General features: G+C 41.9%; 2 protein-coding genes across 2 annotated transcripts; one reads left to right on the top strand and one right to left on the bottom strand.

The window, feature by feature from the left end:
- Positions 1-19,109: 19,109 nt before the first annotated feature.
- Positions 19,110-39,095, bottom strand: LOC308302277 (kelch-like protein 21; the record flags this gene model as incomplete). Its single annotated transcript, XM_080746536.1, has 10 exons — positions 19,110-19,305; positions 20,070-20,247; positions 23,045-23,245; positions 23,672-23,797; positions 30,985-31,107; positions 34,049-34,223; positions 36,006-36,152; positions 36,379-36,570; positions 36,921-37,055; positions 38,835-39,095. The coding sequence occupies 10 exons, from the start codon at positions 39,093-39,095 to the stop codon at positions 19,110-19,112; spliced, it is 1,734 nt and encodes a 577-aa protein (XP_080602662.1).
- Positions 39,096-40,964: 1,869 nt separating this feature from the next.
- Positions 40,965-52,136, top strand: tmem129 (transmembrane protein 129, E3 ubiquitin protein ligase). Its single transcript, XM_080745848.1, has 8 exons — positions 40,965-41,077; positions 42,759-42,983; positions 43,955-44,013; positions 44,577-44,834; positions 45,294-45,454; positions 47,062-47,221; positions 47,625-47,697; positions 49,224-52,136. The coding sequence occupies exons 2-8, from the start codon at positions 42,779-42,781 to the stop codon at positions 49,418-49,420; spliced, it is 1,113 nt and encodes a 370-aa protein (XP_080601974.1). The 5' UTR covers positions 40,965-41,077; positions 42,759-42,778; the 3' UTR covers positions 49,421-52,136.
- Positions 52,137-72,089: the final 19,953 nt, after the last annotated feature.

Raw genomic sequence — 72,089 nt, 5'->3', positions numbered from 1 at the left:
ACACACACACTCGTGCATCTCGATCACCATGTGTCGCGATCACTCGCGCGCTTGCAAAAAAGTCCCTCCCCCGTAAATCGCTCAGAATAGGGCACAGTTTCAGACTACTGCGTGAGCTGAGTCTGAGATCAGGCTAGTACTTTACCCGAGTGTTTCCTATTTCCAATACTTTTTCTACTCCACACTACATCTCGGATCCAAATATTGTACTTTTACTGCACTACATTTATTTGAAAACTTTAGTAACTACCGTAATTGCTGGACTATAAGCCGCACCTGAATATAAGCCGCACCTGCTACATTTAGAACAAAAAACTTTTTTTTACATATATAAGCCGCACCTGACTATAAGCCGCAGGTGTCCTTCTTACTTCCTGCTAGAGCTCCCCTGGTGGCCGTTAGCTGTAGAAATCTATATATAAATCCTTGTTAAAGACCATTATAAAACTAACTAACTGGCCGTTAGCTGTAAAAATCTCTATATAAGCCGCACCGTTGTATAAGCCGCAGGGTTCAAAACATGGGGAAAAAGCCGCGGCTTATAGTCCGGCAATTACGGTAGTTACTTTGCGGATACAATTATAATATTATAAAATATAGCCTACATAAACCACTTTAGCCCTATTTTATACCTTGGCTATTTGAAAATAGCCGATCTACAAGATCACAATGTCTCGCATCGCAATGCGTTGTGAGCTTGTAGATCTGCTATTTTCGAAAATGTTGTACTTTTACTTTTTGTACTTTTAACACTTTCATACTTTTACTCAAGTACATTTTGAATTCCGGACTTTCACTTGTAACAGAGTATTTCTATATTGCCGTGTTGATACTTTTACTTGAGTAAGTATGTGAGTACTTTTTCCACCACTGGTAATATTATCAATAAACGATAGGCGTTCTGTCCTCGGTATTAAAACTACTATTCTCTACTACGATAGGCTATAAAATATTATTGATGACTTAATGGCTGTTGGTTTAATTGATCGTATCTTGTTGCGCCCGTCAGGTCGCATTTACTATCAAAACCTCCACCGCCTGTTTGTCAGTCCGTAGGGGAATCTGCCAGAAGGAGCTCTTTGCATCCAGGGTAGAGAACACTGTGGAGTGTGGCATTTGTGCAGCCACATCCTCCACGGTGCGCATGGGGTGGTGCACAATGTTTAAGCACAACGTTTAAACGGATAAGAAACTCCTACTCTAATTTGTTTTATGGGATTTCAGAACATGAAAAGAAATCTGAAATGTAGGCGTGGTTATCTGCCGTTGTGGGGGGAGGGGGCGGAGTAATGCGTCTTCTATCATAGAGAGACAGACCGAAGCTGTCAGCAGTGGGCAGTTGTTGCTTTTCCATTTCGGAAACATTTTTTAAAACCAGCCATTGGAGGTGTAAAAAGTATAAAGATTCGGCAACTCCATGTTCTGTAACCAATTAAAATGTGCAGGTATTTTACAAACAAGCTGTTTGAGCTTTTATCCATGGACAAACTTTCTCCAGCTCTGGAACACGGAACCAGTGAAGAATGGACGCTAGGCTATCGCTATAGCTATTTGCTGTGTAGTGTGTGTGTGTGTGTGTGTGTGTGTGTGTGTGTGTGTGTGTGTGTGTGTGTGTGTGTCGTGACAGTGCGCGCACACACACAACGTCCACACACGAAAACTAGCAGATCTACAAGCTCGCGTTGTGAGCTTGTATATTAGCTATGTAGCTATGTAGCCTAGCTAACAGCCGTAGCAGCAATAGCTTCTCATGTAAACACGTTGGTTTCGGCTCTACGGCTATTAGCTAGGCTACATACATAGCCGATATACAAGCTCACAACGTGTCGCGAAAGTAGATCTGCTATTTTCCGTGTGTGGACGTTGTGTGTGTGCGTGCACTGTCACAACACGCACGCAAACACACACACACACACACACACACACACACACACACACACACACACACACACACACACACACACACACACACACACACACACACACACACACACACACAGGCTACACTACACGGAAAATAACACAGGCACCACACAGTGTAACTGTCTGTTGAGAGAGCCTGCTCTTCTCTCTGGCTGAAGGCTGAAACAAGCATACAGTGAAACCACGCCCCCCCCCCCCCTTGATACGACTCTGTAAAACAAACGTTAATGTTAATTAGATATGCATACGTCACGTTACACCACAGAACAGTGATAGCTAATATTTAATGAGTGGCGCGAAATATTTCTTTTTGACCTAGAAACTGGAAGTACACAGAAATAGCTACAGAGACAGCAGAACGCTCTGAATCCCCAAGCCTATGGGCAAATTGAACCATATCACTGCTCCCTATCACAAGTGACTCATTGATATAGGCTAATATATATTTATAGAAAAAGTGATTTTGTGTTTCATGGACCTTTAAGTCTCGCGGGTCGATGCAAAGTCTTGTCTCATCAGAATTCTTCTTGTGGGTTGCCACCATGGCTGAGACCCATTCAGTAGGTTCCGAAACTGGGGCTGACACCCAGGCTTTTTCAAAAAAACTTTTTGGACCTCCAACAATGTACTAGGCATGATCGCGATCGCGAAATTGCATGTTTAACCCCCATACCAACCCTATCTTTCAAACATGGCAGCCATGTTTGTTTACATTTGAAGAAAACATAAGGGCTGGTATTATCCTGAATGCCTGAACGGATTTCCAAGCGGATTTTTTTGTTTGAAAGCTGTGAAAAGCGTGTACATGCATAGTGCATCATCTGTGCACGAATTCGTACACCAGCGTGCACACTATTTGTTTTAACCCTTTGGTGGCGAACCGGCAATATAAGAGGTCCCACTTTACATATGGCACCGAAGAAGTTAAAGAACAACTTATTTTTTTATGTATGTTAATGTATTAACACATGGGCTGCTAAGGTTTATAACATTTATAGCTGTTGCTGGTGCCATTGACTTACGCTTTGTTTTGACGAGCCCCGCAAGCTTCGTGCGTGTGCACGTGCGTGTCCAGAGAAGATTGAGGAGGATAATCCATTTGTTTACAAACGCTCGCGAAACTAAAATCCAAAAATCGCGGTAAAATCGCTGTAAAGTGTCGCCGTGAAAACAATCAGCTCTCTGCTTCCATGGGGCTGTTTTCATCTCATTCTTAGATAAAGCCATTCTTATGTTTCAAAGTAGAATCTAAAGCCATGTTAAGTCCTTCCGTGAGGGGAGAGCCAGAGGGGCTGCCTGTACTGGCTGGGTGACGTAATGGACTCAGGTCATACAAAGGGCAGCTGCAGTCTCAAAAAGTTAACTGTTTGTTGCCTCGTCCGTGAACGAGATAACTTCCTGTGGCAGGGGGACACCTAGTGGCCTTAACTCGTCCCTGAACGAGTTTGGCTCCCCAAGTGTTAATGTATGTTTTTTAGTATAAACATTTATATCTCCAAAGTAACAAGTAACTAAAGTTAACTTTGTAAGAGTAGAAGTAAAATATTTGGTAGATGTAGTGGAGTAAATAAGTACTGAAACAGGAAATACTCAAGTAAAGTACAAATACTTGAAAATCTCCTTTGTACAGTATAAGTACAGTACTTAAGCAAATCTACTTAGTTACTTTACAGCAATGTTTTCTTTTTTACTGTGCTGTAGACTTCTATTTATATGGCACGAGTGCTGGTTGATTAACCTGGGGGAAAAAAACAATTTATACTGTCCTGTGAAAAACGTAGTTATTCAATGTTGAATAAATGTGGATGATAGCATGTAGTTGTGTTTTCCGTCATCATGGGCACATTCATGTGTTTTTATAGGGCAAAAATAAGAATTTATATAAGAAATTAAGTGAATGAATTACTCGAATAAATGTATAAATACTGAAATAAATAAACAAATACTTAATATATTGCATAAATATATACATTTAATTCTTTCTTTTTGTATTTCTTTGCATATTTATGTATTTATATTTGCATTTAATTCTGTATTATGTCATTTATTCATGTATTTATTTATTTATATATACGGCAGATTTGGCTTTCCATACATGGAAGCCTTGGAGAGTTATTTGTTTTCAGGATTGATTTAACTACCTGCGACATCGTTCATCTGCTTGGTGTGGATGAAAGTACAGTCTACAGTTGGTGGCATTAGGTGAGTTTGTATCTTGGGCAAAAGCTTAAAATGGTTATACTCACTTACTGTATACATGTAAATATTGAATTATCTTGTTTACCACTACCAGCACGGTTTGTTACAACTTCACTTTAAACCAGTGGTTGTTCATTTATCTATGAGAGTGTACAAATTGACCCTTAATGGTTCATTTGCCACCTTTTGTACACCATCAGAGTTACAGACCTGTAAGGGTGCATTTAATACCATTTGTACACTCTCAGAGTTCCAGACTTAGGGGTCTCTTTGGTTCCATTTGTACACAGAGTTGAGTTAGAAACTGGTTCCATTTGCATGAGTTACAGACCTGTCGTGTAAGGGTCCATTTGGTTCCATTTGTACACTCAGAGTTGAGTTAGAAACCTGTAAGGGTCCATTTGGTTCCATTTGTACACTCTCAGAGTTACAGACGTGTAAGGGTTCATTTGGTTCCATTTGTACACTCTCAGAGCTACAGACCTGTAAGGTTCCATATGTACACTAAGAATTACACATAAGGGTCCATTTGGTTACTAATTAGCCTGACCTGCCATTAACCCCACGTTGAGAACCAGTGCTCTAAACCAGTGGTTCCCAAACGTTATAGCTTGTGACCCATTTTTTGAAATATATTTTTTGTAAGAAAGGAGAACAGGATTTTTACTTGAGTCATGACACATAACATTGGTTTGTGACCCACTGTTTGGGAAACGGTGCTCTGGATAAACTATTAAAGAAAGTTGTGTTTGTTAACACAATCAAATCTTATTTTTAAGGGTGGCTGACAACACTGGCGAAGATGAATTGGATGCAATGGTCTGTGAGATCCTTGGTCTTCCTCCAAATACTGACTACAAGATGATGAGACACGAGGCATACAGGTTCAAAGTAAGTGATCATTGCTCATCTTTCAGCTTAAGCCTAAACTCTTGTCACTTTATCCTCTTATAACTTTCAAATGTGTATACTGTACATTGCTCAACTCACCTCTGAATCCTATGAATTGACATGACCAATAGTCTAATTATATGTTGTGATTATTAGAAGTGATTACAACATGTGTGAAGCACCCTTTTAAACTTCCTCTCTTTCCCCCCAGTTTTTCTTGGAGAACCATGTGTGCAAGGATCAATGCATGGTGGTCCACAGGGGGTTCAGATGCACACACTACAGCAGCAGACTGTGAGAAGCAGATCCTATTGTGTCATCTCCTACAGAAATGAATACGGTATGGCTATACTTCAAATAATACTTATAGAAACCACAAAAAGGTAGTTTTCTTGAAACTTCAGCCCCAATCTTATGCCATTTATAGGACATGATAATGATGATAAATCTAAGTTCTAAGCTAGTAACCACTGCTTTCACAATTGTCTGCTACCAACACCGCCATAACTCCCAGGTGTCATGGTCCTCATTCATTTCTATTCATTGAGGGGACCTAAATATTGAACAAAGTACTACTACTGTGCAGATTTCAATAATATAAAACTCACAAGGGCTTCTGTTCGTTGTGTTTTTATACCCAGCCCCAACTGCCTCTGATTGGCCTACCAAACTTTTGTTTCTGTGACGCAGACGGAAATGTGCTTCAAAATTCTGGAAGCTTGCCTTAAAAATTGCCTATCTTTTTTTGCAGATGCCCCAGAGCCAGTGGAGGAGTCTACCTTTCTACGAAGGACTCGCATTCCCTGCCACAGCGGCCATTTCATTTCATTCATTGTGCTTGCATGGAAATATTCAAGCTAGAGACTGAACTGAAGCACTTTGACCTCAGCAGGACCTGGATGAGGATGATGACCTATCTTCAGATTCTGAAGACAGTGACAGTGGCGAAGACAGTGGCACCCAGCTCGGAGGCATTACTTCAAGCAGTTCTTCTGAAGGCGAGGCGACTCGCGGCAATAGTGGGTGCTACGAGGCCTTTGACAGCGGCGACGGTTGGCAGCGATGGCATTACCTTCGTGAAGTAGAATCCTGGAAAAACATCCGTTCAAAATTTGAACGAGCTGTAAGTAGATGTGTACATAATGTATATTTTTAAAGATTTGTTTTTGGGCTTTTTATGCCTTTATTGATAGGACAGTAGACTGACAGGAAGTGAGGAGAGAGATGGGGAATGACATGTGGCAAAGGTCGTCCGGATCTGGAATCGAACCGGCGACGCCAGCAGGCATCATAGCCTAGTATGCAATAAAAATGCAATTCATTAAACGTTATAGCTTGTGACCCATTTTTTGAAATATATTTTTTGTAAGAAAGGAGAACAGGATTTTTACTTGAGTCATGACACATAACATTGGTTTGTGACCCACTGTTTGGGAAACGGTGCTCTGGATAAACTATTAACTCATTAAAAGCCAAACGCGCGATGTCGCACGAAAAGTACTCGAGTACTTATAGTGCCGAATGCGCGATGTCGCGCGAAAAGTAATATATTACTGTAACGTTGAGTACATTACCGAGTAGAATGGCCGGATGTCCGGAGACGAAAATCCGTCGCTGATTCATCATCATCAAGGCTCACGAGCACAAAATAGTAATCCCATAACATTGAGGTGGACGGGGGATCTCATCTTTAATGTCCATTATCTCAAAACTACACTTTAGAAGCGAAGATGGAGGCAGATGCTCGCTTATATAACACATGTATAAATACTCCGAGGCAAATCCAGCATGGCTCCACATAAACAACGATCGCTTCCGTCGCACGATGCGATGACGTCAGACCGGAAGTACTTCCGGTCTGGACTTCTGGCCTTCAAAATAAGACAATGGCCGTTAATGGGGCCGGGAGGGGGCACTCTGGACCCCCTAATCTGTTAATGTCCTGGGCTCAGAATGAGTTAAAGAAAGTTGTGTTTGTTAACACAATCAAATCTTATTTTTAAGGGTGGCTGACAACACTGGCGAAGATGAATTGGATGCAATGGTCTGTGAGATCCTTGGTCTTCCTCCAAATACTGACTACAAGATGATGAGACACGAGGCATACAGGTTCAAAGTAAGTGATCATTGCTCATCTTTCAGCTTAAGCCTAAACTCTTGTCACTTTATCTATCCTCATAACTTTCAAATGTGTATACTGTACATTGCTCAACTCACCTCTGAATCCTATGAATTGACATGACCAATAGTCTAATTATATGTTGTGATTATTAGAAGTGATTACAACATGTGTGAAGCACCCTTTTAAACTTCCTCTCTTTCCCCACAGTTTTTCTTGGAGAACCATGTGTGCAAGGATCAATGCATGGTGGTCCACAGGGGGTTCAGATGCACACACTACAGCAGCAGACTGTGAGAAGCAGATCCTATTGTGTCATCTCCTACAGAAATGAATACGGTATGGCTATACTTCAAATAATACTTATAGAAAACCACAAAAAGGTAGTTTTCTTGAAACTTCAGCCCCAATCTTATGCCATTTATAGGACATGATAATGATGATAAATCTAAGTTCTAAGCTAGTAACCACTGCTTTCACAATTGTCTGCTACCAACACCGCCATAACTCCCAGGTGTCATGGTCCTCATTCATTTCTATTCATTGAGGGGACCTAAATATTGAACAAAGTACTACTACTGTGCAGATTTCAATAATATAAAACTCACAAGGGCTTCTGTTCGTTGTGTTTTTATACCCAGCCCCAACTGCCTCTGATTGGCCTACCAAACTTTTGTTTCTGTGACGCAGACGGAAATGTGCTTCAAAATTCTGGAAGCTTGCCTTAAAAATTGCCTATCTTTTTTTGCAGATGCCCCAGAGCCAGTGGAGGAGTCTACCTTTCTACGAAGGACTCGCATTCCCTGCCACAGCGGCCATTTCATTTCATTCATTGTGCATGCATGGAAATATTCAAGCTAGAGACTGAACTGAAGCACTTTGACCTCAGCAGGACCTGGATGAGGATGATGACCTATCTTCAGATTCTGAAGACAGTGACAGTGGCGAAGACAGTGGCACCCAGCTCGGAGGCATTACTTCAAGCAGTTCTTCTGAAGGCGAGGCGACTCGCGGCAATAGTGGGTGCTACGAGGCCTTTGACAGCGGCGACGGTTGGCAGCGATGGCATTACCTTCGTGAAGTAGAATCCTGGAAAAACATCCGTTCAAAATTTGAACGAGCTGTAAGTAGATGTGTACATAATGTATATTTTTAAAGATTTGTTTTTGGGCTTTTTATGCCTTTATTGATAGGACAGTAGACTGACAGGAAGTGAGGAGAGAGATGGGGAATGACATGTGGCAAAGGTCGTCCGGATCGGGAATCGAACCGGCGACGCCAGCAGGCATCATAGCCTAGTATGCAATAAAAATGCAATTCATTAAACGTTATAGCTTGTGACCCATTTTTTGAAATATATTTTTTGTAAGAAAGGAGAACAGGATTTTTACTTGAGTCATGACACATAACATTGGTTTGTGACCCACTGTTTGGGAAACGGTGCTCTGGATAAACTATTAAAGAAAGTTGTGTTTGTTAACACAATCAAATCTTATTTTTAAGGGTGGCTGACAACACTGGCGAAGATGAATTGGATGCAATGGTCTGTGAGATCCTTGGTCTTCCTCCAAATACTGACTACAAGATGATGAGACATGAGGCATACAGGTTCAAAGTAAGTGATCATTGCTCATCTTTCAGCTTAAGCCTAAACTCTTGTCACTTTATCTATCCTCATAACTTTCAAATGTGTATACTGTACATTGCTCAACTCACCTCTGAATCCTATGAATTGACATGACCAATAGTCTAATTATATGTTGTGATTATTAGAAGTGATTACAACATGTGTGAAGCACCCTTTTAAACTTCCTCTCTTTCCCCCCAGTTTTTCTTGGAGAACCATGTGTGCAAGGATCAATGCATGGTGGTCCACAGGGGGTTCAGATGCACACACTACAGCAGCAGACTGTGAGAAGCAGATCCTATTGTGTCATCTCCTACAGAAATGAATACGGTATGGCTATACTTCAAATAATACTTATAGAAAACCACAAAAAGGTAGTTTTCTTGAAACTTCAGCCCCAATCTTATGCCATTTATAGGACATGATAATGATGATAAATCTAAGTTCTAAGCTAGTAACCACTGCTTTCACAATTGTCTGCTACCAACACTGCCATAACTCCCAGGTGTCATGGTCCTCATTCATTTCTATTCATTGAGGGGACCTAAATATTGAACAAAGTACTACTACTGTGCAGATTTCAATAATATAAAACTCACAAGGGCTTCTGTTCGTTGTGTTTTTATACCCAGCCCCAACTGCCTCTGATTGGCCTACCAAACTTTTGTTTCTGTGACGCAGACGGAAATGTGCTTCAAAATTCTGGAAGCTTGCCTTAAAAATTGCCTATCTTTTTTTGCAGATGCCCCAGAGCCAGTGGAGGAGTCTACCTTTCTACGAAGGACTCGCATTCCCTGCCACAGCGGCCATTTCATTTCATTCATTGTGCATGCATGGAAATATTCAAGCTAGAGACTGAACTGAAGCACTTTGACCTCAGCAGGACCTGGATGAGGATGATGACCTATCTTCAGATTCTGAAGACAGTGACAGTGGCGAAGACAGCTGTAAGTAGATGTGTACATAATGTATATTTTTAAAGATTTGTTTTTGGGCTTTTTATGCCTTTATTGATAGGACAGTAGACTGACAGGAAGTGAGGAGAGAGATGGGGAATGACATGTGGCAAAGGTCGTCCGGATCTGGAATCGAACCGGCGACGCCAGCAGGCATCATAGCCTAGTATGCAATAAAAATGCAATTCATTAAACGTTATAGCTTGTGACCCATTTTTTGAAATATATTTTTTGTAAGAAAGGAGAACAGGATTTTTACTTGAGTCATGACACATAACATTGGTTTGTGACCCACTGTTTGGGAAACGGTGCTCTGGATAAACTATTAAAGAAAGTTGTGTTTGTTAACACAATCAAATCTTATTTTTAAGGGTGGCTGACAACACTGGCGAAGATGAATTGGATGCAATGGTCTGTGAGATCCTTGGTCTTCCTCCAAATACTGACTACAAGATGATGAGACACGAGGCATACAGGTTCAAAGTAAGTGATCATTGCTCATCTTTCAGCTTAAGCCTAAACTCTTGTCACTTTATCTATCCTCATAACTTTCAAATGTGTATACTGTACATTGCTCAACTCACCTCTGAATCCTATGAATTGACATGACCAATAGTCTAATTATATGTTGTGATTATTAGAAGTGATTACAACATGTGTGAAGCACCCTTTTAAACTTCCTCTCTTTCCCCCCAGTTTTTCTTGGAGAACCATGTGTGCAAGGATCAATGCATGGTGGTCCACAGGGGGTTCAGATGCACACACTACAGCAGCAGACTGTGAGAAGCAGATCCTATTGTGTCATCTACAGAAATGAATATGGTATGGCTATACTTCAAATAATACTTATAGAAAACCACAAAAAGGTAGTTTTCTTGAAACTTCAGCCCCAATCTTATGCCATTTATAGGACATGATAATGATGATAAATCTAAGTTCTAAGCTAGTAACCACTGCTTTCACAATTGTCTGCTACCAACACTGCCATAACTCCCAGGTGTCATGGTCCTCATTCATTTCTATTCATTGAGGGGACCTAAATATTGAACAAAGTACTACTACTGTGCAGATTTCAATAATATAAAACTCACAAGGGCTTCTGTTCGTTGTGTTTTTATACCCAGCCCCAACTGCCTCTGATTGGCCTACCAAACTTTTGTTTCTGTGACGCAGACGGAAATGTGCTTCAAAATTCTGGAAGCTTGCCTTAAAAATTGCCTATCTTTTTTTGCAGATGCCCCAGAGCCAGTGGAGGAGTCTACCTTTCTACGAAGGACTCGCATTCCCTGCCACAGCGGCCATTTCATTTCATTCATTGTGCATGCATGGAAATATTCAAGCTAGAGACTGAACTGAAGCACTTTGACCTCAGCAGGACCTGGATGAGGATGATGACCTATCTTCAGATTCTGAAGACAGTGACAGTGACAGTGGCGAAGACAGTGGCACCCAGCTCGGAGGCATTACTTCAAGCAGTTCTTCTGAAGGCGAGGCGACTCGCGGCAATAGTGGGTGCTACGAGGCCTTTGACAGCGGCGCCGGTTGGCAGCGATGGCATTACCTTCGTGAAGTAGAATCCTGGAAAAACATCCGTTCAAAATTTGAACGAGCTGTAAGTAGATGTGTACATAATGTATATTTTTAAAGATTTGTTTTTGGGCTTTTTATGCCTTTATTGATAGGACAGTAGACTGACAGGAAGTGAGGAGAGAGATGGGGAATGACATGTGGCAAAGGTCGTCCGGATCTGGAATCGAACCGGCGACGCCAGCAGGCATCATAGCCTAGTATGCAATAAAAATGCAATTCATTAAACGTTATAGCTTGTGACCCATTTTTTGAAATATATTTTTTGTAAGAAAGGAGAACAGGATTTTTACTTGAGTCATGACACATAACATTGGTTTGTGACCCACTGTTTGGGAAACGGTGCTCTGGATAAACTATTAAAGAAAGTTGTGTTTGTTAACACAATCAAAAGTTATTTTTAAGGGTGGCTGACAACACTGGCGAAGATGAATTGGATGCAATGGTCTGTGAGATCCTTGGTCTTCCTCCAAATACTGACTACAAGATGATGAGACACGAGGCATACAGGTTCAAAGTAAGTGATCATTGCTCATCTTTCAGCTTAAGCCTAAACTCTTGTCACTTTATCTATCCTCATAACTTTCAAATGTGTATACTGTACATTGCTCAACTCACCTCTGAATCCTATGAATTGACATGACCAATAGTCTAATTATATGTTGTGATTATTAGAAGTGATTACAACATGTGTGAAGCACCCTTTTAAACTTCCTCTCTTTCCCCCCAGTTTTTCTTGGAGAACCATGTGTGCAAGGATCAATGCATGGTGGTCCACAGGGGGTTCAGATGCACACACTACAGCAGCAGACTGTGAGAAGCAGATCCTATTGTGTCATCTCCTACAGAAATGAATATGGTATGGCTATACTTCAAATAATACTTATAGAAAACCACAAAAAGGTAGTTTTCTTGAAACTTCAGCCCCAATCTTATGCCATTTATAGGACATGATAATGATGATAAATCTAAGTTCTAAGCTAGTAACCACTGCTTTCACAATTGTCTGCTACCAACACCGCCATAACTCCCAGGTGTCATGGTCCTCATTCATTTCTATTCATTGAGGGGACCTAAATATTCAACAAAGTACTACTACTGTGCAGATTTCAATAATATAAAACTCACAAGGGCTTCTGTTCGTTGTGTTTTTATACCCAGCCCCAACTGCCTCTGATTGGCCTACCAAACTTTTGTTTCTGTGACGCAGACGGAAATGTGCTTCAAAATTCTGGAAGCTTGCCTTAAAAATTGCCTATCTTTTTTTGCAGATGCCCCAGAGCCAGTGGAGGAGTCTACCTTTCTACGAAGGACTCGCATTCCCTGCCACAGCGGCCATTTCATTTCATTCATTGTGCTTGCATGGAAATATTCAAGCTAGAGACTGAACTGAAGCACTTTGACCTCAGCAGGACCTGGATGAGGATGATGACCTATCTTCAGATTCTGAAGACAGTGACAGTGGCGAAGACAGTGGCACCCAGCTCGGAGGCATTACTTCAAGCAGTTCTTCTGAAGGCGAGGCGACTCGCGGCAATAGTGGGTGCTACGAGGCCTTTGACAGCGGCGACGGTTGGCAGCGATGGCATTACCTTCGTGAAGTAGAATCCTGGAAAAACATCCGTTCAAAATTTGAACGAGCTGTAAGTAGATGTGTACATAATGTATATTTTTAAAGATTTGTTTTTGGGCTTTTTATGCCTTTATTGATAGGACAGTAGACTGACAGGAAGTGAGGAGAGAGATGGGGAATGACATGTGGCAAAGGTCGTCCGGATCGGGAATCGAACCGGCGACGCCAGCAGGCATCATAGCCTAGTATGCAATAAAAATGCAATTCATTAAACGTTATAGCTTGTGACCCATTTTTTGAAATATATTTTTTGTAAGAAAGGAGAACAGGATTTTTACTTGAGTCATGACACATAACATTGGTTTGTGACCCACTGTTTGGGAAACGGTGCTCTGGATAAACTATTAAAGAAAGTTGTGTTTGTTAACACAATCAAATCTTATTTTTAAGGGTGGCTGACAACACTGGCGAAGATGAATTGGATGCAATGGTCTGTGAGATCCTTGGTCTTCCTCCAAATACTGACTACAAGATGATGAGACACGAGGCATACAGGTTCAAAGTAAGTGATCATTGCTCATCTTTCAGCTTAAGCCTAAACTCTTGTCACTTTATCTATCCTCATAACTTTCAAATGTGTATACTGTACATTGCTCAACTCACCTCTGAATCCTATGAATTGACATGACCAATAGTCTAATTATATGTTGTGATTATTAGAAGTGATTACAACATGTGTGAAGCACCCTTTTAAACTTCCTCTCTTTCCCCCCAGTTTTTCTTGGAGAACCATGTGTGCAAGGATCAATGCATGGTGGTCCACAGGGGGTTCAGATGCACACACTACAGCAGCAGACTGTGAGAAGCAGATCCTATTGTGTCATCTCCTACAGAAATGAATACGGTATGGCTATACTTCAAATAATACTTATAGAAAACCACAAAAAGGTAGTTTTCTTGAAACTTCAGCCCCAATCTTATGCCATTTATAGGACATGATAATGATGATAAATCTAAGTTCTAAGCTAGTAACCACTGCTTTCACAATTGTCTGCTACCAACACTGCCATAACTCCCAGGTGTCATGGTCCTCATTCATTTCTATTCATTGAGGGGACCTAAATATTGAACAAAGTACTACTACTGTGCAGATTTCAATAATATAAAACTCACAAGGGCTTCTGTTCGTTGTGTTTTTATACCCAGCCCCAACTGCCTCTGATTGGCCTACCAAACTTTTGTTTCTGTGACGCAGACGGAAATGTGCTTCAAAATTCTGGAAGCTTGCCTTAAAAATTGCCTATCTTTTTTTGCAGATGCCCCAGAGCCAGTGGAGGAGTCTACCTTTCTACGAAGGACTCGCATTCCCTGCCACAGCGGCCATTTCATTTCATTCATTGTGCATGCATGGAAATATTCAAGCTAGAGACTGAACTGAAGCACTTTGACCTCAGCAGGACCTGGATGAGGATGATGACCTATCTTCAGATTCTGAAGACAGTGACAGTGACAGTGGCGAAGACAGTGGCACCCAGCTCGGAGGCATTACTTCAAGCAGTTCTTCTGAAGGCGAGGCGACTCGCGGCAATAGTGGGTGCTACGAGGCCTTTGACAGCGGCGACGGTTGGCAGCGATGGCATTACCTTCGTGAAGTAGAATCCTGGAAAAACATCCGTTCAAAATTTTAACGAGCTGTAAGTAGATGTGTACATAATGTATATTTTTAAAGATTTGTTTTTGGGCTTTTTATGCCTTTATTGATAGGACAGTAGACTGACAGGAAGTGAGGAGAGAGATGGGGAATGACATGTGGCAAAGGTCGTCCGGATCTGGAATCGAACCGGCGACGCCAGCAGGCATCATAGCCTAGTATGCAATAAAAATGCTATTCATTAAACGTTATAGCTTGTGACCCATTTTTTGAAATATATTTTTTGTAAGAAAGGAGAACAGGATTTTTACTTGAGTCATGACACATAACATTGGTTTGTGACCCACTGTTTGGGAAACGGTGCTCTGGATAAACTATTAAAGAAAGTTGTGTTTGTTAACACAATCAAATCTTATTTTTAAGGGTGGCTGACAACACTGGCGAAGATGAATTGGATGCAATGGTCTGTGAGATCCTTGGTCTTCCTCCAAATACTGACTACAAGATGATGAGACACGAGGCATACAGGTTCAAAGTAAGTGATCATTGCTCATCTTTCAGCTTAAGCCTAAACTCTTGTCACTTTATCTATCCTCATAACTTTCAAATGTGTATACTGTACATTGCTCAACTCACCTCTGAATCCTATGAATTGACATGACCAATAGTCTAATTATATGTTGTGATTATTAGAAGTGATTACAACATGTGTGAAGCACCCTTTTAAACTTCCTCTCTTTCCCCCCAGTTTTTCTTGGAGAACCATGTGTGCAAGGATCAATGCATGGTGGTCCACAGGGGGTTCAGATGCACACACTACAGCAGCAGACTGTGAGAAGCAGATCCTATTGTGTCATCTCCTACAGAAATGAATATGGTATGGCTATACTTCAAATAATACTTATAGAAAACCACAAAAAGGTAGTTTTCTTGAAACTTCAGCCCCAATCTTATGCCATTTATAGGACATGATAATGATGATAAATCTAAGTTCTAAGCTAGTAACCACTGCTTTCACAATTGTCTGCTACCAACACCGCCATAACTCCCAGGTGTCATGGTCCTCATTCATTTCTATTCATTGAGGGGACCTAAATATTGAACAAAGTACTACTACTGTGCAGATTTCAATAATATAAAACTCACAAGGGCTTCTGTTCGTTGTGTTTTTATACCCAGCCCCAACTGCCTCTGATTGGCCTACCAAACTTTTGTTTCTGTGACGCAGACGGAAATGTGCTTCAAAATTCTGGAAGCTTGCCTTAAAAATTGCCTATCTTTTTTTGCAGATGCCCCAGAGCCAGTGGAGGAGTCTACCTTTCTACGAAGGACTCGCATTCCCTGCCACAGCGGCCAAGGCCATTGACTCCTGAAGATACTTTACATCCATCTACCACATGCCAGGAGGACTGATAACACGAATAAAATACATTTAAACGAACCGCTAGGCTTTGTGTCATTTAACATGATCCTGCACCCATAAGTCATTCTGTGTAAGACTATACTGTATGATATGCCTAAATTGTACATTGATTGATAGTTTGAAAAATAGTAGCCTACAGTGGTACGGTTATATAATGATGCTACAAGGATAACACAAAAAGTTATAAGGGCTTGTTTCCATTGTGGTCCTAGCTGGAGATCAGCCATATTTGGTAAAGAAGGAAATACCAGCAGACCTACAGACCTCGGAGACCCTGACTGGTAAAGTAAGTACCGGTATATAGGGTTTAAGAGCTTAAATGCAGTGATTGTCTGTGTTCAAATATGTTTTAAATAGTTTTATATTCTGATAGTAATCATTGTTATAGGGCAGAGGTCATCAACAGTTGATTGATAACCTTGTGGGCCCTAGGGGGTCTGCAGAGTTACTGCAGGGGGTGGCAATGATAGATGTTCTAATGTCTGAAAATACACATTAAACAAAAAAATTAAATAAAATAAAAAAGTTTGCATCAGCTGGCACCTCCTAAGGACTGGTGTGCTGAACATGAAAATACATATTGACATGAAACCAGCACATTTGCAAAGAAGATACATTTGCAGAAATAAAATTTTAACTGAAGTTACCCATCTGAACAAGCTCATTTGTGTACAAAAGTTGCACCTACCCAGCCAACTACTTAGATATTGAAACATATTGAACATGAACATCCTATTATTCTTAATTGTGGATCAAGATGGCAAGAGAATATTTTTATTTTGCTAGTTTAAAGGGGAGAAACATCACGGTGTATTATTTTGCAAGCCAAACCCCAGAATCAGTCCTCCAGTTTTAGGCAACACAGAAGTGGGGGGACTTTTATTCTTATTTCCAGATAACAAATCAAAGAGTATAGCAGCATGTGGAACACCCTACCACAGGCCTTAAAGGAGTGCAAATCCCTAACCTCCTTCAAAATTTGTCTGAAAAGTCACCTTCAGACCGCAGCTGCTACTCGAGACTAAGCCCCCCCGTTTGTTTTTCTGCTTTTGTAATTGATGTTCTCCTGTTCTATCCTTCTGTTTTTCAATGTTATATGAGATACATAAAGTGGTTTGTATGTAAATAAGCTGTAAAGCTTACTAGGATCTCCTTTTAGTTGACTTTGTACCAGTGATTTGTGCTGTTATGAAACTGTACTTTTTTCTATTGCAAACTGCTAATAAACTCTTCACTCAATCAAGGACACTTCGACACAAACCCAGGGTTTTAGGATTAGGGTTAGTCAGGGGTTTGATCAATCTGGGTTTGATTGCTAATGCCTGAATGGGCAAGACACACCCCCTCATTAACATACGGTTCATGAAATACAGGCATAAATAAATACATAAATAAATGCATAAATAAATAAATACACAAATAAATATATATGCAAATAAATATATACAGGCATAAATAAATACATGAATAAATATATAAATAAATACATAAAAACATAAAATAAATAATTAAATAAAATGTTACATAAATATATACATTTCATTATACATTTTTACATTTCTTTGCATATTTATTTATTTAACTTTGCATTTCTGTCTTTATAATCTCATTTATTCATGTATTTATTTATTTCTATATACGGCAGATTTAGCTTTCCATACTGGTGCCAGTCATGGTGTAACTACACTGTAGTTACTACAAGTCTCAGTGCTGAGTTTATGTGTTGTTTAACAGCCAGTTGTTACACTTTGTATTTGTATATTGCTCAACATTATAGTCTAAATGTCATAACATTAAATACAATCAAATATATATAAATGGTAGAGGCTACTGTATAATCGATGTCACATACTGCATCGGTGCAGCCAGGACTGTGCACGGCCAAATCGCGATGCATTGCTGAATGGATTCATTTTGACACCACTAGTGATTATTGTGATCACTACACTAGTGATTATTTTGATATTGAATGTAGTACTTGCATGATTTTTTTCCCCACATTGTGGTAGTGCTACTTTTACTTAAAATGGGATGTAAATTCCTGGTGACTGAACAAACTCCTGCAGTTTGCAAAAAGACAAAGATTTATTCATGAAAGAAATGTCTCCACTATTTCCCAATTAACAGTGAGCTAGAACCAACTCTTTATAAAAATACAAATGATACAAACGATGAACCTCAGGAATGACAAAGGAACAAATACTATACAACCTGAATGCACAAAAGAGGAAAATATGAGGTAAATTGTACATTTCAAATATAATACAACATCATAAATTGAGCTGAAGACTTAGTTCAAACAATAGACCCGCACTATATTAATTGGGTCTCAGTAAACAAAACACTGTGAAATACAGCCATCTGCTGGTCAAATCATGCATTAGCAAGTTCTTACTTCTCATGACAGAATAAAGTAGCCCAGTACTACTACAGTACATCATTGGTTCTCAAACTTTTGCAGGTTAGATTGATATTTAATGTATTTTGTGCCACAAACGCCCATGAGAGAAGATTTCTTCATTGCAATTGGAGCGAGTGAAACCAATGATCTGAAAAGTCATTCTTATATACATGCTATCATTCTTTCACAGGCTTAGGCCAGTGAAATAATAGTGAAACTAAACTTTAATTTGCTGCAGGGACCCTTGGTCCTGACCTTTAGACCAAATGTTAATGATTGTGGGCATCTATTAGTTTTGGAGAAAGATGGAAGAATGTCAATGTGTGAGGCTGACACTTTGAATCTCATCTGCTTTGGGAGTTTTGGAACTGCTTCACATTTTCTGACAGCCAGACACTTTTAGGCAAGAAGAATAACAAAAACAATGTGTTTTTTCAGCAACAATGGCACTTATTGGTTAATGGACCCTTGGTTTTAGCAGCATGAATTGTAATCTATTAGACGTGTGGTGGGGGTTCAGACAACTTCCACTAAGTAGAGTAGGCTTTCAACTCCCAACAGCCACCTTTGTTGTGGTGAGTAGCAAAACTGTATTTTTTAATTTTTACTACAGACGAGTTCGGGAAAAGTACACAGCGGCTAGGTTTAAAATCCCAAATTAGTTTGCGAATGGCATTTAAAGTGTTAACCACTTTGATTATTCTTTCAAATCTAACGTGACACAGACTAGCGTTCCAGGTGCAACAGAGGGACCAGTCTTCATGTCCTGTCTTGTCTTGCTGGTGCGTCTTGATAGAAGATTCTTTTCAGTGCGTACGCATCCTTCTTCAGCCTGAGAGAGACACACCCGTACCAGCTGTGACTGTTGGGCATCTCTCCCACCATCTCCCACGTGTTGGTGTCGTCGCAGTACCGCTCGATGGTCTGTTGACGCTCGATGGTCTGTTGATGCGTGCTACAGCAAGAGAGAGACCAATACCCATGAGCCATGCAATAGGGCTTTTATGGAAGATTGAATAGGTATTCCATCACCATTTTGACCGCTTCAAATACTAAAATAGCCTAAAATAACAAAAATATAGTGTAAAATATCTACAAGCTTGCAATATCTACAAGCATTTGAGCCACGGAACACCATTTGATGAGATGTAGCCTCACAGACCCCACACTTAGAATATTTTGTTGTGGTGGCATAGAGAGAAAAACATTTTCTAATTGTGTAGACCTTTTATAAATTAATTAATGCAGGTGTTTAACAATAGTTTAACTCTTGATAGTGTAAAATGAAATGAAGATTTTATCTTACACTTTCAAGAGCTAAAGACATGATGCCTTGATTTCTTCGCCCCACAACGATTTCTTAAAAAAGAATTTAGACACATACAAAAAAGAAAAAGTACCAAACTATGGCAACACCTCTTTAAAAGATCTATAACGGCCAGGTGCGCAGGAAGTTCCAAATCCCAGGGGGGGCTGAGCTTGGAAAATTCACAGGGTTTATCCGGTTTCGGGTGTTTATTCCCCACACAACGGTATACTGTAGCATGGAGCTGCAGACATCTGTATAGTTAATAGTTATTTTAGCACGCAGCACAATGCAACGCAACACAGCACAGCACAGCACAGTCTCTCTCTCTCTCTCTCTCTCTCTCACACACACACACACACTACAGTAAGTAAATGTACAAAAAAAAAAAAACAGTATAAAGGCAATCTTACAAAGAAGGGACTGGGCGGTGACCCAGTACGTAGATCTTGCCATCCACCACGGCCACGCCAGCCTCGCCGCGTGGTTCGTTCATGGGGGCGACATCGGTCCACTGGCTGGTCTTGGGGTCATAGTACTGCACTTCATTCGTGGTTTTCGTCTGTTGTCCCCTTTGATTAATATACCCACCTATATATATGGAAAGGAATGAACAGGATAGTAGTTTAGACATACTACCAGCGAAGTCTTAGTCTATTATGGAACCATTAACACAAGGAGGGATGCCAAAAATGTCCAGGGACATGATAAGGATTACCCCCACGTGGAGTGCCATGCCCTGTTAACACGTCCAGGGACGTGTTAAAGTTATACTATGTAACTTTTTTTATAAAACAAATCTTAAAATTGTCCTAACTGTTAAATTGCTAAAGTTTTAGAACCCCCACTCTGTTATTTTCAGCTTCTGAAGCCTTCTCTTTATATGTTTTCTATGAGTTGTGAGGGGGGGAGAATTTCCCGGCAAAATGATGTCATCTCCCACATGATACACTACCGGCCAATCACAGCGCCGATCATACACCACCGGCCAATCACAGCGAATCTTGCTGTCTCTTCAGTAAATAGCTTCCCTTAGCAACTGTGTTTACATTGGTGAAGGAATCTTGCATGCTACTCCCTCAATTCTGGTCTAAAAATGATGGGAGACGGCTCTATGGATCGGCGGCTGCGGGGGTCCGCGGACCCCCGTTCTGGTGGTCCGCGGCGAAAAACGGCCGAAAAAAGCAATATCGCTACTGACCACTAGTTGAGCAGCTTCCACAGTACAGCTTTAACTGGTTACCATGGTAAACATCCCATGATGCCTCGTGAAAGCCACTTCTGCTCTGTGGGGACTTTGGGATTTTCTTTTCCGGGCGGACGGTCATTTATTGACGTCACGTGCACGCGCGTGCACGCGCCTCTAGAGGCTATTTAGATAGAAAGGATGTTAGCAGATCTAATGGTGGGAAAACAATAGTTTTCTAGTCTTAATTACATTTGCATTGTTACTTAAGATTTTATGTTCTTTCTTTTAATTCATTTAGAAAATACAGCGCTGCAGTAGGCTAGAGAAACAAAGTTTGCCTTGAACGAATCTCAAACACTAAATATGACAGTAATGGAGCCATGTATGAGGACACACACACATCGACACTAGTGATGTGTCGTTCATGAGTGATTCGGTCAAAAGAATCGAATCATTAGCATGACTCGTGAACGATTCGTTCAAATCCCTGAAATGGGTCGTTCACACTTTCGTTCACACCCCCGCCCCTCCCCCTATTAGCCCCGGCCGGCAGACAGGACGCGACGGCGGGCTGCTCGCGACGAAATAAAAATGCTTCCGCGATTGTGTTTTTCACGGGGCGATCGCGCTATGAACGAGTCTTTTGAACGGATCATTACCGTGAACGTGAACGAAATGATCCGTTCACTGAAATGAACGGGATTGCCCATCACTAATCGACACATGCACATGCAGTCACAGCTGGAAACCTAGGTGTTAATGTAGGCTATATATCCATATGAATAGAGGGGGCTTGAGGAGTCCTCAAGCACGCTCACACATTCACCACTAGAAACCTGTTATGCAAAGTAGTAGCCACTGATTAAAGTATTGCTTGTAGTTATCGCGGATTCGCGGGGTGGGGGGTTGTCGCGGCTCTCGCGGGGGGTATGCACGCGTTTACACGGCCGTGCACCGTTCGGTGCCGTCCGTGCGTCCGTGTGGGAATTTTTCGACCACACGACGTCCGGTCGCGTCCGGCCTCCAAAGTGCTACTGACACACACACACACACACACACCTCAAAGATTGTGTTAGACTGGAAATTGCCGGATTTTAATGACAAAGACTGGAAAATATAAAACTTATCGGACATAGTGACCGGTTGAAAATGAGATGACAGCTCATTAATATCACCGCAATCTCTCTCTCTCTTTCTCACTGTCTCCTGAGAGAGAGACGCAAGCGAAACGAAGTTGCACAAAATAAGTTACACGTATTTCCGGTTAATATTAACTTGTGTAAAATAAGCTGCATGGGAGGTAAACTGGAAAAGATAGTTGTGGTTGCTGGGTATAAGTTGTCAAAGTGCACACACTGAATCGAGAAACGTAAATACTGGGGTGTTCACAAAGGCCTGAGTAGAAGATAACATTTTTAAAGTGAAATATCCCTTCAAGAGCTACAGTAAGAACCGGTATAAATACCTATAAAGTAGATCCTTCCTTTGAGAGTGCATACAGCCGAACAGAGACGGGAAAACTTCAGAGCAGGGACTTCCGTCCATTCGATTTTTTTTCCAGGGTTAGGGTTTCCAACGTAGTACTCTAACGCCCTGAATTCGCCTGTGGTAGAACCATCCTTCTCTGTGACAGCGACAGCAATGGCCCAGGAGGACAAGGCAAAACATTATTGATCGTCAAACAGGAGAAAGATGAATAAAATAACACAAAAGGTGTCAGCTTAGGTGGTTCGGGGGTCTAGTATGGATGCCTCCCGAGTGCCTTCCTAGGAATGTCCTCGATGCACGTCCCACTGGGAGGAGACCCCGTGGCAGACCAACGATTACATCTCCAAACTGGCCTGGGAATGCCTCGGTATACTCCCAGAGGGAGTGGAGGAAGTTGCTCAGGATAAGGAACTCTGGAAATCTCAGTTGGAACTGTTACCCCCACGACCTTATTCCGGATAAGCGGTTGAAGATGGATGCATGGATGAAAAGGGACTTGGACATTTTGCATTAAAATCTATAATAATAATAATAATAATAATAATTCCAGATTAAAAGACTAAAATAGCTAAAGTAGCAGATCTACAAGCTCAAAACTCATTGTGTTTACTTTGTTTCAGGCTTGTGCTTCTGCTACTTTTGTGTGACCAAGTAGGGCATTAATTTACAAAAAACACAAAACATTTAAGTACAGAGAGAACAGTTCCATACCAATGACATAGATCCGTCCATCTAGGGCGACCGTGTAAAAGATGAATGGTCTGTTCATGGCTTCAACCTCCTGCTCAAAGAACGACCACATATCGCTTTTGGGGTCGTAGCACTCCACTGAGGTCACAATGTTGTCGAAATCATCATCCGAGTGGTGCGTGCCGTTCATTGCGTACAGGAAGCCTTCAACCTCCAACAGACCTATATGGTAGAGATGGGATTTATGGCTCTTTGAAGTGAGCTGGATCTCTGGGATCCGTTCCTTTCAAAGAGCTGTTCAAAAGACTGGCTCGTTTTAGTTGTAGATCTTGATTAATATACAGTAATTACAAATCACTTCAACCTTACATACGCACATTTCGGCCATATATACATTTCCGCCATTTGAAAATAGCAAAGCATTGTGAGCTTGTAGATCTGCTATTCTGCATCGTACATTTCAAAGAGCCATTCAATCGACTCAATTTGTTCGCGAACGTCCCACCTCTACTATGTGGAGTTGTTGTGCAAGGGAAATAAATACATATATTAACTTTGCCTCTCATGGCATAACCAAAACAACAACCTACTGCGGTTATTCCAAAACCAAAAGCTCAATTGAATGCCATAGTTTTGGTTAGGTCTTACCAAAGCTATAGCGTGCATGGTTCATGGAAGCCATCTGCACCCACGAGTCAAGGGAAGGATCGTAGCGCCACGTCTTCTTAGTTTCTCTATCACCATAGACTCCTCCGACCAAATACAGAACAGAGTCTGTGGTGGGAGAAGAGCAGAAAATGAGAACTTCCTTGATTGTTAAAGAAATAAAGATGATCCACTTCATTGGCCTCTACTCCAGTTGACTCTGATGTAGAGCTTAGGATTTCTGCCTGAGCTCAGAGACAGAGTACCTCTGATGAGACAATGTTGGATCTACCAGTAAATAATAATAAAGTTAACAGCCTTCTCAACTGTCTTTCAGGAGGGAGGGCTAAATGTTCTCTACTGCTGTGTGGATGCATCCACAATTTCAGACCAAAAGCCTTTGTTCATAAAATGAATTGATTGATTGATTGATTGAATAATTTATTAGGAGTTTGCAATAGAAAAACGTACAGTTTCATGACAGTACAAATCACTGGTACACGGTCAACTAAAAGGAGATCCTAGAAAGCCGAGGCTTATTTCCACAGGAACCACACTTTAAGTAGTGGTTCGTCTGTCTATGGACAGACGGATAGAACATACTACTTTATCTAGGATAATCAGTTTCGAAAGCATAACATCAAATACAAAAGCAGAAAAAAAGGGTGGGGGGAGCATGGGGGCTTAGTCTATTTACAAGTCACGGGTAGCAGCCGCCTGAAGGTGACTTTTCATACCAATTTTGAAGGAGGCTAGGGATTTGCTTTCCTTTAAGGCTTGTGGAAGAGCGTTCCACATGTTGATGGTATAGCAGGAGAACGAGTTAGAGCCTTGTTTAGTGTTAAATCTACGTTGATGATGATTAGTGGAGCTGCCTCTGGTGTTGTGATCGTGAACATCCTTGACCTTTAAGAAGTAGTTTGTCAGGTACATGGGTATTAGTCAGGGAATTTTAATAAAACCCTGGGAATAAATGTGTTACCAAACGATTTCTTCACCAATGTGTTTGTAAAGATGTCTACTAACATATCTAACAAAGATTGAAATTCAACATCCCTAGGAGAATCTTTGACTGCTAGGGTAATTCTGGGTCTCATTCACTTACTATACACTATAGCAGGGATACTCAAACTTCTGAACCAGTGGGCCACATTACAAAAATGTCAAGGGGCCGCGGGCCAGTTGATAAAATGACATTATTTGATAACTTCTCTCTTTTATTTGCTTTATTTCCACATAAGACAAGTGCAATGTGCATTATTTTATGGCTTGGAAATCCATGGATGTATATTCTGTCAGTGTCACAATTTGTAATCAAAGTAATTTGCTAAATTCTGCTCTCTTTTTAATACTTCTGTGCAATTAGCATATTCCACACAAACACTAAAACAAATTAATGTACATTTGTCTGCTATTTGTCTGGGTTGATATCTGAGCACATCTCTCTTTCAATTGCTTCACAATGTTATTCATGACTTGGCCCACATTCAACAGAAATGGCGTTTTACAGAAAATAAACGTAGAAAATAGATACTTATGGCTAAGGAAAATCTAATAAAATCAAACAATCTAGCTACTTAAAATAGATTACCCAGACTGTTTAGCTACCAAATGGCCAATGATGCAGTTGTTAAAGAGCCACTTCACCTCTGGGACAACCCCATACCCAGGGGGCAAACCAGCCTTTTTTTAGGAAACCTGCATTTGCCCCGACATACAAAGTTGTCCACCAGAAATATTATCTATGACCCAGTAGGATCACAACCTATATGGACAACCCGGTCAATTTGTACAACAAAGTCCAATATGGCCGCCTTTAGTTTTAATGGGGGGGTGAATACGGCAAAATTTTAAACTGAGGGATATTTCCACGAAACTTCACAGGTTGATCAATGGTATACATATGAACATTTTTTGTATTGCAAGTTTCCATGAAATCCAATATGGCCGCCACAATATGGCCGCCATAATGTAAGGACCCAGAAAATAGGTTTTGCCTCTAACTTCTGAACCAGATGAGCTAGAAACGCAAACTTGGTGTCTATTTCATGGTGTCTGACCATGGGAGACTCAATGGAATAGCTAATTTTATTATTGGGTGTGTCTGGACCTTTATTGTGCATATTTGCAAGATGGTGGACTCCCAAAATAGAGCTTTAACATAATTTCTACCATGATTGTTGACTGCTTTTGCAAATACAAGCAATATGAATCCATTTGCTAAGATTTATGGCACAGAAGGGACTTATACCTGTATTATTCTTGAGTTTGCATGTTGTCAAAATGGCTGTAAACGAGATATTATATTTCCTGTCCGATTCTACTGTATGTAGTTGTAGCAATGACAGATAAAATTAGAGACCAAAACAATGTATCTTAAAAATTATTTTTTAATTTAAAAAAAAGAAAAAAAAAGAGAGAGATTATCTCAATGAAATGAATGCAACTGCCTTTTTGGGTCTTTCACACATAGACATGCACATGCTTTCCAACAACTTAAGCTTCAGGGAAATTATAATGAACATATGATTAAAACAGGCTGCATTATAATGCAAATAATTGCTAGTCACTATCACTGTCATGTGTACCTATCCTGCTGCATCTTGTCTCCAGTCCTTGGCAACGACACCCCAAGTAGCATGCAATTCCCTTCTTCGCACATGAACAGTTTTTCTGGCAGCCTTTGATACAGCTACATGATATTGCCTTGTCCATTGATATAGGCCAGGCTGGCTCTGTAGATGGACAGGGGACTGCCTTCCCATCACTGAGAGACCATCCATATTCAGTGAAGCAAGGGATGTCTGGCTTCGCGATGTGTGCAGTTTTATGTATTATGGCTGCTAGAGCAGCTCTTTTTAGGTGCAGGCCAAAGGCATTTTCTGTAGGTGGCAGCAGCTTCAACAGGGTTGATCGGTTATTTAGGAACTTGTACACTCTCAGCTTTGCCAGGTCAAAGTCCTCCGAATGGTCAGCTTTTGATGCATATACAGCTATTGTGAGGTCTCTAGCCTGATTCTTGACATCCTCTGAGAGGGAATAATAGGAATTTTCACCAAACTCCTGAAGTGCAGGGAGATCTAGACCCATGCTGGTCTTGAACCATGCCTTCTTTCCAGTGAAAAAGGGATAGCTGGTGGTATCTCTGCCACTCAGGCTGTGAATAAAGGGCAGGGCACGACACTGTGCGAGTCCAAGGGCTGATACCATGTGATGGATAGGAAGATATGCATCCTGCTCTGTTCTCACCCACAGCTCTGGAAGGTCTAGGAGGTGGGTGGCAGCATGATATAGGCACATGATGATGATGATGATGATCATCATGCTGTGTCATTAGCATGGATGACAACTCTGTCAACTTTGTGAGCCTGGACACTGTAGATGGTGTGTAGAATTACCCTTGTGTCAGCCTCCTGTTGTGTTGACTCTAGTGCAGGGACATCAAACAACACACCCCTCCTTGACCACCACACTCCTTGTCTCTTCTTTAAATCCTCCACTCAGGTAAAGATGGGTTGTACCAAGAGCAGACTTAAGTGTCTCATTTTGACACCATTCTTCACAGAGGAATCTTAGAAGGTTTGCTTTGTTTTCAGAGACAGCAAAAAACTCTTGAGGATCAGGAGCTGTATATTGTGCAGAGACTTCCTATTCTTTTGCAGGTTTTGAATGGACATACCTGTGTTCCTGCTCAGCTGTCTTAAGACTGGGTCCACTGCCCTGCCCTTTATTCATAGCCTGAGTGGCAGAGATACCACCAGCTATCCCTTTTTCACTGGAAAGAAGGCAGGGTTCAAGACCAGCATGGGTCTAGATCTCCCTGCACTTCAGGAGTTTGGTGAAAATTCCACGTATTCCCTCTCAGTGGATGTCAAGAATCAGGCTAGAGACCTCACAATAGCTGTATATGCATCAAAAGCTGACCATTCGGAGGACTTTGACCTGGCAATGCTGAGAGTGTACAAGTTCCTAAATAACCGATCAACCCTGTTGAAGCTGCTGCCACCTACAGAAAATGCCTTTGGCCTGCACCTGAAAAGAGCTGCTCTAGCAGCCATAATACATAAAACTGCACACACCGCGAAGCCAGACATCCCTTGCTTCAATGAATATGGATGGTCTCTCAGTGATGGGAAGGCAGTCCCCTGTCCATCTACAGAGCCAGCCTGTCCTATATCAATGGACAAGGCAATATCATGTAGCTGTATCAAAGGCTGCCAGAAAAACTAATTTCCCTGAAGCTGAAGTTGTTGGAAAGCATGTGCATGTCTGTGTGAAAGACCCAAAGGGGCAGTTGCATTCATTTCATAATCTCTCTCTTTTTTTCATTTTTTTTAATAAAAAAATAATTTCTAAGCTACATTGTTTTGGTCTCTGATTTTATCTGAAGTCATTGCTACAACTACATACAGTAGAATCGGACAGGAAATATAATATCTCGTTTACAGCCATTTTGACAACATGCAAACTCAAGAATAATACAGGTATAAGTCCCTTCTGTGCCATAAATCTTAGCAAATGGATTCATATTGCTTGTATTTGCAAAAGCAGTCAACAATCATGGTAGAAATTATGTTAAAGCTCTATTTTGGGAGTCCACCATCTTGCAAATATGCACAATAAAGGTCCAGACACACCCAATAATAAAATTAGCTATTCCATTGGGTCTCCCATGGTCAGACACCATGAAATAGACACCAAGTCTGCGTTTCTAGCTCATCTGGTTCAGAAGTTAGAGGCAAAACCTATTTTCTGGGTCCTTACATTATGGCGGCCATATTGTGGTGGCCATATTGGATTTCATGGAAACTTGCAATACAAAAAATGTTCATATGTATACCATTGATCAACCTGTGAAGTTTCGTGGAAATATCCCTCAGTTTAAAATTTTGCCGTATTCACCCCCCCATTAAAACTAAAGGCGGCCATATTGGACTTTGTTGTACAAATTGACCGGGTTGTCCATATAGGTTGTGATCCTACTGGGTCATAGATAATATTTCTGGTGGACAACTTTGTATGTCGGGGCAAATGCAGCACACCTTCCTTTGCCCCCTGGGTACCATCTTATTTTATTGTTGTTTGCGACACGATCAACACAATCCTGAGTTATTTTTTGTGTTCAATCTGTGTTTTGAGATATTTTAGTATTTCAGCATGTACTAGTGATGCGTTTTGCATCATATGATGCAAAACGCATCACTGATGATGCAAAATGCATCACTAGTCATGCTGAAATACTAAAATATCTCAAAACACAGATTGAACACAAAAAATAACTCTGTTGATTGTGTTGATCGTGTCCCAAACAACAATAAAATAAGATAGGGTTGTCCCAGAGGCTCTTTAAGTAGAGCAGTAGACCTACACCTCTCATTCATTTGATTTCATGACGTTTTGGGTATGCTAATTAGTCAGACAGAGCCACTGGTTAAAAAAATAAAAAAATAGTCATTGCTACAACTACATACAGTAGAATCGGACAGGATTAGGTGAACTACTCCTTTAATTCTGTGGCAGCCAGCCACCTTGTATAAAAAATATGTTGAATGAATACAACAGGATGAAGTAAACGTAAATATCGTGACTACTAATTGAAGCCGAGGCCGAATTGGGCCAAATCGCATGGATGAGCCCTGACAGCACATGGTTGGTGCTACAGACTCCAAATTTCACACACAGACAGCTCAGACCTTTGCCTACGATCTTAGCTAGGCCTCGACCCGACCCGATATGCGGTTTTCCGGAACCAACACGAAAGGTTCGGAATCTCCATATGCGGAGTCCTGATTACTAATTGAAGCCAATGGACGCCGAATCCGAATTGGCCCGAATCGCATGGATGAGCCCTGACAGCACATGGTTAGTGCTACAGACTCCAAATTTCGCACACAGACAGCTCAGACCTTTGCCTACGTTCTTAGCTAGGCCTCGACCCGACCCGATACACAGTTTTTTGGATCCGGCACGAAAGGTTTGGAATCTCCGTATGCGGAGATGACTGACATCGGGCTGTTCCGGAGCAAGCGCTGACTCATTGTGACATCACTTCATAAAAGGCTCTGACATCACATACACTAGATGAGTCAACAAAAAATCTCTGAGTGTGGCATAAACTATAGTCTTTCTTCCTCTCACTTCGAGGTGAGCAAAGTTCAGGGTGCTCTTCAGAGCGGTTGGGTTCAGGGGAATTAGCGGGCTGTGCCTTTAAGAGAACCAGGTGAATAATGTGGATAAGCCCGGGCAGTTCCCTCTCACGCTAAACTTAAATAATAAAGGGGAATAAGGAGCCCAGGGGCTAGGGAACTCCGGGGCGCTCTGTAAGTAAAGTAAGGGGTGAGTTACGAAGGCTCTCACTTGCTCTCACTTGCCTCGACCCGACAGATATCTCCGTATATGGGCATAAAAGGGACACAGACTGATACAGAGATCTCCATATATGGGCAGATACAGAGATCTCCATATATGGGCATTTGGGCTAGAGTATAATGTGCATAAAAAGGACACAGACAGATACAGAGATCTCCATATATGGGCATATGGGCATAACATGGACACGCGGTTTTCCAAAACCGGCGCAAAATGTTCGGAATCGCATATGGGCATATGGGCATAAAATGGACACAAAAAATGGACGCATATAAACAGGTATAATGGGGTTTGCATTAAAGGGTGGGGCATTCATTCCCTATTTCAAATTCGGCACGCGCGTTCCCCGCCGTAGCAGGTAGTGCAGTGCCCGGCCTCGACCCAATCCGATACGCGATTTTCTGGAACCAGCACGAAAGGTTCGGATTCTGATGTCTGACATCAGGGTTTTCCAGAACCGGCACTGTGTCTGCATATATCTCCATATATGGGCATAAAATGGATGCAGACAGATATCCCCATATATGGGCATAAATGGACACACGCAAACAGATGGTCAAAACAGATCCTATGACAACAGGTATAATGGGGTTTGCATTAAAGGGCGTGGCATTCATCCCCTATTTACATTGTTCCCGAGTTGGCCAGGGCGCCGACTAGACGCTCGGCCGCCCTGTATTAATTAATTGTGTCAGACAGTCACTTTGAAAGACAGAACGAGTGCAGCTTCTAGCTGTAAGAGGGTAGAATTTTTCTTCATGAATAGCCAATATTTAATGAAGACAAAAAGTTCTGCTGCTGCTTTTCATACTGTAATGTTGGGCTCTCTCTGCCGGGCCCTGTTTGTCACCCATTTATGGGGCTTTAGGTCGGGGCCCGAACCTTTGTCGGGTTTAAATCTTTAGGTTCGATTAAAGCTCTTCTACTCTGATGGTACCCCTCCTCACCTGACACCACCAGACTGTGACCGAATACGTCGAAGGGAAAACCTGCCAGCTCCTTCCACTGATTGTTCAGGGGATCAAAGCACTGAATGCTTTCTCCGGAGATTCCCCTCACATTCACGATCACTGAATAAAAGAACAACAAATGGAATGGGAATGGGTCAGAGAGAGAGTTATTTTAGTTCAAAGTGATAACGCTACATTTATTTAATAATATCCATGGGACCATGTCATTGTGACATTTGGACAGATGTTAAGGTTCAGGATTAGCACATGAACCAGCACATTTTAAAAGAGTGTACATAAACAACTCCTTTTAATACAGAGGGTTAGAACATTAGTCTATTCATGGGTTGCATTTGTAGTCCTACACCAGCCATTTTGAGGACCAACACATGTGTTTTGATTAACGTAGAACATTGGTTCTATGCCAATCAGACAAATTGAACACCTGTGTTGGTCCTCAATATGGCCGGTTTAGGACTACAAATGCAACCCCATGAATACGTTGTTATACCTTTCATTGTGGGCTCGCCTGGAAGGCGAGCACACGTATGTTATCTTCATTATTTATTTGTTTATTTATTTATAGCTATATGTGTATCTCCTCAAAACTTTGGCGCGATTCATCTCCTACACGCTTACACCTTTCAACACCATTCAAATTTTTATGTGTTCAGCTTACTGAGGACACGTGTGCTTGTATTTTTCGTTTTGAAATGTTTTGTAGAATAATTTAAAAAAAATAAAAATGTTTAACTTTAAGCACCCAATGCATTTCCAATGGGTTTAGTGAGTGGGGACAGAGTGGAGAGAAGGATAATAGACCCATGTTTATGTTAAGGCGCTGTGGCTGCAGTGTTCACACTTCAGATATGCTATTTATATCATTGCGTTCACACAGGTCTGCTCTCTGATTTGACCCAAATATCTAAGTTGTGTGATGTATATATTCTGAGTTAAAACTACAAATATCTCTAAATGTCCCTCTCCACTCTACTGATTGAAACAGCTGTGATTAAAGGCCTGTCTGTCATTGGCTGTTCTGTGGTGCTGCAAAGTAACCAAGTACATTTACTCAAGTATATACAAGTACTTGTACCTACACTATAGTACAATTTTGAGGTACTTTTACTCTACTTTCCATTTTTGTTACATATACTCTACTATAAATACAGCATTTGACAGCTTCAGTTACTTGTTACTTTGCAGATTTTATTATTAATAAAAAAACATAGATGGCCCACTTAATACTGCTATGAAGTTGATCTACAATGTGCACGCACACGCACGCATGCACGCACGCGCGCGCGCGCGCACACACACACACACACACACACACACACACACACACACACACACACACACACACACAAACACAACTGTTACTGTGGAGACGTTTGCTTGTATTTGTCTTTGAGACATGTTTTGTAGTGTTTTAGAAATTTTAGTTAAAAAGAATAAGGTTTTAGGATCCCGGGCAATGGGATTTACAGTATATATCCTAGAACCCGCAGGGACACTCAGCCGTATTAGTGGTTGTTGTTGGTTGTCAGGGAGATATCACAACCAATGTATTTTCAAATCAGATCCACACACACAATAAAAGTCATGCTCCACTCCTCAGTCTGGAGTGGCCACATAGAAGAACGCCTTGGTTATAGACATAGTGGAGGACAGATGTGATCTGGCATTGTTAACCTACAGTATATGCACTCAATATACACCTCTAGAACACATAGAATATGTACAGTACAGTAAGGTTCAGTAGAGTACAGTAAAAGTACAGTAAGGTTCAGTAGAGTACAGTAAAGTACAGTAAGGTACAGAAAGGTACAGTACAGTAAGGTATAGTAGAGTACAGTACAGTAAAGTACAAAACAATAGAGTAAGGTACAGTAGAGTACAGTAAAGTACAGTAAAGTACAGTAAGGTACAGTAGAGTACAGTAAAGTACAGTAGAGTACAGTAGAGTACAGTATAGTAAGGTACAGTAGAGTACAGTACAGTAAGGTACAGTACGGTACAGTAGAGTACAGTATAGTATAGTACAGTAAGGTACAGTACAGTACAGTAAGGTACAGTAGAGTACAGTAAAGTACAGTACAGTAAGGTACAGTACAGTAGAGTACAGTAAAGTACAGTAAGGTACAGTACAGTAGAGTACAGTAAAGTAAAGTAGAGTACAGTAAAGTACAGTAGAGTACAGTAAAGTACAGTATAGTAAGGTACAGTAGAGTACAGTACAGTACAGTAAGGTACAGTAGAGTACAGTATAGTATAGTATAGTACAGTAAGGTACAGTACAGTACAGTAAGGTACAGTAGAGTACAGTAAAGTAAAGTACAGTACAGTACAGTACAGTACAGTACAGTACAGTAAGGTGCAGTACAGTACAATACTGTAAGGTACTGTACCTTACAGTACCTTAAAGCAGGGGTCTTCAACGTTTTCAGGCCGGGGACCCCCAAACTGATGGGGAGATGGAGCAGGGACCCCCTACCACCTCGTAGGTTGGGGGGGGGTCGGGGCTACGACATATTTTTTTAACATGTATAGCGAGCAGGGTGGCCATACCACTACCATTTCTAAACATACTACTTATTAACTGAGATCCAATGTCAATAATATCAACAATCTGCATAGTAATCATGTATTCAAGCTATTCAAAATGGATAGAATCATGATTTATTTTTTTAACATAAATGTGGAAAATGGCAAAAAAAAAACATTTTTTGATTTTTTTTTTTTTTTTTTGCAACAATTTCGCGGACCCCCTGCAGTACCTCCGCGGACCCCCTAGGGGTCGCGGACCCCCTGTTGAAGACCTCTGCCTTAAAGTATCCTATTTGTTGGGTTGGAAGCGAGCCCACACTGTTTCGAAGGAACAGTATTTCTAGTTTTAGATGTTATTATACAGTATATCGTGATCATCACTGTCTGGAAGAAACCATGCATCTCCAAGTTCTGACAGTGTTTTCCATACAAAATAACGATCAAATATAACAATAATAAACCCACAATTTGAATGTAATTTGTGAGCTCAGTTGACACTAGCCCAGGTTACCTGTGGGCGTGCGTGGTTCTGCTCTCTGGCCGTAGGGAATCAGGAGATCCCGGCTCTGCTTGGCCTCAGTGAGCAGCCTCTGACAGGCCAGGGATTCTTTCACCACGTCCAGGGTCTCAATGTTCTCCTGGAGGTAGGAGGGGCTGATGACAGGCAGGCGGATATGCTCCAGCACCTTCAACAACAAAGTCATACAACACTAATCATTTACCAGTATAACTCATAGAAATGTCAATACATGCTATTGGTTGGGAGCTTGTCAATCAAGCGTACGAGCGCTTAACCGAGAGCATTTTAGGGAGTTTGGGACCGGCGCCGCTGTAATCTTTTCGTGGACTGTGAGGTCTCCAACTTATACGGTAGTGTGTCCTATGGAGTCGTGTGTTAAGGAACCGACGTGCCCCATGCACCATCGTAACACAGTGGATTTATTTTTGCCACCGGGAGATCGGAGTTAGAACCATCCCATCGTGCAGCGCTTCCGAGTAGGGGGGGTGTGTGTGTGTGTGTATGTGTGTGTGTGTGTGTGGTCTGTCAGGGTCAGACACGGACATGAAAGGGAGTGAGGTGTGCGGGGGGAAACTCTTTCCTATTGGCTTCCTTGCCTTGTTTGGTTGTATTTGTATTAGGGCTGGGATGCGATTAAAATTTTTAATCTAATTAATTACAGGCTCTGTGATTAATTAATCGCAATTAATCACATTTTAATCGCACACCGATATTTGACCTGAGAAGATTTTTTTTTCAAGTAAAACATCAAAAAATCAACAAGTGAGTTTTTTTAATCTAAATTTCGCATCCACTGGGCCAAGCAAAGCGCTCTGATCGGCTACTTCTCCCTTTGCGTTTGTTTTCTCTTCTTGGTTGGTGCATCGCTATGATCGGTATGCCCGAAACTGAAGGTTCTGTGGTGCAAAAACTATGTGCGATTAAAATGAGTTAATTTTTTTAATCGCGTTAATTTTCTGTAATTAATTAATCGCAATTAATCAGTTAAAGTCCCAGCCTTAATTTGTATCCTTTAAATTCCACATAGCCGATCTTGTTACTAAACTTGGACAAAAACTTATAAAATACTGTATATTATCGAAGCCACATTCCTCTCAGTTCTGGATTATGGTGACACTATTTATAGATTTGCAGCTCCATCACTCTTAAAGCTATACTGTGTAAGTTGCTCAACTAGAGGTCAGTAGTTCTATAGCAAACCGCGTCCGTGTCTTTCGGCCGCTTTTCTCTTCTCTCACCCCCGCGTCTGCCTCCACCTCGCCATAGCGACCCCACTTCAAGATGCGCTGTGATTGGCCGGCAGTGTATAACCCTCGCTGTGATTGGTCGGTAGTGTGATGACGTAATTTTTGCGCGAAAACCGGGGCCCGGTCAGGATCATAGAAAACATATAAAGAGAAGGATGCTTTAGAAGCTGAAAATAACGGAGTGGGTGTTCTAAAACTTTAGCGATTTAACAGTTAGGACAATTTTAAGATTTGTTTTATAAAAAAAGTTACATGGTATAACTTTAAAGCACCCAGACACTCTACCACTCTGCCTTGAGGTGGATCACTGGTGATTCCTTTGGTACCCACACTGTTACTATTCTATTTCTAGTTAAACTATTTCAGGTATGCTCCCCTCATATATTTATACCATACTAGAAGTGAGTAATAGTGGTTTTCAGGTCGTAAAATCAGGGGCATTTTGAGAATATTTAAGAGCGTGTTATTTTAATTTCAGCCGGTGCATTTATCAATGCTGAGATCAAATGTACGCTAGGATTGACTGTTTAGGATGCGTTCATAAATGCCACTTGAAACTTGAAATAAATGCCACTTGCCAATATTTTGGGGGAAAATAGGCTGTTTTTTACACTCCATTGATAAACGAGGGCCATTGCTTTTGACTTCTCCATGGTCTGGACTCTACAAAATCAGGTGACAGGCTGTGAAATGTGACAGACCTTTTGGAAGCTCTGCCTGCGAGTAGTGGGATCCCCGTTTAACCAGGACATGGCCGCCTCAAACACCATCTCCTCCTTCGGAACGTTGATGTCGTCGTGGGCCAGGATCTCTATCAGTTTGTCCACAGATAGAGAGAGGAACTCTTGCTATGTGGGAAGAAGAATTACAAGTGGGACTCCTAATATGCCAACATAGTGTCATAGTAGATAGTTCTGAGAAAAAAAAACCTGGAGACTTGACATTCAGTAATTGGGTCTACAGATCAAAATAAAAACATTATAATGGTGAGTAAAAACAAATCATTTGTCTGTGCCCGGACATATTGATGACCTCTGCTAGGTAAATGTGTGTATGTATCCCTGGGTCTCTCACCTGTTGGCAGACGTCCCTGAAGTGGTCCAGGATGTAATGAAAGCTCAGTTTCGCCAAACTTGCACAGCCGTGGGCCTCAGCGAAGCAGTGAAGCCCGACGCAGTTCTTTGCATTGATGTGACGCTTCATGTAATAACAGCAGGAATCTTTAACATCCTCGACATTGAGCCAGTCTGCTGCAGCCAGCAGGAACTATAGGACCAAATAAACAAAATAACCTGTTATGGCAATATTGTCTTGTTAAATATTGATCCATCAATTCAATTCAAATTTTCAATTCAAAGGAGCCTCATTGGTATCTCTCTTTAGGTTAGTTTTTGATCTCATTTACAATCGTAAGAGTGCCAATATGATTCAACAAGGGTTGCCACGTTTTGTGAAAGGACTCCAAGGCGCCACCAAGTTGCGAAGATTTGGTTCCATTTGTACACCGTCAGAGTTAAGGGGAGACCTTGAAATTTTAAGGTTTGAGAAACACGGTCCTAGGGGTCCCGGCCAGACCCCCTGTTGAAGACCCCTTCATGACGATAATAATACATCACCTGCACATTTTCCATGGTGATGGTCAACTTTGCAGTGTAGGCGTAGTCCACCAACAGGCCCACAGACTCGGGGTCTACTCCATTGATGACCACCCTGGGCTGCTGTGACTCCTTCCACTCAGGAGCAAACATCGCCTGTGTGGGTAAATACTGTAAAACCTCACCTCATGTCCAAAATGGTGACTTAAAAAAAGAAGAAGTAAAATGCAAGCATAAGTAGCAGATCTAAGGCGCTTTTCCACTGCAAGGTGGAACCAGAACTTTCAGGAACCAGAACCTATTTTTTTGGTTCTGGTTTTGTTTCCATTGCGAACGGCCCGGTTCCAGACAAGGTTCCTGGAACCTCCTGGAACCTTTTTTAGGTCCTGCTCCTGATGTAGAACTAAACTTGAGTTCTGGGAACCTATGGGCGGGGCTAGCAGCGCTCCTGCTCTCGATTGGTCGAGCGGAGGTAACGACACCGAGGAGAACGGGGAGAAATCTCTCACAACACAACAGCGACAGAAACACAGTCAGAAACACTATGGACGCGACGCCATATCCAGAAGGAGCTAGAAGCATCCGTTCTAAATGAAAGGATTTTCAAACGAATTCCGTCGCCGTCGTCTTTCTGAAATGAGCGTCGAGTGCACAAGCAGACAGACACAGTGCCAAGCAAAAATAAAGAAAATGTACGTCGATAGACAGACAACAAACTACGGTGGAGATACGCATTTCTACAGACTCCCGAGTCGCGAGGCAGTAGCCGAGCCGTGCTGTGACGTATGTGTGTGTGTGTGTGTGTGTGTGTGTGTGTGTGCGTGTGTGCGTGCGTGCGTGCCGCATGTGTGTGTGTGAGAGAGAGGGAGACGCTTTTTTTCCTCCCTAGAGCAAAGGCAGCGTACCGACCAAACGCTCAGTCAGCAGCTTGTTTGAACGTTCTATTGTTTTTTTATTTTTTTATATTCAGAAAGTAGTAATTAATAATATACGTATTTACATACAGCTGTTATTTTAGATTTTAGAATCCCAAATGTGCTGCTGTTAAAATGACCAGCTGTTTTGTCTCAGCCAAATCAGGCTGACCAGTGGAGCTTCCCGGTTGGGTCTGGTTATATGGAAACAAAAGCAGAACTTGGTTCTGGAACTTCACAGGTTCTTGAAAGTTCTTGGTTCTGGAAAGTTCTGGTTCTGGTTCTGGCTTGGCCCTGCAGTGGAAATGCGCCTCTAGTCTCTTGCAGATCTTGTATTTTGTAAATGAGTTTATTTTATTTTATGTCAGATCAGATCTATAGCTACTTTTGATACTTGTGTGTAACACTGTAGGATGATCCAAGGGAATGCCCATAAGTCCTGCATCTCATTAGTCCGAACTTAGTTAGGGTTAGGCATAGTTTTACTGAGTTAGGGTTAGGGTTTGGGTTAGGGTTAGGTTTAGGCATAGTTTTACTGAGGTTAGGGTTAGGTTTAGGCATACCGGTAGTATTTTTCACCAGGTTAACATCACCAGATTCTGACTAATGGGATGTAGGAACAATGAGATTTCAGACCAATGCCATGGCACCGGGCATTCATTTACAAAGAAAAAAAAAGAAAAAGAAAAGAAAACTCAAAAAGTGACAAATATGCAGATAAGAGGTTTCTGCCTGACAGCAAAGTTAAGATATTTGGTTCACGTGAAACTGAACTTGGCATATTCCTTCATAAAAACCCCTGGTCGATAAATGTTCACATGTAGGCCTAACAGTCGAGGACGTATTTGTTGTGACATCAAGCTACCTCACGCTACAGAAACGGGAGATAGGCTCCTGCCCTATGTGCCTCATAGATCGGCCAGGCTTACTTACTTACAGTCGAGGATGTGTGTGTGTGTGTGTGTGTGTGTGTGTGTGTGTGTGTGTGTGTGTGTGTGTGTGTGTGTGTGTGTGTGAGAACCTCAAAATAAGGGCTGAAGGAGGCCAGCACGTTCCGGTGACAGTGAAACTCCAGTGCGCCACAGCACAGAATCACGTCACAAAACTCCTTCTTGAGTCGAAAGCTGTTGAGGCCTTCTAAGATCCTGCACGAATGAACCTTGTCCTCCAGCCTAAATTTGTCTCCTGTCTCCATGGAGCTCAGTGGCATCAGCGGACGCGGTGCAATGAAGTCATCGCTACGATGGTAGGCATCGTCAGCTGGAATAATTCCTTCAGCCATGTTGACTAGCGATGCAATGAAAGGTGAAAATGACATGTCACAGTTAATGTGGCAAACTTAATTTGATTAGCAATATTAAAACGATAATCACATTTATGCATAAAATGTATTTATTATTTTTGTTTATTTAGAGTTTTAGCTGGCTGCCCTACAGTGTAAAAATGTATGTTCATGAAGTTGAATGCTTATAGATTATACATCTATGTTGTAAACATAGCTTTGTGAAACATAGCTGCTTTGTGAAAAGAACAAAAAAGTTAATACCAGTGGTGGAAAAGTTCTCAAATGTTTTACCAATTTTCTTAAGTAAATTCAAGACTCATTGTGAGCTTGTAGATTTTCAAATGGACAAAACACACATAGTGGCCGAAGTGTTTTGTAATAATAATTCAAATATACAAAGTAGGTAGGTAGTAGCTAAAGTTTTAAAATAAATGCATTCGAGTAAAAGTACAATATTTGGATCCGAGGTGTAGTGGAGTAGAGTAGGAGTACAAGTACTGAAATACTGCTTTAAAAACACTACTATGTGGACGTTGTTTGGACACTTTGATATGTCAATGAACATCAAAGTTTAGCAAAAATGAAGAGAATGTTGATAATATACAGGTCCGAATACTGCTCCTTACCTTTGTGTTGAAACCACGGAGATTGTTGGAGTTTAAACGACGTGCCTCTGTATTTGTGTTACTGTGTGTGTGCGTCTCCAGAATGATTCCCTCAAGCCAGAGACGCCAAGGCTTTTAGGGCCTACCCAATAAATATGTGATGCAGTGGGGGTTAGGTTAGCTCATCGTCTTTAAATTGATCTCGTCTATAATTGATATATAAATGTGAGAGTATGGATTTATTCTTAAATCGTAGCGATTGGCGAGACAAAGACTACGCGGCATTCAAGAAGTGGGGGAACAATAACATTGTGACGCCCAACAGTACGTCTCCCAAATGATTCCGTCGGCCGCAGAGGCGTCGTGTATTTTAGGGCCTACAACCAGGGTTCGCTTATAAGCGACCTTGGGCTTGCTGTTCTGAAAAAGTAAATTGCTTGTACATTTTCAAGAGAATGAAAATAAAAGTCTGGGTAGAATGTATGTATTTATTTAGCCCTGAATACAGGACGGTCATGTAGACCTATATGACCGTCCTGTATTCAGGGCTAGTATTTATTATAAGTTTACATAGGAAAAGGTACAGTTTCATGACAGTAGGTACATTTCCACTGCGTACAAGGTAAACTAAAAGGATAAAGCTCAAGTAGGCCTAAGCCTAGACTTATTTAAGATCCTTTTAAACTCAATATAATATTGAATGACAGATAAAACACAGTAGGACTACTATGCAGAGGAACAAAAAAAGTTGTACTAGCCTAGTAAATGATTGGTATTTGCAGGTTGCAGTTTTTTGGGGGCTTCACTCTAAAGTGTGGTTGCTTATTTGGGCATGGAGTCATCCGTACCAGATTTGTGTTGTTAATTCTTTTTTTTTATCAAAATAAAATCTAAATATTCCACATTTTATTTCAAAATGATGATTATTATTATTTTCATTATTATTATATTATATTATATTATATTATATAATTTCTTCTTCTTCTTCTTCTTCTTCTTCTTCTTCTTCTTCTTCTTCTTCTTCTTCTTCTTCTTCTTATTATTATTATTATTATTATTATTATTATTACCCCAGATCATTGCGTTGTAACTTGTGTGTTGTGACTGTGAGCTGAGCTGATCGTTTTCCTATGCCCGGGCTGCTTATTTCTCTCACAAACTGGCAACGCAAGCGTCCCTTTTATTTTGAAGGTTCTATGTTGTTATTCCGGCTTATGATCGACGTGTCCACATCAGAATACAGTCCTCCTACAGTACAGTGGACTGAGTGGAGGAGTCCGGAGGAGGACTGACTGATTGATTGCAGTATTTATTAGAGTTTGAATAGGAAAAGGTACAGTTTACTGGTACAAGGTCAACTAAAAGGACACTCAGGTAAGCCAAGGCTTCATTACATTGAGATCCTTATGAATGGTGATGTGTAGTAGCCTTGTGTTGGTACTAATGTTACAACACTGACTGAACTGGTTCTAACTCCGTATGGCCTGCCACAAGTATTACATAATCGTCTAAATCGCAATTATTTGACATAATCGATGGCCAAAATGCAAAACCTCCTATCTGAAGAATTCACTTTGTTGGGAAAAAGAAAAAGAAAAATGTGTGTTCAACACCAAAACCTCCCATCTACTATTTATTGGTAAAACAAAAAAAGAAAAGCTACTCCTATCTGCATGTTGTAACAAGTATTACCAGTAACATTTTTTATCAACTCAGCCTCTTGGTGTGGTGAAAGTTTCACCACCTGACACCAATCATTAGCAATCAACAAGGCAATGCAGATACATGTAGGAGGTTTTGAGCTTCAGTATTTGTCATAATCGTTTTCCATGTTGAATATTTCAAATCCTTTTTGTTTGTTTTTTTGTTTCTATGTCAGTAGTGCTCAAACCTTTTCATGTGAAGGACCCCCAAAATGATATGTATTTGGCCACGGACCCCCATCTCAAAATATTTAGTTCCAGGGACTCCCCCAGAGGCAAAACTTTCAGTTACAAATGTTCGCTTAGAAAGGATTTGCACATATTTTCACAACTTTTCAAAAATAGCAGATCTACAAGCGTGCAGCTGTGAGCTTGTATATCTGCTATTTTTCAATATCTGAAGTATAAAATAATTAAGCCTCCACCTTGGACCCTAGTAGAGTTCTCAACGGGCCTGAAAATTAAGGCCCGGCCCTAACTGGGTCGGCCCGAGGCCCTACCTGGCCCCACTAGTTAGCATACATTTTAGGCCCTACCCTACCCTAAATGTCAGGTCGGGTTCGGGTATGGTCGGGTTCTCATTACTCTATCACAGAGTAATAGTAATAAAATATATTACATTTTTTCATTGAGCCCGAGGCCCTACCCGGCCCGACTAACTAAATAGCATACATTTTAGGCCCTACCCTACCCTACCCTAAATGTCGGGTTGGGTTCGGGTATGGTCGGGTTCGGGCAGAATTTGAGAACTCTAGACCAGGGGTTTTCAAAGTGAGTGACGGGGCACCCTGGGGTGCCGTGACGGCAGTCCAGGACTCCAGGGGTGCCGCGAGATAATTTGGAATTTATTTGGACACTTGAAAAAATATTTGGTAATAGTATCATTAAACTGGAAATACAAAGTTATTTTGTCAAAATGTCTATTATCTCAACGTTTTCCTCGCAACATAATCACTAAAATATTGTCACTGTCGGGCAGAAACCTCATATCTCCAAGTTTCAAATGTGTACGTCTTTTGGTAAAGCAAAGCCCTGCTTCATCATACAAGACTGTCACACAAAACTAGTGAAAACAGCCGATCTACAAGCACACAGCGCCTCGCATCGCGAGGCGTTGTGTGCGGATGTGACGCAACCGCTCCCTTGGTGCAGTAGCAATAACATGTCCTACTGGAAGCGTTTGTCTCCTTGCAGCAGCAGCTACTTCCGATACTCGCTGTTCGGGAGCTGCCGTTCCAGACTCTATATAGCATTCGGAGATTGTGGAATAGTTGTCTCAACTTGTCTGGCTACGCGAGACTACTAGTAACTCAGTCCCACTTTTCCCCCCCTTGTGACGCCCCTGGTGACAGCCCTAGGTGGTGGGAGCGCCATGGAGAGCCCGGAGGTGACGTTCACGCTGGCCTACGTGGTGTTCTGCTTCTGCTTCGTGTTCACGCCCAACGAGTTCCGCTCGGCCGGCGTCACCGTGCAGAACCTGTTCTCCGGATGGCTGGGCTCCGAGGACATGGGCTTCGTCCAGCACCACGTCAGGAGGACCAGCGCCACCTTGCTGGTGCACTGTGCACTGCCTCTGGGTGAGATAATGTATTTAACTTTAATAATGCTGGTGCACTGTGCACTGCCTCTGGGTGAGATAATGTATTTAACTTTAATAATGCTGGTGCACTGTGCACTGCCTCTGGGTGAGATAATGTATTTAACTTTAATAATGCTGGTGCACTATGCACTGCCTCTGGGTGAGATAACCTTAAATACTTATACTGGTGTAGCCTGGCTGGGATCCCTTCACATTTCGGGATTTTATCCGGTCGGGAGCGGAAACCACTCCACGTCATGTTGTAGTCCTGACCTAGACGGACTACACTTTGGCCGGAACTATCAAACCAGAAGCAGTTTTAACCCAAAAGAATTCCCCGCACTCAAGGACATAATTTTAGGGCCTACCTAATAAACCCCTTGATGCGGCGTAGTTTTGCTTTCAGAAAATTCGTTAGGTATATGCATCTTTTGGTCCAACTCGTAGCGACTGGCAAGACTACACTAGGCTACTGGATCATTTCAATAGGGATTGGGGAAACAAACGGCGGGAACCAAAACAAAGCGACGCCACTTCTTCTCCTTGTGGTTTCCACCTAGACTGGATCAAACGGCCCATTGTAAACAAATACTGGTGCGCTGCCACTGGGTGAGATATATATCTCATGTATTAACCTTACTTATTACTGGTGCACTGTGCACTGCCTCTAGGTGTGTTTTACATATCCTTTAACCACTTAATGTGTAAAATGTGTTACATTGCAACTTAGAGTGAAGACTATCTTTCGAAACTATTTTTATGTCTTCCTTTGCTGATCTATAGACATAATCACAAACAGAAATTAAGAGTGAGAGACAGAGGGAGTGACAAACAGAAGGAGAAGAGGTTGTGCGTTCCACAACGGAAACAAGTCCATAGGACTTTTAGCCTAACATCAAACCCTGCTTGTGTCTTTCTGGTCAGTGCCATGTGGCTAAATATGTTGTTGTTGTTGTGTACTACTTACAGGTTACTACATGGGAATGTGCATAGCTGCTCCTGACAAGAACCTGGGATATGTCCACCAGGTCAGTGTCTTGTCTGTCTGTCTGTCTGTCTGTCTGTCTGTCTGTCTGTCTGTCTGTCTGTCTGTCATTCTCTCTTTGTTCATCTGGCATTATGTAGAACAGCAGGTACAATGTTATAAAACATCTTAGTTTTACATATTGTACTCCTTGTTTAGGAATCAGCGCTAGTTTGAGATGGGGCTCCTTTCACACTGCGCATTTTAAAACTCGCTCGCTCGTGCTCGTATTCAAACGTTGTATTCTTATAGGCCTACTCTTATTAAGAATAAAAGGCAAATAAGAACAGGTGATTATTCTTATTTATTTTTTGCACGTGAGTGGTGATGATAACCCGCCCGCCCGCCACCCGCCTGAAAAGGTCTGAAACCTTGACCCACCCACCCGATTGCGGGCGGGTTGGCGGGCGGGTGGGGGCACCGGGTCCGCCCGCGCACCACTACAGAGTATGATGTCAGAGCGGCAAACCCAGCATAGACTGTTAAAAAGTGTACACGTCCAGACGGAGTCAGCATGTGTGCCTTTTCACCTACTAGACTGTGACACTGTGATTTCTGTCTGTCCAGGTGAGTGGCGGCTGGCGAGTGTTCCTGCTGCTCTCCCTGAGCCTGCAGGTGGCCTGCTGGGTGCTGGTCATCCACTGGTCCCGCCTCCGCTGGTCCAACCATCCAATCAGCCGGGCCCTGCAGGCCCACGCCCTGCCCCCCCGCTCCGGCTGGGGCGCCGTGGCCACCAGCATCAACACAGAGTTCCGCCGGATCGACAAGTTCGCCACAGGGCCCCCCGAGGCCAGGGTGGTCGTTACTGACACCTGGGTCTTAAAGGTGCGCACGCATGCATGCACGCAAATATGTGGGCATGTGAGAAACACATGCATATCGTTTCTGTCGGGCAGAAACCTTGTATCTCCATATTCTATTTTTTTGTGATTTCTAGTAAATGAACACCCTAGTTGATTATACTACAGCGTCACACAAAAGCATCAAAAGTAGCAGATCCGTAAGATCGAAACACGGGGCGATTGGGCGAAGCAAGACGCGTTTCGGGCTTGTAGATCTGCTACTTAAGCTATATTTTTCTTTTAAATCCTTAAAGGTCCCCAGCAGAGACAATATATACCCAGATGGGTTAGTGTGCAACATTGTTTTCTCACTCAACAGTAAACAAACTAACACATAGTACAATATAATGACTTTCAGAAATATAAGATAAGACCATTTACAGGTGGCAAAAGTAATGGTGTGATGTCACAATAAGGTTGTTTGTTTGTATGTGTTGCCTAGGTAACCACCTACACTGTGCACGTGGCGCTGCAGAGCGACAGCCACCTGACGGTGACTGAATCCAGACAGCACCAGTTGAGCCCAGACACGGCCACGCCCACTCAGATGCTTACCCTGAGAGTGGCCAGTATCAACCCTGCTGTCAAGCCTTTTGATATCAGGTGTGTGTGTGTGTGTGTGTGTGTGTGTGTGTGTGTGTGTGTGTGTGTGTGTGTGTGTGTGTGTGTGTGTGTGTGTGTGTGTGTGTGTGTGTGCGTGCGTGCGTGCGTGCGTGCGTGCGTGCGTGCGTGCGTGCGTGCGTGCGTGCGTGCGTGCGTGCGTGCGTGCGTGCGTGCGTGCGTGCGTGCGTGCGTGCGTGCGTGCGTGCGTGCGTGCGTGCGTGCGTGCGTGCGTGCGTGCGTGCGTGCGTGCGTGCGTGCGTGCGTGCGTGCGTGCGTGCGTGCGTGCGTGCGTGCGTGCGTGCGTGCGTGCGTGCGTGCGTGCGTGCGTGCGTGCGTGCGTGCGTGCGTGCGTGCGTGCGTGCGTGCGTGCGTGCGTGCGTGCGTGCGTGCGTGCGTGCGTGCGTGCGTGCGTGCGTGCGTGCGTGCGTGCGTGCGTGCGTGCGTGCGTGCGTGCGTGCGTGCGTGCGACAAACACACCAATGATACTTTCAGCCTTAAAGGAGTAGTTCACCCTCAAAATGATTTTTCTTTCCCTATTGATTACTCAGCCCATGGAGACTTGAGTTCAATATAATTATATAGTTTTTGTCGCATTCCTAAGCCAATACTTTGAGGAGACTCTTGATTCCGGATGGAGACCCGAATGCATTTGGGTCTCCATCCGTAATGAACAGGGGTATAATCAAATTATTGGCTTAGGAATGGCACAAAAACAAAACAAAAACACATTATTGGGGTGAGTAATCGATAGAAAAAAATGATTTTTGGGGGTGAACTACTCCTTTAACTCATGCAATGGCCACGTCTTCTTTTGGAAGGCTTAAGGTCGTTGCACACTGCTGTGTTTTTCGGGCCGAATATCGGAGCGAATTTCGGAGCGCATAAATACAAAAATCAACCTCACGTTATGTCAATCATGTTTGCACACTGCCGCCCGTTTCGTATTTATTTTCGGACCAGGGTTGATTTTTTTCGATTTTCACAACTGTCACCACTGGGTCCTTTGCTCTCTCTCTTCTCTCTCTCCTTGACCTGAAACATGCTTTCGAGGATTTCGGATTTCCAAAACGCAATGAAAAACCGCTGTGCAACCAGCTTTAGACCATATCTTTTAGTTTTATTGCATTTTCCATAGGTTAGTGATCAGCCCCATCTTGGGTTAAAAAAAAAGTGGAATGCCAGCTGAAAAGGAACTAGAGATTGACGTCATCAAAAAGCACCCCTCCCGTCCGCTCCCTGCTTATTCTTTTCACCAGAACGTCCTTATCTCGACTTCCTTGTGTCGTGTCGCACCTAGCTATAACACTGGGGACTTCAGTGCTAAATAACTATGGCTAGGAGTGGCCAAATGGCTTGCGTTTTCATCCACTGAAGCAGAGAATCGTGTGCATGTCCGTGATTGACCGGGAACTCAATCAGAAAATAGGAACATATTCTGACTGTGACTTAAAAAGCTAAGGAAGAAAACGAAAAACAGCTGGCAGTGGTTAGTTGTGGTTAAATATGCTTGAGAGTGATTGAGTTATAATAGTGACACCGTGTTGAAAGGTCTTCGGGAGATAATTTCCATCCCACGGTGTTTTAACGTTCGTTTGTTTTTTCCCCAGGTTGAACTCGACGGAGTACGCGGAGCTGCGGGAGAAGCTGCACGCTCCCATCAGGAACGCCTCCAACGTGGTGATCCACCAGACTATCAGCGACCTCTTCCTGGAGACCTTCAAAGCCCATGTGGAGCTCAACCTGCCCTACAGGCTGCCCAGCGGACAGGTAAACCTCAGCCTCGCGTAGGCAGGCTTACTCATCTGCGAAGAGAAAAGCCTGGTCAAGCTATGAAGCAGAGAGAGTTCTAGGAGGTGCGGCTCAACTTTCCCGGAAGTTGTCTTTTTGTCCCTGCAAAAGTATTCCCAGCTGAAAAATAATCTGTTCCACTTCTCCCACTCCGTCGGTTGCATTCGCAATAATCAATATACAAACAAAAACATTGATTCGGACAACGTTACACCTATTAATGGTCGGACGTCGATTCGGGTAAGACACAAAGCTGTCAGTTACGCTCGGGCTTCAGGCTGAAAAAAATAATCTGCCCCATCCCAGTTATTATTATGCTATTTACTACTACTAGTGAGTGGCACTAAATGCATCTCCCTCCTTCTGTGTCTCCTCTGTTCAGGAACTAGAACCTTGCATTGGCTGCATGCAGGCCCCAGCATCCACCAAACTCATCAGATTCTGCCATGTGGAAGGTTAGTGTGTGCGTGCATATGTGTGTGTGTGTGTGTGTGTGTGTGTGTGTGTGTGTGTGTGTGTGTGTGTGTGTGTGTGTGTGTGTGTGTGTGTGTGTGTGTGTGTGTGTGTGTGTTAGAGCAGTAGTTCTATTTTAGCGATTTTTTTCTAAAAGAATGTTGAAAACAAGGCCAAATAAGCAACTACACTTCAAAAAACAAAAGCAACTTCTAAAAAAATGCATCAGAGCTGACCACCACTAGATGTCCCCAAACACCACCAGAAACACCACACGCTCCACATAGCTAGTGCACAATAAGTGCATCTAGTCAGAGGATATTAATACAATCTGGGAATAATTCCTTACCAAGACATTTCTTGCCAATACTTTGGCTAGTGTGGCGGGGAGGCTTCTGTCATAATGTTTCACGTTAGGACTTGGTCAAACATTTTCAGTTGTGAAATTTTATTTAGCTTTAAATAAGTAGTTCACCCCCCAAATGCCTTTTTTTCTATTGATTAGTCACGCCATGGAGACTAGAGTTCAATATTATTTTTAGTTTTTTATAAGACAATAATGGGATAACAATACATTTACCCCCATTCGTTCCGGATGTGGAATAATTTTTGTCTTGGAATGTGACAAAAACCCAAAAATATTATTGAACTCTACTCTCCATGGCATGAGTAATCAATAGAAAAAAAGTCATTTTGGGGGTGAACTACTCCTTTAAGATTTTGCAAATTTCTTCTAACAGTTTTCTGAAATAGTACCTGTGTTGCTATAATACCGGTGGTTCTCAGACCTTTTCATGTCAAAGACCACCACAATTATAGGTATTTGCCTACAGTATTTGGCCACGACACCCATCTAAAAATATTAGCGACTTTAAGCAACGCTACGGCAGATGACAACAGTAACCAGAAATGGTCAGCGCTCGATAGATAAACCTGCTGTCGTCGCGGCCGTCTCTACAACGCCAGAAGGTCCCTTCCCATGTAGCGTCTACTACGTCTGCTGCATAGACACTTCGCCATGGGAACCAAAGTGTTCAGTGAAAGGGGTGGGACCCCGTCGCAGACGGCTGTTAGCTTAACGACTTTGACCGCTGCGGCGATTACGTCATAGCAGCCGTAGTCCCGCCTCGCGTTGCGGTTGTAGAAACGGGCTGCTTAAACTGCCTGTTATGTATCAGAGAGCAAATGCTCCCGTCATACAGTCTGGGCGACCGGGGGTCTTATGATGAGCACCCGGTTAAAGCGGAACTGAAGCCTCCTCCCCACTTCTGTTTCATTTTTAACATTGCGCACATTTATCCTAATATGAATAATAATCATCTAAGCGTATTTAGCTTGCTGCTTATAAGAAATGACATTTTAAAACATATTTTCATGAATGGAAATGCCAGCTTCCATTACTCGCCGTTCAGGAGCTTTTAGTTCCAGACTCTATATTGCATTCGGAGATTGTGGAATAGTTGTCTGGCTACACGAGACTAATCACAATGTGAATGTGTCGTTGTGGCGCGTGTGTGGCTTGTTGCAGACGGTGAGGGCGGCGGCGGCGGGGAGTCGGAGTGCCAGCAGTGCTTCTGCAGACCCATGTGGTGCGTGGCGTGCATGGGCCGCTGGTTCGCCAGCCGCCAGGACCAGCAGCGGCCCGACACCTGGCTGGCCAGCCGCGTGCCCTGCCCCACCTGCAGGGCCCGCTTCTGCATCCTGGACGTCTGCCTGGTCCAATGACTGGAACACACACCATGAATAGACTGTTTTTGTTACCGCCCCGCTCTGACTTGACTGGTGTGGTGTCCTCTTAGACTTAGATCATCAACTTAGGCCCCGTTTACACTGCGTTTTTGCAACGAGAATTCCGCAAAATGAAAAGTCAGATATGCCTTCCGGCATTTTCGGGGGTTAAAAAAAACGGAACAAGGTGAGACCGGAATTTTGGATGGAAAAGCTGAGCCCCCTCTCCCCTCGCGTCACCGCGTGAACAACAGAAACGCAAGGAACGACAACACATGTGATGTCATGGCTCGCATACACAGCCTACTGCAGCCACGTTACCATGGTGAATGGTAAACAAGGAAGTAGAATCGTCACCGCCACCTAGCGAAATTACATGGACACTACATCATTTCATGCCCTGATGTGGCTTCATAATATGAATGCTGGATAAAAAGCGAAATGCAACGAGAAACGTTTTCTCTACAGAGCTTTGCCGTCTAAACGGGGCGTAAGTATAGAAAATGGATCGCACACAGTGGTAAGAGACTACCTTTTTCTCTTTTTGCTTTATTGCATATTTAGGGTGAGAAACAGATGTTTTGGCTCTCCAGCCTTCTTCTCACACTAAATATGCAATAAAGCAAAAAAAAAAGAGAAATTAGTCTCTTGCCACTGTGTTTTGCGATCCATTTTCTATACTAAATGGAACACACACACCTCACAGCCTGGGCTGTCACTCACGATTATGACATTTTACAATGACGATTAATTATTCTACACTCAAATAATTTGCGGTTAACAACTTAATTGTGTTTTTTGTTGTTGACAACTGCATTATTTGTTTGGCTTGTAGGCATTTTGATATGACACCTAAATATGCAAAGAAATTACTGACATATTTGACAACTTTATACTTAAAAAAGAACATTGATAGTGGAAATGGCCGATCTACAAGCTCACAGCGTGTTGCAGTGCAACGCGTTGTGAGCTTGTTGATCTGCTATTTCCACTATTTTTGAAAATATATGAACATTTTTCAACATGGAGACGATTATGACAAAATAATTGTGATTTATGTCAAATAATTGCGATTAGACGATTATGTAATAATTGTGACATGCCTATACACTCCCCACAGACACACAGATGTGTGTGTGTTGGTAAAAGAAAGTTGTGAAAGCGTTGCATTGCGACGCATTGCATCGTTGCGACCCTCATTCATGGGTGAAGTGACTAATCTAATAACTAATAACCTCGCTTTTTCAGGTGGTGGGTTTCGTGGGGTGATATCGGAAAGTAAAAGCAGGGGAGTTGTGTCTGGGTTTGCGGTGAAGCGCTCTTCACGGGGCGCGGCTAACGACGTAATGTTGTAGTTTTCTGACTTCGGAAAACTAGCGGTGAACTGCTCTTCACCTTCTCTGGAGTATGTATGAGCCTTAAGGAGGATATTAATTAGGGTTATTTGGAGTTAATATCATGTTATCCTTGATTCAGTAAGTGATTAAAGGGATATTTTACTTTAAAAAAAACATGTGGTCATTTTATCGTCTAATCAGGCTTTTATGAACACCCTGGACAGATTTTAGTTTTCTTGATTCAACATTTAGATATTTAATGTAAATGTTACCAGGCCCTCCTCATACTACCCTCCTAATAAGTGAGCAGGCCGTGTTTTTTTATAACTGTTTTCATTTATAAAATGGAGTTTGAAGTTACAATGGGTGTGTATGGGGAGATGTCCTGGAGGAGGAGGGCCTGATAACATTTACATCAAATATCTAAATACCGAATGAAACACATTAAAACTAAAAGAACCGAAACTGTTAAGGGTGTTCATAAAAGCCTGATTGGACGATAAAATGACCAAAAGTTTTTTTTTAAGTGAAATATCCCTTTAAGGGTCTCGGTTTATATGGTCACCCTAGTTTAATGGCAAAATTGGGAAGATTTATAATCTCTGTCTCATTAGAACACAATATACAAACAGTCACACACACACACACACACACACACATTGTCGGTGTCGGACAGAAACCTTGTTTGTCCAAGACCGTACTTTTTTTTCTTTTTTTGTTAAAATGGAATAAAAGGTCTGTGTTTCAGTTGATCCAACCAATGTAGTTATTATTATTTAGACACAGTCTCTGCTTAATACATTTCATCGGTTCAGTATTTATAGAACCCACTGACACTTAAACACTTTCAACCTGGCTTCCCTCTCTTGGGCATACCATTGATTGTAGGCAAAAAGAAACGGGTCACACATTTTATAAATGTTTAAAACAGGCACAAAGATAGCAGATTTACAAGCTCTCGTTGCAACATGTTGTATGGAAATACAAGGTTTGTGCTTGACGCAACATGTTATGTGGAGACACAAGACTCTTGCTTGACAACTTGGTGCCCACTGTTCTTGTATCCTATGACGGTGGTTCTCAAAGTGGATTCCAGGGACTCCTTTATGGGGGTCTAAATTGACCCATACAAGTCTGTAACTCTTTTGGTTTTGACCTTGACATTTTTATGTTTGAGAAATACTGTCCTATGAGACTGTTGTGTAATTTCCAGGGACACTTCCAACAACCTGAACTTTATGACTTTTCAGTATAATGTGCCTTTTATCCACCTTGCAGTGTAACTCTGTACCCCTTTCCCTTCTCTCTGCCATTCACCTGCACACAGATGTTGTGTTCTGAATGTTCTAATACAGTGGTTTTCAACCCTTTTCATACCAAGGCCCATTATTTATTCTGCATGTGAGCCACCGACCACTGTTTGATGAGACCCAAAACGTAGAACATGTTGTTAAGCATAAGATTTTGGCCACAATTCCATGCTGTATAATGTGATACCATAGGACAGGCAAACATTGGCCATTTCTACAGTATATTCTCTAATAGACTTGTAGACTTCTTGTAAATTAAGTAATGCAGTTTAACTATTTAACTCTTTGAGAGCATAAAATGAACAGGTCCATTTAGAGTTAAATATCTATAAGGGTCCATTTGGTCATCAACTCATCATCATTTAGCTGGGGACCACCTGGACGACCACTGGTTGAAAACCACTGTGCTGATAGAATTATGTGGAGTCATTCAACCCAGTCTTTGTACATCTGTAGCAAGATGGCTGTAGTCCACGGAGGGGGAATTAGATGATGTTCTAATCTACAGCTTTTGGAACAGTAGGCTATAAGCAACTGTAACATGGGCTTTTTGTTCTTAAAGATGTATTTCTGGCATTTTATATATAGGCCTACTACTACTATTATAGACAGCAGTGACAGTGTTTCAGGAAATGAAAAGAAAGAAAATAAAAAACCTTTCAGGCAGAAACCAACATGTCTAAAATTTTAACTTCAGGGAACATCAGGCAATGAAAAATGAATAAATAAAAACGACACAATACTGCCTCATCAAAGGTATTTGTGACTTTGTCAGATCTATAGAGCGTCGCAGCGGAAGTGGATTCCTGGGGGCACTTAATATTCCCCATTCATTTTCGCCATAGACTTTTACAAATATATTTATAACAATTATGTTAAGCCTCGAACCAAGCCATCCACGATGGAGGTGAATCATGATAATATAACCTTTGATCCTATCCTAAATAATTACATTATTTGATATACTACATTTAATAACTACCCTTTGTTTAGCGATTTTCAAAATGTTCTTTTCATAGAAAAAAAGGTTATATGGTGCTCTATACTTGCATACCCAAATCCCAAGTGTAACCTCTCTCCGCCAGATGGTGGCAGCATTGAGTCTAGTCAGAAGTGCTTTTTTAATACTTTTCATTAGGTTCAATGTGAAAAACGGAGAAGGGAGTTGTGAGTCCGACCGTCCGACGGCGAAGATATGGTACATTTATGTACTCTTGTGCAGTCAACTCGTGATGTTTGACTGATTGCTTGATTGAATACTTTATTAGTAAGAAATGTAAACATTCAGGCTAGTTTTGAAAGAAACCATGCGTTTCACATCCTTTATGACGTTACACCGAAAAAACAATGCCTATTGAATTCCGTGCCGCCAGGGCTCGTTGTTTTCCCCCCACTTTGAGGAGGTTCCAGCCAGAGGGCCCACGTCATAATTAGTTGAAGGTCAGTTTGATTGATTGATTGAAGAATTTATTAGAAGTTTGCAATAGAAAAAAGTACAGTTTCATGACAGTACAAATCACTGGTACAAGGTCAACGAAAAGGAGATCCTAGAAAGCAGAGGCTTGTGATATTGATATTTCTTGGGTTAAAAAGTGTTCTATTAAAAAGGTTAAAGCACTACATTGTGTCAGTAATCATTGCTATAGCATAGAGTGTTTGTACAGTAACAGTGTTAAAGGGGAGAACCACCCATTCTCAATATTGAACTATGTCATTACCTTTGAGTTATATGGAAATAAGACAAATAAGTCCCCCTCCCCTCCCCCCCTTATAAAGCACTAAATAACCATGTATAGTAACTTATAATCTTTATTTATATCTTTATAGTAACTTATAAGTTGCATAACACTGAGTATTAATGCATAACAAAATTATAATATATTTCAGCTATGAGAATGATAAAACTATGCTCCTTCCAAAATTTTCATGATACATAACCATACATTATAGATAAATCGTTATAGGATGCTTTATAATGTGTAATGATTATTATTTTTTAAAACATGAATGAATGTATAGAAGTGCTTTTAAGCAGATTATAATATACATGTAAACGTTATATGTCTGTTTATAATGCATTATAATTGTATTCAATTATAATTAATATGTAGCAGCAAAATGGCTCACAGCCTCTACTGAAGACAAGAAGCCTTGTATGATCAAGAGTCCTCATAGGGACAGTTAACCAGTTGTTTTTAGACAGTTGTATTTAGTCATTGCAAAATAAATGCTTAGCATAACTTTCTTTTCGTGTGTTCATAAAGGTGTCTGCTAACACCTCAATTAGTTGCAACCCAACAGTGGCTGGAGGCAGTGGCTCAGGGGTAGAGAAACCATCATTAGAGTACGGAGGGTTCCCAAAGGGTTCCGGGCCCCCCCAGAGTTAGTGTCGAAGTAGCCCTGAAACATGATACGACCGCCATGTTTCAGGGCTAGTGTCGAAGAGTCCTTGAGCAAGACTCTGTCTGAACCCCTAGTTGCTCCAGGTGAGCAGGTTGGTGGCGCCTTGCATGGTTTCCTCTGCCATCGTGTATGAATGTGTGTGTGAATGTAATGCAACATCTCTGTATAAATATAGTATAAATGCACCATTTACCATATTAGGACTGGGCAAAAAAATGGAAAAATACAAACTGCCCAATATGAACTTTTGGGATGACTAAGAGTCCCAAGGTATGAATGAATGCACCATTGTAAAGCACAACTTGCTTAGAAAAGCGCTATATTGTGGATGCTGAATACATTCCATTAAAGACAAAACTGCCTGGCATTTATCACATTCTTCAAATATGATTAAATATCACTTTGTTTTTCAAATTCAATCTGGATGCAAACAATCTGAGTTAATGACATCATAAAATCATCCCCTCCCCTTTACCATACACCCAACGCTGTGGGTGTGGCTAACTTCAGCCGGGTCACTGCCCACCTGACAACCAGGCTTGCTTAATGAACTGGTGGGTGTGGCCACATAAAAACCTAATTTTAACTTAACTATAATACAGTTCTCAACTATAATATAGCAGTAGCTCAGGAGGTAGAGTGGCTGCTTGAGAAAGGATCGATCCCTGGCTCCTAAATGGGTTGGTGTTGAAGTGTCCTTGAGCAAGACACAGACTGAACCCATAACTGCTCCTGATGAGCAGGTTGGTGCCTGCAACCTGTCCTTCAGATATCAAGGGAAAAGACTCATACATTAATGAGGAGAATCAGAGAATCTTTATCAAACAAACTTTATATAACAGTTAGAAAAGCAAAGCAACAGACCATCATATCATTACATAATAAATGTAATCTATACATTGACTGAGTGTACAATAATAATACTTCTGTGTCACTTTTCTATGGCGTGTGCATTAATAATACTTCTGTGTCACTTTGTTCTATGGCGTGTACAATAAGAATACTTCTGTGTCACTTTTCTATGGCGTGTACAATAATAATACTTCTGTGTCACTTTTCTATGGCGTGTGCATTAATAATACTTCTGTGTCACTTTTCTATGGCGTGTACAATAATAATACTTCTGTGTCACTTTTCTATGGCGTGTGCATTAATAATACTTCTGTGTCACTTTTCTATGGCGTGTACAATAATAATAGTTCTGTGTCACTTTTCTATGGCGTGTGCAATAATAGTTCTGCGTCACTTTGTTCTATGGCGTGTACAATAATAATACTTCTGCGCTGTCACTTTAGCGTGTGCAATAATAACACTTCTGGCAGACGCTCTTAATCCAAAACCTGTTCACATCCACTTGGTCCCTTGTGGCACAGGAATCCTTCCTTCACAGATCGCTTCCACTTCTCCTGGTCAGCTGCTGCAGTCCTCACTTCACACCATGATGTCCATCCTGCTTCTTTTCTAATTGTAGTGGAGTAAAAAGTAAAAGAAAATAAATGTAGTTAAGCACAGTAGTAAATGTGCTTAGTTACTTTCCACCACTGATTAAAATACTTTTTACAAATACATTAAAATAATAACTAGTACAATTTATTCAGAAAGGTGCTGAAGTAAATGTAACGGTAAATGTATTTATTTGGACACTAAAAAAAATATATATATATTTAATATCATTTAACCTTGAAGTACAAAGTTATTTTCAGTCAGTTCTAACCAAAATGGCTATTATCTCAACATTTTCCTCACAACATAATTGCTAAAAATCTTTCTTTCGTTCTTTCTATAAACAATCCAGACTATAAATAAGCAAGTATCATTTTAGAAAGAAGGATGAGTTTAGGGTAAAAGTCCTGATTGCATTACTTATTTGCAATGCAAATTACAATATACATTTCTTTTTCATTTCAATGCACTGCTGTATGTTTCCAAAAAATGAATATTAATAGTGAAAATAGCAGATCTACCAGCTTAAACTGTTAATAGAGTATTAAATCAATCAATCGATCAAATCTACCTTCGTAGAAATGTAGTGTAGTTAAAAGTATTTTTTTGTCTTTGAAATGTATTCGAGTGAAAGTCACAAGTATCCAAAATACAATTACTAAAAAAAGTACAGATGAGCATTATGTACTGTAACACTAAGGTGCCCTCCAGGCCTCCACACTAGGCGCGGTCACCGCCTCCTAGCAATTCATTTTCAATGAGAGGCGGGTGGCTTTTTCGGCCGCGCAGCGAAGTTTTGGGGCGGCGAGGAGAGCGGGCGTGGTCTTGTGAAATCCACCGCGAGCGTGCTCGTTTGTGCATGCATACGTGGGCGGTGAGAGATGGATTGTGTTCATCTTTGTGAAATACCGCGCTGCGTTTACTCACTGAGCGAGTGCGTTTGTGTCTCACCGCGGTGCAGCCACCGCTGATCCTAGCGGCAGCCCCGACGGCAACCGCGCCTAGTGTGGAGGGCACCGTAAGGGGGTTCCACACGGTACGCGGTTGATCGCGCCCGCTCAACTCGCCGCCCCAAAACTTTGCTAAGTGGCCGAAAAAGCCGCCCCGCCTCTCATTGAAAATGAATTACTAGCAGGCGGTGACCGCGTACTGTGTGGAACCCCCTTTACTGTCCACCGCAGCCGTGGGTCTGCCGCCTCGCCCGCAGCTCCGATACGCCACTGTTCTATTTCTAGGCGCTGCCGCGTGGTGAAAATGTTTTTCCCCACCAGGGGAAATGGATGCGCCGCATCCAGCTGGTGTTAAAGCGTGGCACTTTACGTGCATCAATACTGCAACTGCTGTGCAGCCTTCCACGTCCGGTGTAAAAAGGTCAACACTGCAGACGGTAACACAGTGATTCAACGTGTTCACATGGCTACATACCTTCATGATGAAGCCAGTTGGGTTCAGGATCACTCCGCTCACTGCCTAACTCGTTCTTCACTTCACAAGTTAATGTTTTAACTTTCCCATCTTCATCCTTGGTGACAATCAGCCGATTGGAGTTTGGTCCAGAGTCAGACTCCATCCAATCCCCTTCGTCTTTCTTCCAGCGATAGGTGACCGAACCAGACTCTTTGACGTCCAAAATACAGTCTACTTCACAGCTGTTGGAGTTGGAATCACAAGGATCCGTGGTGGCCACCACTGGCTTTGGGACTTTCCCTGTTGAGCACAATGAATATAACACAACGAATATAACCTACTGCTGATGTTGTCTCCAGACTGCAGTTCAAACAAAACACATGTTGGCTGTGTGATCTTCCTCAGGTAAGGTTTATGGTGCATACTGTATATATTGATATCCATTTTCTATAGAAGCAGTGGGTGGTTAGTGGCATCATTAAAGGTTGTATGTATACTTTACTTTTCTGAAAATCATCACGTGGGCTAGATTGTTCTAGAGGGATTAATATTTTTAACACAGCTTGCATTTATCAACACCCACCAGCGTCAAAACAATGTGATTTACTGCTGACATGTATGTGTGCCGTTATGGTTAAAGCCATTGTCACACTGCAATGACTCACAATACTGTTCTTTTCATATGCACCTGATCTCAGTTTAAACAGACAAGATGCGGACAAGATGTGTCGGTTTTCATAGTTAACTGCGACCTATGGTCAATGATAGACCCATGATGACACATGACCTTCACAGGACACAGTTCATACTCACTCATCTGTTTCACTGTGTAAGTCTTGGTCAGCAGTCGACCATTGATGTGCACAGAGTATTCTCCACAATCTTCAATGGTCATATTTTTGATAACCAACTGTCCAGTTTCTTTATCCAGTTCTGTGCCATTTTTAAATCTCCTGTAGTACTCCACATCGGGACCAAATCCCGGATCCCATTCTACTGCTTTATCGGGTCCATGTTTCCACAGGATGCCAGTGATGGGTTTAGTAACAGAGCTAGTATCTGGAAGTAGGCGAAGGACTTCTTGTGATCGAATGTAAATCACATCTTCAGCTGTGGAGAGAAGATTATTTCAGTCAATTTGAACATTTAAAGCAGTCTTCTGACCGGGACATATTATTTAGCAGTGCAGAATTGGTCTGCTCCTAGTACAACAGTAGAAGACGATCTACAAGCTAACACCAGGTTCCATTGAGAATGCCTTGTCAGCTTGTAGAGCTCATATTTTCACCTAGGGCCAAAATAGGGTCCCCGGGCTTAAAGCAATGATGTACTCCCAAGATTAATAGATTACTATTTCAATAACTCTCTCCACGAAGAACACAAATTAATGATTTCTTTGTGACAAATCCAAAAATCTAAGAGAATAATGATGAAGTGAAGACAATAGGCTCTATGCACAGCAGTCATATTGGAAAGAAATTGAGCCTACTGCGCTACACTAAATGGAACAGAGCCATAATAAATATAATTGGTAAAACCTGTGAAGGAAGTAAGGAAGAGGCCCAATGTCTTTCCAGTATAACTGCTGTGCTTTAAGTCTATATGCCAGGCCTGTTGAGAACTCTAAAACCGATATGTATTTGGCTGCATATATTTGAATATTATGATATACTACATTTGATAAATACATTAAAATAATAACTAGTAAGACGCCTCAGGGCGACATAATTCTTTGCCATCTGGCCAGTATATTGGACCAGTTACCCATATTGAGAACCCTGGTACCCATATATGGAGATCCATGTACTGTATATTAGTCGGGGCGTTAGGGAGATAACATGGCCATTTCGTGCTATATTAGTCTAAAAACGCAAAATTTTGCACAGATGTAGCCCAGGGCATGCTCTAATGATTTAGCTAGGGTGCCCGAGTCGGCTACCTTCGGTGTCGCCACAGCGGCCAAATCAAGTTGGGCTCCCATCGACTTTCTATACAGGAGGAAAATACCCAGAAAAACATTTCTTTCTGGGTATTTAAGTAGGATGTGAGGGGGCTAACTAGGGGTTTGTCATGATGCTGAATCCATTGCAAGCATTTTCTTGGGCCATTTATAGCCCAAGGAATGTTTTTTGTGCAAAATAAATGCTTGCAATGGATTCAGCATCATGACAAACCCCTAGTTGGACCCCTCACATCCTACTTAAAGCAGATCTTTTTCTGGGTATTTTCCTCCTGTATAGAAAGTCGATGGGAGCCCAACTTGATTTGGCCGCTGTGGCGACCCCGAAGGTCGCCGACTCGGGCGCCCTAGCTAAATCATTAGAGCATGCCCTGGGCTACATCTGTGCAAAACTTGGCGCTTTTAGACTAATATAGCGCGAAATATCCCTAACGCCCACGACTATATGGAGATATGCTGTGAGAGCCCAAACATGCTTACTCAGTTATTCGTTGTGTGAAAGTCCTATGATGTCTATGACATCTGACATCATACCCTTTTATGTACATACATGGAGATCCCTGTCTGTAGAACCAGTCACACAGATATGGGCTGTCTTGGCCATCTGTCTTGGCCATATATGGATTCTCTTAGTGTGGTATGTGGCCGATGTGGCCTCCATATATGGGAATTCCCAAATGAAGTCCGGTTAGATATGGGCTTAATATTGATGACATCAGGAAACTCCATATATGGGCATAAAAGGAATTCTGTTAGTGTGCCATCACAGTGAAGCCAGAGCGTGATGTCAGGGCTTAAAATAATTGATATAAATAATTTTGTAAATCTATGGGGAAACATGTTTTTTTTTTTTTCTTCTTCTTTTTTTTTGTGGCACCAGTAAGCCATGCCCACTGCTGTGCCTTAGAGTGTTTTAAATAGCTCTATATTGTGATAATTATCATTGCTATAGAATGTTTGTTCAGTAACAGTGTTAAATAGCTCTATATTGTGATAGTTATCATTGCTATAGAGTGTTTGGTCAGTAAGAGTGTTACATAGCTCTATATGGGATGGGGGATGTTTTGAACACTAAATCTTACCAACACGGAGTTGGATCTCAATGCTGCTGGGCAGGAATGGATGGTTTATTGCAGATGCATAACACTTGTAGATCCCCTCGTCTGACCGCCTCGCCCTGACCAGCTTCAGTGAGATGTTACCATGAGACAACTCTTCTTCAAACAGGGATGTCCTCTGTTTGTACAACGGGTTGGTATACTGGGGCTTGTAACGTCCATCTGGACGAAGGTGCACATATTCTGGCTCCAGGTCAGGTCTGGTGACTCTGGTCCAGTCCACCGTCTGCTTCTCCATGTCGACAGGTGGTTCAATGTGACATGGAAGGATGACATCCTCCCCCACTTTGGCCAGCACAACACGAGAGGACCCGATCACCTGATGTTGTCCTTAAAACAAAACAGAATGACTTTAGTGTATAAATCCACACTTATGGAATAGTTTCATTACCGGTAGGGAGGGAGGGAGGGAGGGAAGGATGGAAGAAAGAAGGGGTCAATTTATGAATTTGTTAAAGGTCCGCTGTCAGCCCCGAAATTATAATAGTATGATACAATAGTTCATGTGGTCTCTCTATTAAATTATAATAGTATGATACAGTGGTTCATGTGGTCTCTCTTAAATTATAATAGTATGATACAGTAGGTCATGTCTACACTGTCTCTGTGTAATCTGCCCAGTGATTCAACGTGTTCACATGGTGTAGTAAACTACATACCTTCATGATGAAGCCAGTTGGGTTCAGGATCACTCCGCTCACTGCCTAACTCGTTCTTCACTTCACAAGTTAATGTTTTAACTTTCCCATCTTCATCCTTGGTGACAATCAGCCGATTGGAGTTTGGTCCAGAGTCAGACTCCATCCAATCCCCTTCGTCTTTCTTCCAGCGATAGGTGACCGAACCAGACTCTTTGACGTCCCAAATACAGTCTACTTCACAGCTGGTGGAGTTGGAATCACAAGGATCCTTGGTGGCCACCACTGGCTTTGGGACTTTCCCTGTTGAGCACAATGAATATAACACAACGAATATAACCTACTGCTGATGTTGTCTCCAGACTGCAGTTCAAACAAAACACATGTTGGCTGTGTGATCTTCCTCAGGTAAGGTTTATGGTGCATACTGTATATATTGATATCCATTTTCTATAGAAGCAGTGGGTGGTTAGTGGCATCATTAAAGGTTGTATGTATACTTTACTTTTCTGAAAATCATCACGTGGGCTAGATTGTTCTAGAGGGATTAATATTTTTAACACAGCTTGCATTTATCAACACCCACCAGCGTCAAAACAATGTGATTTACTGCTGACATGTATGTGTGCCGTTATGGTTAAAGCCATTGTCACACTGCAATGACTCACAATACTGTTCTTTTCATATGCACCTGATCTCAGTTTAAACAGACAAGATGCGGACAAGATGTGTCGGTTTTCATAGTTAACTGCGACCTATGGTCAATGATAGACCCATGATGACACATGACCTTCACAGGACACAGTTCATACTCACTCATCTGTTTCACCGTGTAAGTCTTGGTCAGCAGTCGACCATTGATGTGCACAGAGTATTCTCCACAATCTTCAATGGTCATATTTTTGATAACCAACTGTCCAGTTTCTTTATCCAGTTCTGTGCCATTTTTAAATCTCCTGTAGTACTCCACATCGGGACCAAATCCCGGATCCCATTCTACTGCTTTATCGGGTCCATGTTTCCACAGGATGCCAGTGATGGGTTTAGTAACAGAGCTAGTATCTGGAAGTAGGCGAAGGACTTCTTGTGATCGAATGTAAATCACATCTTCAGCTGTGGAGATAAGATTATTTCAGTCAATTTGAACATTTAAAGCAGTCTTCTGACCGGGACTTATTATTTAGCAGTGCAGAATTGGTCTGCTCCTAGTACAACAGTAGAAGACGATCTACAAGCTAACACCAGGTTCCATTGAGAATGCCTTGTCAGCTTATAGAGCTCATATTTTCACCTAGGGCCAAAATAGGGACCCCGGGCTTAAAGCAATGATGTACTCCCAAGATTAATAGATTACTATTTCAATAACTCTCTCCACGAAGAACACAAATTAATGATTTCTTTGTGACAAATCCAAAAATCTAAGAGAATAATGATGAAGTGAAGACAATAGGCTCTATGCACAGCAGTCATATTGGAAAGAAATTGAGCCTACTGCGCTACACTAAATGGAACAGAGCCATAATAAATATAATTGGTAAAACCTGTGAAGGAAGTAAGGAAGAGGCCCAATGTCTTTCCAGTATAACTGCTGTGCTTTAAGTCTATATGCCAGGCCTGTTGAGAACTCTAAAACCGATATGTATTTGGCTGCATATATTTGAATATTATGATATACTACATTTGATAAATACATTAAAATAATAACTAGTAAGACGCCTCAGGGCGACATAATTCTTTGCCATCTGGCCAGTATATTGGACCAGTTACCCATATTGAGAACCCTGGTACCCATATATGGAGATCCATGTACTGTATATTAGTCGGGGCGTTAGGGAGATAACATGGCCATTTCGTGCTATATTAGTCTAAAAACGCAAAATTTTGCACAGATGTAGCCCAGGGCATGCTCTAATGATTTAGCTAGGGCGCCCGAGTCGGCTACCTTCGGTGTCGCCACAGCGGCCAAATCAAGTTGGGCTCCCATCGACTTTCTATACAGGAGGAAAATACCCAGAAAAACATTTCTTTCTGGGTATTTAAGTAGGATGTGAGGGGGCTAACTAGGGGTTTGTCATGATGCTGAATCCATTGCAAGCATTTTCTTGGGCCATTTATAGCCCAAGGAATGTTTTTTGTGCAAAATAAATGCTTGCAATGGATTCAGCATCATGACAAACCCCTAGTTGGACCCCTCACATCCTACTTAAAGCAGATCTTTTTCTGGGTATTTTCCTCCTGTATAGAAAGTCGATGGGAGCCCAACTTGATTTGGCCGCGCCGACTCGGGCGCCCTAGCTAAATCATTAGAGCATGCCCTGGGCTACATCTGTGCAAAATTTGGCGCTTTTAGACTAATATAGCGCGAAATATCCCTAACGCCCACGACTATATGGAGATATGCTGTGAGAGCCCAAACATGCTTACTCAGTTATTCGTTGTGTGAAAGTCCTATGATGTCTATGACATCTGACATCATACCCTTTTATGTACATACATGGAGATCCCTGTCTGTAGAACCAGTCACACAGATATGGGCTGTCTTGGCCATCTGTCTTGGCCATATATGGATTCTCTTAGTGTGGTATGTGGCCGATGTGGCCTCCATATATGGGAATTCCCAAATGAAGTCCGGTTAGATATGGGCTTAATATTGATGACATCAGGAAACTCCATATATGGGCATAAAAGGAATTCTGTTAGTGTGCCATCACAGTGAAGCCAGAGCGTGATGTCAGGGCTTAAAATAATTGATATAAATAATTTTGTAAATCTATGGGGAAACATGTTTTTTTTTTTTCTACTTCTTTTTTTTTTGTGGCACCAGTAAGCCATGCCCACTGCTGTGCCTTAGAGTGTTTTAAATAGCTCTATATTGTGATAATTATCATTGCTATAGAATGTTTGTTCAGTAACAGTGTTAAATAGCTCTATATTGTGATAGTTATCATTGCTATAGAGTGTTTGGTCAGTAAGAGTGTTACATAGCTCTATATGGGATGGGGGATGTTTTGAACACTAAATCTTACCAACACAGAGTTGGATCTCAATGCTGCTGGGCAGGAATGGATGGTTTATTGCAGATGCATAACACTTGTAGATCCCCTCGTCTGACCGCCTCGCCCTGACCAGCTTCAGTGAGATGTTACCATGAGACAACTCTTCTTCAAACAGGGATGTCCTCTGTTTGTACAACGGGTTGGTATACTGGGGCTTGTAACGTCCATCTGGACGAAGGTGCACATATTCTGGCTCCAGGTCAGGTCTGGTGACTCTGGTCCAGTCCACCGTCTGCTTCTCCATGTCGACAGGTGGTTCAATGTGACATGGAAGGATGACATCCTCCCCCACTTTGGCCAGCACAACACGAGAGGACCCGATCACCTGATGTTGTCCTTAAAACAAAACAGAATGACTTTAGTGTATAAATCCACACTTATGGAATAGTTTCATTACCGGTAGGGAGGGAGGGAGGGAGGGAAGGATGGAAGAAAGAAGGGGTCAATTTATGAATTTGTTAAAGGTCCGCTGTCAGCCCCGAAATTATAATAGTATGATACAGTAGTTCATGTGGTCTCTCTATTAAATTATAATAGTATGATACAGTGGTTCATGTGGTCTCTCTTAAATTATAATAGTATGATACAGTAGGTCATGTCTACACTGTCTCTGTGTAATCTGCCCAGTGATTCAACGTGTTCACATGGTGTAGTAAACTACATACCTTCATGATGAAGCCAGTTGGGTTCAGGATCACTCCGCTCACTGCCTAACTCGTTCTTCACTTCACAAGTTAATGTTTTAACTTTCCCATCTTCATCCTTGGTGACAATCAGCCGATTGGAGTTTGGTCCAGAGTCAGACTCCATCCAATCCCCTTCGTCTTTCTTCCAGCGATAGGTGACCGAACCAGACTCTTTGACGTCCCAAATACAGTCTACTTCACAGCTGGTGGAGTTGGAATCACAAGGATCCTTGGTGGCCACCACTGGCTTTGGGACTTTCCCTGTTGAGCACAATGAATATAACACAACGAATATAACCTACTGCTGATGTTGTCTCCAGACTGCAGTTCAAACAAAACACATGTTGGCTGTGTGATCTTCCTCAGGTAAGGTTTATGGTGCATACTGTATATATTGATATCCATTTTCTATAGAAGCAGTGGGTGGTTAGTGGCATCATTAAAGGTTGTATGTATACTTTACTTTTCTGAAAATCATCACGTGGGCTAGATTGTTCTAGAGGGATTAATATTTTTAACACAGCTTGCATTTATCAACACCCACCAGCGTCAAAACAATGTGATTTACTGCTGACATGTATGTGTGCCGTTATGGTTAAAGCCATTGTCACACTGCAATGACTCACAATACTGTTCTTTTCATATGCACCTGATCTCAGTTTAAACAGACAAGATGCGGACAAGATGTGTCGGTTTTCATAGTTAACTGCGACCTATGGTCAATGATAGACCCATGATGACACATGACCTTCACAGGACACAGTTCATACTCACTCATCTGTTTCACCGTGTAAGTCTTGGTCAGCAGTCGACCATTGATGTGCACAGAGTATTCTCCACAATCTTCAATGGTCATATTTTTGATAACCAACTGTCCAGTTTCTTTATCCAGTTCTGTGCCATTTTTAAATCTCCTGTAGTACTCCACATCGGGACCAAATCCCGGATCCCATTCTACTGCTTTATCGGGTCCATGTTTCCACAGGATGCCAGTGATGGGTTTAGTAACAGAGCTAGTATCTGGAAGTAGGCGAAGGACTTCTTGTGATCGAATGTAAATCACATCTTCAGCTGTGGAGATAAGATTATTTCAGTCAATTTGAACATTTAAAGCAGTCTTCTGACCGGGACTTATTATTTAGCAGTGCAGAATTGGTCTGCTCCTAGTACAACAGTAGAAGACGATCTACAAGCTAACACCAGGTTCCATTGAGAATGCCTTGTCAGCTTGTAGAGCTCATATTTTCACCTAGGGCCAAAATAGGGACCCCGGGCTTAAAGCAATGATGTACTCCCAAGATTAATAGATTACTATTTCAATAACTCTCTCCACGAAGAACACAAATTAATGATTTCTTTGTGACAAATCCAAAAATCTAAGAGAATAATGATGAAGTGAAGACACTAGGCTCTATGCACAGCAGTCATATAGGAAAGAAATTGAGCCTACTGCGCTACACTAAATGGAACAGAGCCATAATAAATATAATTGGTAAAACCTGTGAAGGAAGTAAGGGGCCCAATGTCTTTCCAGTATAACTGCTGTGCTTTAAGTCTATATGCCAGGCCTGTTGAGAACTCTAAAACCGATATGTATTTGGCTGCATATATTTGAATATTATGATATACTACATTTGATAAATACATTAAAATAATAACTAGTAAGACGCCTCAGGGCGACATAATTCTTTGCCATCTGGCCAGTATATTGGACCAGTTACCCATATTGAGAACCCTGGTACCCATATATGGAGATCCATGTACTGTATATTAGTCGGGGCGTTAGGGAGATAACATGGCCATTTCGTGCTATATTAGTCTAAAAACGCAAAATTTTGCACAGATGTAGCCCAGGGCATGCTCTAATGATTTAGCTAGGGCGCCCGAGTCGGCTACCTTCGGTGTCGCCACAGCGGCCAAATCAAGTTGGGCTGAGGGCTCCCATCGACTTTCTATACAGGAGGAAAATACCCAGAAAAACATTTCTTTCTGGGTATTTAAGTAGGATGTGAGGGGGCTAACTAGGGGTTTGTCATGATGCTGAATCCATTGCAAGCATTTTCTTGGGCCATTTATAGCCCAAGGAATGTTTTTTGTGCAAAATAAATGCTTGCAATGGATTCAGCATCATGACAAACCCCTAGTTGGACCCCTCACATCCTACTTAAAGCAGATCTTTTTCTGGGTATTTTCCTCCTGTATAGAAAGTCGATGGGAGCCCAACTTGATTTGGCCGCTGTGGCGACCCCGAAGGTCGCCGACTCGGGCGCCCTAGCTAAATCATTAGAGCATGCCCTGGGCTACATCTGTGCAAAATTTGGCGCTTTTAGACTAATATAGCGCGAAATATCCCTAACGCCCACGACTATATGGAGATATGCTGTGAGAGCCCAAACATGCTTACTCAGTTATTCGTTGTGTGAAAGTCCTATGATGTCTATGACATCTGACATCATACCCTTTTATGTACATACATGGAGATCCCTGTCTGTAGAACCAGTCACACAGATATGGGCTGTCTTGGCCATCTGTCTTGGCCATATATGGATTCTCTTAGTGTGGTATGTCCATATATGGGTATAAAAGGAATTCTGTTAGTGTGCCATCACAGTGAAGCCAGAGCGTGATGTCAGGGCTTAAAATAATTGATATAAATAATTTTGTAAATCTATGGGGAAACATGTTTTTTTTTTTTCTTCTTTTTTTTTGTGGCACCAGTAAGCCATGCCCACTGCTGTGCCTTAGAGTGTTTTAAATAGCTCTATATTGTGATAATTATCATTGCTATAGAATGTTTGTTCAGTAACAGTGTTAAATAGCTCTATATTGTGATAGTTATCATTGCTATAGAGTGTTTGGTCAGTAAGAGTGTTACATAGCTCTATATGGGATGGGGGATGTTTTGAACACTAAATCTTACCAACACGGAGTTGGATCTCAATGCTGCTGGGCAGGAATGGATGGTTTATTGCAGATGCATAACACTTGTAGATCCCCTCGTCTGACCGCCTCGCCCTGACCAGCTTCAGTGAGATGTTACCATGAGACAACTCTTCTTCAAACAGGGATGTCCTCTGTTTGTACAACGGGTTGGTATACTGGGGCTTGTAACGTCCATCTGGACGAAGGTGCACATATTCTGGCTCCAGGTCAGGTCTGGTGACTCTGGTCCAGTCCACCGTCTGCTTCTCCATGTCGACAGGTGGTTCAATGTGACATGGAAGGATGACATCCTCCCCCACTTTGGCCAGCACAACACGAGAGGACCCGATCACCTGATGTTGTCCTTAAAACAAAACAGAATGACTTTAGTGTATAAATCCACACTTATGGAATAGTTTCATTACCGGTAGGGAGGGAGGGAGGGAGGGAAGGATGGAAGAAAGAAGGGGTCAATTTATGAATTTGTTAAAGGTCCGCTGTCAGCCCCGAAATTATAATAGTATGATACAGTAGTTCATGTGGTCTCTCTATTAAATTATAATAGTATGATACAGTGGTTCATGTGGTCTCTCTTAAATTATAATAGTATGATACAGTAGGTCATGTCTACACTGTCTCTGTGTAATCTGCCCAGTGATTCAACGTGTTCACATGGTGTAGTAAACTACATACCTTCATGATGAAGCCAGTTGGGTTCAGGATCACTCCGCTCACTGCCTAACTCGTTCTTCACTTCACAAGTTAATGTTTTAACTTTCCCATCTTCATCCTTGGTGACAATCAGCCGATTGGAGTTTGGTCCAGAGTCAGACTCCATCCAATCCCCTTCGTCTTTCTTCCAGCGATAGGTGACCGAACCAGACTCTTTGACGTCCCAAATACAGTCTACTTCACAGCTGGTGGAGTTGGAATCACAAGGATCCTTGGTGGCCACCACTGGCTTTGGGACTTTCCCTGTTGAGCACAATGAATATAACACAACGAATATAACCTACTGCTGATGTTGTCTCCAGACTGCAGTTCAAACAAAACACATGTTGGCTGTGTGATCTTCCTCAGGTAAGGTTTATGGTGCATACTGTATATATTGATATCCATTTTCTATAGAAGCAGTGGGTGGTTAGTGGCATCATTAAAGGTTGTATGTATACTTTACTTTTCTGAAAATCATCACGTGGGCTAGATTGTTCTAGAGGGATTAATATTTTTAACACAGCTTGCATTTATCAACACCCACCAGCGTCAAAACAATGTGATTTACTGCTGACATGTATGTGTGCCGTTATGGTTAAAGCCATTGTCACACTGCAATGACTCACAATACTGTTCTTTTCATATGCACCTGATCTCAGTTTAAACAGACAAGATGCGGACAAGATGTGTCGGTTTTCATAGTTAACTGCGACCTATGGTCAATGATAGACCCATGATGACACATGACCTTCACAGGACACAGTTCATACTCACTCATCTGTTTCACCGTGTAAGTCTTGGTCAGCAGTCGACCATTGATGTGCACAGAGTATTCTCCACAATCTTCAATGGTCATATTTTTGATAACCAACTGTCCAGTTTCTTTATCCAGTTCTGTGCCATTTTTAAATCTCCTGTAGTACTCCACATCGGGACCAAATCCCGGATCCCATTCTACTGCTTTATCGGGTCCATGTTTCCACAGGATGCCAGTGATGGGTTTAGTAACAGAGCTAGTATCTGGAAGTAGGCGAAGGACTTCTTGTGATCGAATGTAAATCACATCTTCAGCTGTGGAGAGAAGATTATTTCAGTCAATTTGAACATTTAAAGCAGTCTTCTGACCGGGACTTATTATTTAGCAGTGCAGAATTGGTCTGCTCCTAGTACAACAGTAGAAGACGATCTACAAGCTAACACCAGGTTCCATTGAGAATGCCTTGTCAGCTTGTAGAGCTCATATTTTCACCTAGGGCCAAAATAGGGACCCCGGGCTTAAAGCAATGATGTACTCCCAAGATTAATAGATTACTATTTCAATAACTCTCTCCACGAAGAACACAAATTAAAGATTTCTTTGTGACTAATCCAAAAATCTAAGAGAATAATGATGAAGTGAAGACAATAGGCTCTATGCACAGCAGTCATATTGGAAAGAAATTGAGCCTAGTGCGCTACACTAAATGGAACAGAGCCATAATAAATATAATTGGTAAAACCTGTGAAGGAAGTAAGGAAGAGGCCCAATGTCTTTCCAGTATAACTGCTGTGCTTTAAGTCTATATGCCAGGCCTGTTGAGAACTCTAAAACCGATATGTATTTGGCTGCATATATTTGAATATTATGATATACTACATTTGATAAATACATTAAAATAATAACTAGTAAGACGCCTCAGGGCGACATAATTCTTTGCCATCTGGCCAGTATATTGGACCAGTTACCCATATTGAGAACCCTGGTACCCATATATGGAGATCCATGTACTGTATATTAGTCGGGGCGTTAGGGAGATAACATGGCCATTTCGTGCTATATTAGTCTAAAAACGCAAAATTTTGCACAGATGTAGCCCAGGGCATGCTCTAATGATTTAGCTAGGGCGCCCGAGTCGGCTACCTTCGGTGTCGCCACAGCGGCCAAATCAAGTTGGGCTCCCATCGACTTTCTATACAGGAGGAAAATACCCAGAAAAACATTTCTTTCTGGGTATTTAAGTAGGATGTGAGGGGGCTAACTAGGGGTTTGTCATGATGCTGAATCCATTGCAAGCATTTTCTTGGGCCATTTATAGCCCAAGGAATGTTTTTTGTGCAAAATAAATGCTTGCAATGGATTCAGCATCATGACAAACCCCTAGTTGGACCCCTCACATCCTACTTAAAGCAGATCTTTTTCTGGGTATTTTCCTCCTGTATAGAAAGTCGATGGGAGCCCAACTTGATTTGGCCGCGCCGACTCGGGCGCCCTAGCTAAATCATTAGAGCATGCCCTGGGCTACATCTGTGCAAAATTTGGCGCTTTTAGACTAATATAGCGCGAAATATCCCTAACGCCCACGACTATATGGAGATATGCTGTGAGAGCCCAAACATGCTTACTCAGTTATTCGTTGTGTGAAAGTCCTATGATTTCTATGACATCTGACATCATACCCTTTTATGTACATACATGGAGATCCCTGTCTGTAGAACCAGTCACACAGATATGGGCTGTCTTGGCCATCTGTCTTGGCCATATATGGATTCTCTTAGTGTGGTATGTGGCCGATGTGGCCTCCATATATGGGAATTCCCAAATGAAGTCCGGTTAGATATGGGCTTAATATTGATGACATCAGGAAACTCCATATATGGGCATAAAAGGAATTCTGTTAGTGTGCCATCACAGTGAAGCCAGAGCGTGATGTCAGGGCTTAAAATAATTGATATAAATAATTTTGTAAATCTATGGGGAAACATGTTTTTTTTTTTCTTCTTTTTTTTTGTGGCACCAGTAAGCCATGCCCACTGCTGTGCCTTAGAGTGTTTTAAATAGCTCTATATTGTGATAATTATCATTGCTATAGAATGTTTGTTCAGTAACAGTGTTAAATAGCTCTATATTGTGATAGTTATCATTGCTATAGAGTGTTTGGTCAGTAAGAGTGTTACATAGCTCTATATGGGATGGGGGATGTTTTGAACACTAAATCTTACCAACACGGAGTTGGATCTCAATGCTGCTGGGCAGGAATGGATGGTTTATTGCAGATGCATAACACTTGTAGATCCCCTCGTCTGACCGCCTCGCCCTGACCAGCTTCAGTGAGATGTTACCATGAGACAACTCTTCTTCAAACAGGGATGTCCTCTGTTTGTACAACGGGTTGGTATACTGGGGCTTGTAACGTCCATCTGGACGAAGGTGCACATATTCTGGCTCCAGGTCAGGTCTGGTGACTCTGGTCCAGTCCACCGTCTGCTTCTCCATGTCGACAGGTGGTTCAATGTGACATGGAAGGATGACATCCTCCCCCACTTTGGCCAGCACAACACGAGAGGACCCGATCACCTGATGTTGTCCTTAAAACAAAACAGAATGACTTTAGTGTATAAATCCACACTTATGGAATAGTTTCATTACCGGTAGGGAGGGAGGGAGGGAGGGAAGGATGGAAGAAAGAAGGGGTCAATTTATGAATTTGTTAAAGGTCCGCTGTCAGCCCCGAAATTATAATAGTATGATACAGTAGTTCATGTGGTCTCTCTATTAAATTATAATAGTATGATAAAGTGGTTCATGTGGTCTCTCTTAAATTATAATAGTATGATACATGTCTACACTGTCTCTGTGTAATCTGCCCAGTGATTCAACGTGTTCACATGGTGTAGTAAACTACATACCTTCAT

Source organism: Nannobrachium achirus (assembly GCF_963921795.1).
Source record: "Nannobrachium achirus genome assembly, chromosome: 17".
In the NCBI taxonomy this organism is placed as follows: domain Eukaryota; kingdom Metazoa; phylum Chordata; class Actinopteri; order Myctophiformes; family Myctophidae; genus Nannobrachium; species Nannobrachium achirus.
Note: the sequence above shows the minus strand (reverse complement) of the source record. Positions and strands in the feature narration are given on the sequence as shown.

Coding starts and splice junctions, on each gene's coding strand:
- tmem129 (XM_080745848.1), top strand. CDS start 42,779: ATGGAGAGCCCGGAGGTGACGTTCACGCTGGCCTACGTGGTGTTCTGC. Junction 42,984..43,954: donor GCACTGTGCACTGCCTCTGG/GTGAGATAATGT, acceptor TACTACTTACAG/GTTACTACATGGGAATGTGC. Junction 45,455..47,061: donor GTCAAGCCTTTTGATATCAG/GTGTGTGTGTGT, acceptor TTTTTTCCCCAG/GTTGAACTCGACGGAGTACG.